Source organism: Maniola hyperantus, chromosome 4 (assembly GCF_902806685.2).
Source record: "Maniola hyperantus chromosome 4, iAphHyp1.2, whole genome shotgun sequence".
Taxonomy (NCBI): domain Eukaryota; kingdom Metazoa; phylum Arthropoda; class Insecta; order Lepidoptera; family Nymphalidae; genus Maniola; species Maniola hyperantus.
In genome coordinates this window covers 10,906,715-10,970,865 of record NC_048539.1, presented here as the reverse complement: position 1 = coordinate 10,970,865, position 64,151 = coordinate 10,906,715, and the positions used below count along the sequence as shown (strand labels likewise).

Sequence of the window (64,151 nt, the reverse complement as noted above, 5' to 3'; positions counted from 1 at the left end):
ACGGACATGGCGAAACTATAAGGGGTATTTACTACGGAACCCTAAAAGGGGGAAAATGTGGAAAAATAGTTGGGGCAACCCTGTAGTTAGGTCGATGCATTGATCACAATGATAATATACTTCAAAATGAAATGTAATGTAAAATCCGGAGTCACCTTCATATCATTATCAAAAAGATCGAAAATAATCGCCCGATAATTTTCATTTCATTTTCACAATGCATGTCATCTACGTGATCCTGTACCTACATCTATACGTTCATATAAATGGACTAGTTTATTCCCCAGACTTCGTCCGCGTGGACTACGCAAATTTCAAACCCCTATTTTACCCCCTATTAAACCACCTATCGGCACTCTGAGCACTATTAACATTACAGTGCGATAAGGCTTTCTTGGGCACTGCTTGTGGCACTTGAATGACATTGACATGGGGGCAACAGGGACAACCCTCCAGCTCCCATGGCCCCACCAACCTCTCGGTGATATGGGCCGAATCGCGGGAGGGCGCCCGTTCGGTACTTGCTCTTGACATGGGGGCGCTGTTGGAGAATAAAGGCTTAGACTATTCAAACAAGAACAAAGGGGACACTTCATGACAACATAAGTTCCAATTTTCGCCACGCGCCAAAAGAGCGAGCTTGAAGTTTTTAACCATCCCAAAAGTACCCAACGTGCCTAAAAAAGTTTCCAATAAGTAACAGGAGGATGGGCGGATGTATTTTAAGATACCCGACGTTCTGAGAAAGACATCGTTTCTGTAGGAGTTTTACCTACTAAAACCACCTCAGTGGCCATCCTCAGCGCATATTGGGAGGCTCCGAGATCTCTTACGCACACATAATACGAGAACAAGCTGGTTTTTCGATAGAGTAACTTTATTCCAACTCTCAACGCAAACAAAGCGTTTATAGTCTAAGGTCTAAACCACCCAGATTGCATATGACCCAGAAAATAGAAATACCACAAAAACAAAGTTTGCAACGTGACCATTTGCTCGAGCGATGTTCACGAGCCATTTATTTTCTTATTTACCCCGATATGTGCTAGTATGTATGATGAAATACGGTCGGTGATCGGTTGCGTGGGCGAGATAAGGCCTAACCAGTTCCATCTAGCCTCTAGAGTATGTTTCGTGCCCCCACTGGACTCTATATACAGATAACAAGTACGTAAACAACCGCTTATATAAAAATAGATCAAATTAAGTAAAACCAAACGACTCGTGTAATACAAAATTTAAAAAAAATATGGCAAATCAGTGGGGACTGCCGACAGAAGCGAAAACTTAAAACTACGAAATAAGTGTTCTTTTTTTTGGTTTCCAAATTAATACCTAATAATAAATTGCAGTAAGTTTTTTAATCAAAACCACTAACTATGGTTTTTACATCGCGATCGACAGCATGTCAGTGACGCGACCTTGCATTTTTTACCCATCCCAAAATCGCCCAGCGCACAAAAATATCCTGAATTTGTAATAAAAATCATTTTTCTCATTATTTCATAACAAATTATCATACTAAGTACATATTTGTTTACTTGGTATTCGGTTCTTCATAATGTTGTTTCATTGTCGTACCGGTGACACCGACCGTCTGCTGATAAGCGAACCGGCTGAAACCGCCGCACGCGCCGGCCGCAGGGGGCCGACCGGCCGACCACGCGCACGTACGAACATCGTGTGCTCTCACGACGCACACATCCATAACCGCTGATAACAAGCGTCGAAGTTTACCCGTTCAAACAAGTACCTAATCTAATGAGTGTCATATAGTGACGCACAATTTTGCACTGTTAGTGCATGCGGCACGCTACATTGTAATAAGGTCTCTGTGGTCTAACATCTATTTGTTAGGTAATATTTTATTTGTATTTAGAAATTGGATACCTAATTGTACTAATAATATAATAAATAATTTTCTAAAGGCAATATTTTCTAAATACCTCAAATATTGAATGTTCAAAAGTTGCCTAATCATATCCTTCCCCGGGATGCAAGCTATCTCTGTAGCAAAATCTATCAAAATCGGTGAAAAGCTAGCTAGCTCTTTCTTCTTCATGGGCTGGTTTACGCACTTAAACATTTCCGTCTTTTGTGCGTAAGCTAGCAGACATACAGATAGACAGACAGACACACTTTCGCATTTATAATATTAGTATGGATCTACATATAAAACTTTTGATTTTAATGCGGTTTTCATCAATAGACAAGAGTAACTCAAGACTCAAGAGGAAGGCTTATGCAGTAGGTATGTAGTTCTTTTTTGGGGTGATTTGTTGAAATATGACGACAATTGTTCAAGATGTCGGAATACTTAAATAAAGCCAACTGAGAGCTCTCGTTGAAAATGCTGTCTTATTTCTTTGCAATACAACACCACATTAGTTATTACTTATTAGTATCTACAATTGCACACGTACGAAGCCGAGGCGGGTCGCTGGTTTAAATTAAAATTAGAAATTTTAAATAGGCACGGAAAAGTTTTGCATATCGCTGGGATTTTGGCGTCATGTTGATTTGTTTACTATCTTATCACTGGATCTGAAAACTTGTGATTATATAACTCTTAGAAATGCTAGTCACGCACCTAAACTCCTTTATTAAGCTAGTATCATGCAGTGGGTAAGTGTATATACTTTATCGCTTTCCAGTCAGAATTGATTGTCTAGATAAGATTACAGATACCTATTCTAATATTATTCGACATTTCTGAAACATTTTTGTAATACATTTAGAAAAATCAACCGTTTCCCACTCTTTGTCCTGTTGCAAATTTTACGGTCTATGCAAAATCATATTAAATAACTCTTAATTTAAGTAAAGTAGATAGACAAAATATATCTTCGACAAAATCGCAACAAATAAATACTTGGTTATTATTTATAGAGTCGGTTTAATCATAGGTATGAACGAATCCAAGCAAATTTGGAGGAAACCGAATAAAAATAGATTAAATTTCCGGTTTCGGTAAATTGTCCGTTTTTATATTCAGATACAAGTTAGCCCTTGACTGCAATCTCACCTGGTGGTAAGTGATGATGCAGTCTGAGATGGAAGCGGGCTAACCTGGAAGGTGGAAGTTTTTATTAAACGCACACCCCTTTGGTTTCTACACGGCATCGTACCGGAACGCTAAATCGCTTGGCGGCACGACTTTGCCGTAACTTGCCACGGCCGAAGTCTCCATCAGACCAAACCAGACATTTAGAAATTATAAAATTCTAAACCCCTGCCGGTAATCGAATCCGGGACCTTATAATAAACTAATTTACTGAGTTGATATAAAAAAACAAACGAATGAGTACGAAGTTAATATTATTTTTTGTTTTTAATTGACTCTCGAATCAATAAAAATTCAGAAAACGAAAATCAAATCCAATATAACCGAAGTAGATAGTAAAAAACCGGTGCGAGTAGGACTCGCGCACGAAGGGTTCCGTACCATTATCTATAAAACGCCAAAAATAAATATTTAAGGAATATTTATTTTATTCTGTTTTTAGTACCTATTTGTTGTTATAGAGGCAACAGAAATATATAATCTGTGAAAATTTCAAGTGTATAACTATCACGGTTCATGAGATACAGCCTGGTGATAGACGGACGAACAGCGGTGTCTTAGTAATAGGGTCCAGTTTTACCCTTTGGGTACGGAATCCTAAAAAGTAAGTATAAATAAATAAAATTCCAACTGACATGAGTGGTGGTAAAGCATGGTAAACACGCATCTACTCGATGAGAGTCGATGAGATTATTGTACTTGAGACAGTCCATTTATAGACGAGACGTGATAAAGGACTTGATAAAAGATAAGTCAGAAAGAACCGATGCAGATTCTTTCTCTAATATCAAGAGATCGTGCATGACACGGCCAGTGGGCATGCATCTCCACCCAACTCATTTAAATGAAAAAATCCGTAGGCTGTTTGGCAGAGTTTATTTATAGACGAGACATGATAAAAAATAATTCAGAAAGAACCTATGAAGAGTCTTTCTCTAATGTTGAACCAAGAAAGCCAATGGACATGTGTATTGTGTAATGTGTATGTCACCCGTTTGAATAAAAAAATCCGCAGTCTGTGGGTGGCAGAGAATTTAGACAATATTTCATAGACGAGGACTTGATAAAAAGATAAGTCCCAGAGAGAACCTATGGAGGAGATTCTTTCTCTAATGCAAGATCAAGATCATCTAGACTCTAGAGATCATTACACGGCCTTTGGGTTCTTATTTTAATAAAAAAAAACCCGTAGTCTTTTTATGACAGAAAGTTTCGTTAGACAACAATATTTTTAGCGCATAACTGTGGTAGACATTTGTAGTCTCAAAGGTTCCTTCAAAATCTTCGAAAATTGCATACCGATCCGCAATAGTAGATTCGTACGTATCGATTACCTATACCTACAGAGACATTGATCATAATCACAACGTCATTATCATTTTCTGAAATTGTATTACCTAATCCAATTGGAAAAACCAAAATCGGAATTGTAGCTGATTATAATAATGTAAACAGTACGTAGACGAATATTTCAAACAGTTGCTAAAAAAATGCACTTACAGTACGCGGCAGAAAGTAATGTACATCGACATTTAGAAGGATTTGTAGAGACCTACAAAAGGTCATATATAGGTAAGAGTGACAGAGACAACGCTCTACAAAACCGAAATATCATTCTAAATGCACATTACTACATATATATACATTATACATTACATATACATTACTTTCTGCCGCGTACATCAGTACAATGGTATAAAATTTACCGCACTATTATATAGTGCGTTTTCTTGCTTTAGAGACATACCTACCTATTCGTTTGTGATCAGATATTAAATGCGCGGATAGTAGATAAAATCAATCATTCATGGATGAATGAATTTCACGAGCATTTTTATAAAAATAGATTTTTCGGCTTTCCCAGATTAGATTAGCAAGCGAGTCAAGAAAAAACTGGGTTTTTTTCAACAAATCCTTATTTATACCTACTTAGTTTATCATCCAAGATATAAAAATTAATATCTAATTATGTATACCGCGTAAAATTTAACTCCTCAAGCGCCATTTTAAATTTCATGTCAAAAGTACGATTTCGGTCCTTATTTTGAAGTTGACCCATAGAGTTAAAATAACGCGTGAGGAAACATTTTTTACGGACTATATACAACAGTTCAAAATCAAAATCGTTGAGTCTCGTTATACTCTCAATTTAGAAGCAGACCAATCGAATAAGATGAGGTCGTTTCACATAAACACGTCCATATCAGTTACCTATTGAACCGAGGCATATCAGACTGGTAAAAACTGGACTGTAGCCGCAGCAAGCAGCTTCTGATAACGCAACACGACCACACTACTTGGTCAAACGGCATAGTTCTATACAAAACCGTTTAAATATTGCTGGCAAGTTCACATAAAACGGCTGGAATCTTTAAATTCTTCCCACTAAAACACCAAAACAAGGACGAAAAGAAAGGCTGATTTCCGTGAAAAGTAGAGACAAATGGTTCGCAGGGGACTCGGCTTCTTATCAGTGCGGTGTCATTCCGAGACGTTTTATAAGTAGGCACGCGAGCGGCAGCCAACACTACACGCACAGATCGCGTAGTGGCCAGTTCTTTTGAGAATAATTCATATCGTTTATTAGCTTAAGACATAATGTTAGTGTTTCCGCAACTGAGGCCCGAGATAAGGGAAGGAGGATGCAGGGTACCGAGGTGGATGCCAGCGGAGCGGTTCGCTCCTTACTTTGCCAGGCCGAGTGTTTTTTCACACATCCAAAAGCAGGTGCGATTTTTTATAAGGATTAATTAATTATGAAAGTTTTTTTTTACATTTTAGGGACATCCCCTTTTATCTAATTTTATGTTATGAGCATTGACAAAAAATTAAATTCGCATTGTTTAAATTCCCGTTTTCCTTGAGACACATAACACATAACTGACACATAACTGACGTAATATACAACTGTTTTTACATTTTATGATTTTAAGAGATTAGCCCACAACAGAAATAAGTAACATCTAATCATAAACAATCTGAACTTTCTGTTTATTTATTTTTTGTTTTTTTATTTCTATAGGATGAGGATGAAGATTCTAGAGGTGGGTCATCCCCGGAACATTCCAATGATTCTGGAGGAGAGATCGGGGAAGGAGTTTGTGGGTGGAGGGGGTGCGGTGCGAGGTTCCCCAATGTGGCGCGTCTGTCCGCCCATGTAGCGCGGCTGCACGCGCACGCGCAGAGAGACGGCCTCTTCTACTGCTCTTGGAAAGACTGCTCCCGACCTCAAAGAGGATTCAATGCACGGTAGGTTTGCCTTTTTCCTTTGCTTTTAATGAAAACTTTTAGAACTTGTAAAATACACCTGCTGAGTAATTATAAATTCGAAAGTGTGTCTGTCTGTCAGTCTGCCGGCTAGCTTTTCACAGCCCATCTATGCAACCTATACCTTGGTACAAAGGTGGCTTGCATCTCGAAAATGAACTTCACAGCAACACAACAGTTCACAACCACTTTTTGTCCCGCAAAGTTTTCACGGGATTTTTAAATTTCCATCCGTTTAGCCGTTTTTGACAGGTATAGAGATAGGTTGCATCCTGGGGACAGACATGGACTATTTTTTATCCCGGAAAATGAATTAATACGGAAAATGAAAAAATAGATCCCACTGGATTTTCCAAACACCTAAATACACGCGGGCAATATATAATATAAATCCAATGTACCTAATACCTTACCTATAAAAATTATATATAAACTTACGAAATCATTACCTATTTTAATCTCATGTATTTTTATCAACAGATACAAAATGTTAGTCCACGTGCGAACTCATACAAACGAACGCCCACACACGTGCAACCAATGCCAGAAAAGTTTCTCCAGGGCAGAAAACCTGAAAATTCACCTTCGGTCTCACTCTGGGGAAAAGCCTTATGTTTGTCCATACGAGGTAAATATTGTTTCCCACATAATATTTGTAGCATATGTAACGTAGTTAAAGAGCTTGTAAGATTAAAAACATTTCATTCAAAAATCTCTTAAAGTGTGAAATGTCCTTCCGAAACATCCGTGTTTCCTGGTAGATTATAACCTTAATACCTTCAAGGAAACAGGGTATAGGCAACTTCTAGGTAAGCGCGCTCCAACTTAGACCTCATCATTGCTTTTTATTAGGCATGATCGTCGTCTAGCGTAAGCCTATCTCACAACAAAAAAACGTGTTCTTGAGTTACTTAAGGCCAAAAATCGTTAATGGTTATGTCAGACCGTGTCCGGACGTTAAACACTTGACAAAATATCTTATCACCTAGTCTCGTGGCGTTTATTGAAGCATACATTGTAATGAATGAGAGGGTAAAGCTAATCGCTCAAGTATTCAGTACATACAAATATCTTCACTCATAATATCAGAAAAAGATGGCGCATTATTTAGAAATTTTTGATACTTTACATTCAATATTTGATCCCAAAATTTCGTTGTCCACAGGGTTGCGGAAAGGCATATTCAAACTCCAGCGACCGTTTCAAACACACGCGTACCCATACAGTGGACAAACCCTACTGCTGCAAAGTGCCAGGGTGCAACAAACGGTACACCGACCCATCGAGTCTAAGAAAACACGTCAAGACATACAAACACTTTGCCAACGATAAGGAAAGTCCGAGACGGGAATCGTCCGACGAACGCCTCAGCTCCGATAACTTATCGCCAATGAGGGAAAACAGTTCCTATGTCTTCCAACCTCCATCACCACACCGCCTATCGTACAGTCCAACATGCATAACATCACCTAAATTGTCATACAACTCGATGATTCCGTCCGATGCAGCGTTAGGCGCACCTTTGACCTACGCACCTGTGATGGATCAAGTCAGCCATCCATATTCCAGAACTCCTATGAGAGTTCCCAGTAACGAAATATCCTATTTGGAGTATTCACAGATGTATGACCATGCATACAGGAACTACTATTCGTGCAGCTTCAATTACTCTGTATTGAGACCAAATGTCAATGAGAAAGTATTCGCCTATGATGAACAGGAGAGGTTTCAAGATATAACATTAAATGATACACCGGAAACAAATGATACAGAAGAAGCTCCTCTAAATTTAATTTGTGCCAAACGGATGGACTGCCCGCCTATTACTGAACTAGTCAGGCACACAGACTTGCCTTTAGATTTAAGTACTAAGAGTTGATTGTTAAATAAAAAGAAATATTTATTCGGAAATGTGGTTTATTTAAATGTATAATTTAACCTGTATAAAAACTAATGATTTTTACAAACTTTTGAAAATCAATAGTTGCTCAGCAACTAAAACTTTGATGGTATACTTTTCAGTTACAATAACATTAATCTATGTTCAATAGATTTATACTGTAAAAAAGCTTTACACAAGACTTACATTTTTTGCACAAAAAAGTTAGATATTATGTATAGTCCGCGACAGGTTGAGATGACAATCGGTGTATGACCGCACACCTGCGCTCGCCAGCACCTTGGTAGCGCGGGGGCTGTGCGGGTGTGTGGGGCGTTCCCTCCCCGATTGCTATCTCAACCTGTCATGTACTATATATAGTTTATGATTATGACAATGTACAACCGCCAAACTATCTTCAATAAAAGTCCGTTTTTAAATTAGCTTTGTATTTGATAGATAACTATCTAGGCGTTAATTTTACGAGTACTGAGGAATGTTTATGTCACTCACATAAATGTCACTGCACGAGTTACTCGAGCCAGCCCACGAAGCGCGTGGAATAGTCCACGGCGGCGGAGAGGCTGTGCTAAGCCCGGACCAGCCGTGCCATGCCCTCCGCGATGGTGTTGAGAGCTGCGAGGTCGTTACGGGCGGTGTCCAACAAGTGCGCCATCCCGCGCTGTTGCAGCGATAGGAATTGCTTCATGTCTTCTTGCGCGCCTGCAGGAGAAGTTTTAATAATATAAATAAAAACTAGCTTATAAGTACCGCAAATTGCTAATGTGGGTGGCCGCCATTTAGTGACGTCAGCACTAGACTGAAGTTTCGAGCTTATGGTATATTGTTACTTAAATATATAGTCAAATGACTTCAAATATGACGTCATTACGATTCTAATGAGACATGGTTTCAGCGCAATAGCAATTTGCGGGATGCCTACGTCATAATAGCTATCTGCATGCCAAATTTCAGCCCAATCCGTTCAGTAGTTTGAGTTGTGCGTTGATAGATCAGTCAGTCAGTCACCTTTTCCTTTTATGTATTTAGATCTAGTGATTTATCTATACTATCATTAATATTATAAATGCGAAAATGTGTCTGTATATCAGTCTGTTTGCCATATTTTCACGGCCCATCTGTTTTACTGATTTTGACGAAATTTGGTATAAAGACAGTTTGCATCCCGGGAAAGAACTTAGGCTAATTTTGGTCTGCGAAAATCAAAGATTTGGAAATTCCCAAGAGATTAAAACAAAATCCACGCTGACCAAGTAACAGACATCAATTAATCAGCACAGAGATAGCTTGCATCCCGGAAACGAATGTAGGCTCTTTTATCCCGGAAAATCGAAGTTCCCAGAGATTTTTTAAAAACCTCAATCCACGCCGACTACGTCGCATGCATCATCTAGTACCTAGTGTATAAATAAAGAGTAGCTAACCCGCCCGGTTTCGCTCGGGTGGAATTTAGAAAATCGGCGTGGGGGTAGAATTTGCTAAAATCCTGAAATAGGTATCTATGTATTTTTTATTTTGTATCAATTTTCATGGAAATAACTTGAAAAATGACGGACTTTCATAGAATCTTTCATCCCCTATTTAACCCCCTTGGCAGTAGAATTTTCAAAAATCGTGAAATATGTATTTTTATTCTTCACTGAAAGCTGAATATCAATTTACATCGATGTAACTTTAAAAATACTTGACTTTCATACAAACATCCATACCCAATTTACCCCCCTTTGGGGTAGAATTTTGAAAAATCCTTTCTTAGTGGATATATACTTTTTACAAAGAATACACCCTCCAAATTTGATGTCTCTAGGACCAGCGGTTTAGGCTGTGCGTTGATATATATGTCAGTCAGTCAGGACTTTGAATTTTTTATATATAGATATACTAGCTTATGCTCGCGACTTCGTCCGCGTGGACTACACAAATTTCAAACCCCTATTTCACCCCCTTAGGGGTTGAATTTTCTAAAATCCTTTCTTAGCGGATGTCTACGTCATAATAGCTAACTGCATGCCAAATTTCAGCCCGATCCGTCCAGTAGTTTGAGCTGTGCGTTGATAGATCAGTCAGTCAGTCAGTCAGTCAGTCAGTCACCTTTTCCTTTTATATATTTAGATATAGATTAATGAAGTTTCTTACCTGCATCCAAATGGTATCTTTCGTGAGACGCACCCGAGCTTGCGCTGCGTTGTAGTCGCATGGCGCACAGCAGCTCATTCAGGCGACCCTACGAAATAAACATAACAGTAAATAAAAGAGGAGACAGTACATGCCTATATTGATTGATTTTTATTAGTGTAGTAAATGTCAAATGTACCTAAATGAAAACATCGAATCCTCTTACCCCAATAATTTTAAGGATCTCTTTCTGAAATAGGATGACAGTGGGGCCGATTCTCTTGTACACAACCTCTACAACAAGTACGCGGCCGAAAGTAATGAACATCGACCTTTAGAAGGAGATAGCAGATTTTGTAGAGCGTTGTCCCTGTCATTGAGACCGACAAAACGTCATATAGGTATGAGTGACAGAGACAACGCTCTACAAAGCCGAAATGCCATTCTAAAGGCCGCTGTACATTACTTTCTGCCGCGTACTGTACAACAATGTCATCAAATCCAGCACAACGTGACATGTGCAATAAACTTTTGTACATCAATCAAGGAATTACTTTGTCATGACGTTTACCCAGCAATCCGGTAACAACCGGTTCAATAGATAAGTGACTTGGTGATTGTTACACGGTGCCTCGACACTAAAACTGATTATTATTATTATTTATTTGATAACACAGGTATGCACCTTACTTATGCTCGTAATGACAATTTAATGCGCACAAGTTGTATTTATGTACTTACAACATATTACACTTAGAGCCAGACCTTCGTTATTTTATAAAAGCTGAAGGTTTCTTTATCTGCGCATTGTGCACAGGTTTTAGGCAAGCAGGACAAGTAGGCATTTAGGTATAGATACATAATGAAAAATAAACACACGACGAAATTGTTACGACTAGGGTAACCAGTACTTTTATGCCTCTATTACTTGCACGCCACTGCCTATAGATGGGCTATTTAAAAGAAAAATCGCGTTCAATAAAGCTGCCAAAATTAGTATGCCTTTTGGTGTGGAGACCTTGGAGCCGTGGGGCCCGGGGGCTCGAGCTCTTTTTGAGGAAATTTCGAAAAGGGTTATCGAGTCAACCGGGGACCCGAGAGCTGGCAGCTACCTTGGTCAAATAATTAGTTTGGCCATCCAAAGGGGTAATGCTGTCAGCATCTTGGGTACAATGCCTCGCTGCGGTGGTCTCGATGAGGTTTTAGATTTAATTTCATTTATTTTAGTTTTAATATAATGTTTTTTTTTAGATTTAAGTTTATTTAATAGAATAATTGTCTGTTTTATTAATATTTTCCTACACATAATATATTTAAAGTATGACATTGGACATCAACTTGTAAGCAAATATTGGATTGCAACACGCATGTTTTTTGTTCCCTGATCCGTCTAGTAACTAGACGGAACAAAAAATATGCGGATTAGCAATTTAGTGCCTTGCACGACTTATATATCTACTACACACTGTAGAACTGTACTGCCTGCACATAGTAAGAACTTATTTCCTGGCATGTCGTAATGAAATATAAGCAAAGTTTTTACCACTAGGGTAAGCAGTGTTTTTTTTTGTTCCTGTTACTGTTACTTTGTTCGTGTGGATTTAGGTTTTTGAAAAACTCTGTTTTTCCGGGATCAAAAGTAGTTTATGTCCTTCCCCGGTATGCAAGCTATCTCTCTACCTTTCATAAAATCGGTTAAACTGTTGGGCCCTGAAAAGCTTGCAGAAAGACAGACACACTTCCACATATTAGTATGGACACCAACTTACAGTATAGCTGATTTGTAGAGCGTTGTCCCTGTCATTAAGACCGACAAAACGTCATGTAGGTATGAGTGACAGAGACAACGCTCCACAAAGCCGAAATGTCATTCTAAAGACCGATGTACTTTCTGCTGCGTACTGTAATAAATGTGGCGCGGGCAGGTGAGCCACTCTTTTTTTAGAAGAATAGAATAGGATAGATTTTTATTCAAGTAAACTTTTACAAGTGCTTTTGAATCGTCTTTCTTTCTTTTCTTTTCTTTCTTTAATTTACCACTGGTTCGGAATGCCGTTCCTACCGAGAAGAACCAGCAAGAAACTCGGCGGTTGCTCTTTTCAAGAGATCGATTTACAATATTATTATACCATACTGTACAAGCAATTGCAGCCCCGTGCATTGCTGGAGCGAGTCAAATTCAAGCTTTATTATCGCAACTCGTTTAATGAAGCTTAATATGTAGTTATCGCTACTATGGGAAAGGTTTTCAATCATGGAGCAACAGTTGACTAAATATTCTTGAAATAAAATATTTCAACTAGTTAAAAATAGAACAGGTGTATCATTATCAACTATACATACATTGTATTACATCCGCAACATACTTACAAATTCGTCCGTCTGGAGATAAGGGCCGATAAAATCATGATAAAAGTCACCACGCAATCAACGAGTGGCTGAGCACCAAATATTTTGTCTCAAGGCCACCCTGTACGCAGATTTATTGACGGGCATAATAATCGTTGATTTTGTATTGAAGATTATCAATATTTCAAATCCATCACGTACGAATGCTGTCCAGATAATGATATTTCTGTACCTATTGTAACACCACTTCTATTCTGGTAAATTAAACTAGTTGACAATTCAAAAGCACTCGTAAAAGTTTACTTGAATAAAAATCTATTCTATTCTATTCTTATTTTTCTACTAGCTTATGCTCGCGACTTCGTCCGCGTGGACTACAAACCGCTATTGCACCCCTTTAGAGGTTGAATTTTCAAAAATCCTTTCTTAGCGGATGCCTACGTCATATAATAGCTATCTGCATGCAAAATTTCAGCCCGATCCGTCCAGTAGTTTTAGCTGTGCGTTGATAGATCGGTCAGTCAGTCACCTTTTCCTTTTATATATATTTTTCTATAATATTATCAGTCAAGAAACACTCTAACATGCGATGAGGGAACAATTGCGTTTCTTTCATAAGCTGTTAGTTCTAAGTTCTTACGCACGACTTATCTGTCTAAATTTGTAGCCACCTATAATTTGAATTATATAATAACTTAGCACCTAGGATTTGAATAATGTAATTTTCAGGGTTCCGAACCTCAAAAGGAAACACGGAACCCTTATGGGATCACTTTGTTGTCTGTCTGTCTGTCTGTCTGTCTGTCCGTCTGTCTGTCAAGAAACCTACAGGGTTCTTCCCGTTGACCTAGAATCATGAAATTTGGCAGGAAGGTGGGTCTTATAGCTGGCATTAGAGAAAAATGAAAACTGAAAACCGTGAATTTGTAATTACATCACACAAAAAATAATAATTTGTGGTCATAAACTAATAATTAGTATTTTCAATTTTCGAAGTAAGATAACTATATCAAGTGGGGTGTCATATGAAAGGTCTGTGTGTGTGCCTGTGCATTCTAAAACTGATTTTTATTTATTTTTATGCATCGTAGTTATCATGCAAAATGTCAAAAAAATACGACTGAATTACGGAACCCTCGTTGCGCGAGCCTGACTCGCACTTGGCCGGGTTTTTTTGTATGATTCTGTTGGTGGTATAATAAATAAAAATAAACAAATCGCTTGCAAAACAGTGACAAAATAGTAATTCGTCGTTATGACGAAACACATAGAGAATGATATTATATTTCGATTATGATAGAGGCCAAAGTTTTATTGAAAGAAGATCGATTCTAATCTAAAGGGTTCAAACTTCAACACATCAATAACTTGAGTTGAAAGTTTGTACTTGTGGGAAGGTTTCTGACATAGTAGGTACCATCAACATACAAGTCGCAAAGTTGTTGCCGGGAGGCTGCGGATTCATTAAAATGGCAGATTCGCAAGTTTGCCATAGATGAGACGATAATTTTCAACTCACATTATAAAGGGGTGGTGCGGCCAGCTGCGACGCCAGCTCCTGCAATCTAGCGCGAGCCGCTTCCTCCTCAGGACTCAGTGCTACGCCCACCAAACCAACCACTTCTTGACGGGCTATTACCTGAGAAACGATACCTATAGTGTTATGTTATGTAGAACAGAACAATAGTCACTTTAAGAGTAAATGTAAATAACTATCCAATGTAATCCTAATCTATACTAATATTATAAAGAGGTAATGTTTGTAGGGGTAATCTCTAATTGTAGGGGTAAGGGGATTTTGAAAATTCTTTCACCAGTAGAAAGCTACATTATTTCTAAGTGACATAGGCTATATTTTATTTTCAAAAAAATTAGAGATCTCTACGAAAATTGTAGTAATGTGAAAAAAATCGTCTCGCCTGTGAGCTTCCGTGACGTGCGCTGCGTAAATAGTTAAAGTTACACGAAAATAATGTTCGGTGGAATTGTTCCTCTTAAACATCTCTAAAAAAAGTCCGCGATAGCATATATCTATCATTTACGGTAGGCTCACAATAACCATTTTTTGATTTTGAAATGTGGTCTAAAACAAAGCTTTACTTTCGAAGGTGTTTTTACTATTATAGTATTAATTCTTATCAAAATAAAATTGTCCGTCATCTCAAGTGTTTAATTTAGACTTAAATTTCCCTTTGTATCATTTCATTTAGAATAATATTTTAGGAGATATCACGAGATTAAAATAATGGCGACGGCCGCGGTAGTCCGGCAGACACAGGAGTGTAGAAGGCGGGTAGAGACTAAAGAGGCGCGAGGGGCGTAACCACGGATCGACGTAATTTTTTGCGTGGATATAGAGTGACTCTGACTTAGGCTACTTTACTTATGAGTGCACAAACGCCCTTAGTCCATGTCAACTCTCAGTCCAAAAGGAGGATTTAGTCCAACTTTGGGATGTAGCTGATGCTAAAGTGAACGTATCATACCCGCAGCAGCGTGTGTTTGAGCGCGTGCAGCGAGGCGGAGAGGCGCGCCAGCGTGGAGGCGGCGGCGGCGCGGCGCGTGCGCAGCTCGGCGAGCGTGTCGGCGGCACGCTTCAGCCAGCTCGCCTGCAACGCTGCCTCCTCGCTCTGACAGCGCGCTCGGAACTTTATCTACAACCATTTAACCGCATTATGGCTTGTCGCCCATTTATCGCTTGAGCACTGTAAGAAAATCGTTTTCATAGTTATCGTAATCGACAGCAAATTCTGCCCTTTCATTGGTTGATTACCTCTAGGTTGGTCCCCCACTAGGTGGACGGACGACATCAGACGAGTCGCAGGGAGCCGCTGGATTCAGGCGGCGCAAGACCGTGGCGTGTGGAAGTCCCTACAAGAGACCTATGTCCAGCAGTGGACGTCTATTGGTTGATGATGATGATGATGATTGGTTGATTCACTGTTTACATTTTTTCACAACCAATCAAGGGGCCGAATTTGCTCCCGATTACGATAACGCCAAGAGTTTACATAGAAAACAAAAACGCGTGCGGCGACCCGCGCAAGTGGGTTATGGCACTAAAACTAAACTTGAGAAGAGTTAATACATCTTTTTGAAATGTTAAAATCGGATTAGATATAATCGATAAACATACCTCTGTGAATCCTATGATAGGGACTGGAATATAGTTCTCGGGATCGGGATTATCGGCCTGAGCCTGTTTCCAGAGACGCATATCCATACCTATAACAAAACATTTACAAGCAATATAGGTCCGTTTTTTATTTCTGTATTTCTGATGCTAACAACTGCTGCTGTTATTTAATACTAGTTTATGCCAGCGACATCGTCCGCGTGGGCTACACAAATTTCAAACTCCTACTTCACCCCTTTAGTGGTTGAATTTTCAAAAATCATTTCTTAGCGATGTCCAAGTCGTTATAACTATCTGCATGCTAAACTTCAGCCAGATCAGTTCAGTAGTTCGAGCTGTACGTTGATAGATCAGTGAGTCATTCATTCAGTCAGCCAGTCAGTCAGTCAGTCAATGAGTCAGTCAGCTTTTCTTTACTTTTAGATTACTAGATGATGCCTACATGTCACACCATGATGCCAAGTTATTTAACACGATACCAGCCGCATTTTTAATTGCTCACCTGGAGGTGGACTCTGTAGGTACTGCTCTAGCATCTGTGGCGCGGGACGGGTGACCGGGGTGACACTAGAACAACCTGCGTTGTTTAACGCGGTACGAGCCGCTCCTGCGTTCAAAAACGCACCAAGCTCCGATGCACTGATGTGGACGTTGTTGGCTGCTTTGTCAGTTACGTATATCATAATCTGAAATTATTTACAACCCTTTACTCTTGGAAGCGGTGATAGCCTAGTGGGTAAGATTTTAAGATGGTAAGGCATTCATTTTATAATTATTCTAGTACCGTAAGACCTATTCCACTTTTTAATACGCTTTACTCACAACCTTGAATGGGAAGCTGGAAGAAATCTCTGTTCAGAGATAAGCATTTCAATTGTAACTTAATTTACTACTATTATGTAACTATAATTGATACATGGTACATGAAAAATAAAAATAAGACGTCAGCCTCCTAATCTCGGGGTCACATGTAAGTTTTAAGCAATTAAATATCACTTGCTTTACCGGTGAAGGAAAATATCGTGAGGAAACCTACATGCCTGATTGCCTGAGACCGCGTTTATTTGATACGAATTCGTTCGCGCCGAGACAATGCGCTTTTGCAAAGTGGCCGCGCGGACTGCGCGCGGCGGCCGCCTATAATCGTCTGGAGAACGCGCTGCTATAGCGAAATACGCTTTATTTATTCAGCAACTACGTTTTGAATTCAATGAGCAAAGTAACAACCACTTTTTATATCGCCATTGCTAGCCGACTTTGATTCATTTCAGTTACTCTAATTTCATCTTTATTTTCACGTGTCCATTATGCGGAATTTGACTAAAAGAAAAAAGTTTTGATTCCATAGTTGTACAAAACTTAGGTGTAAGCAACTTTGTACTGATTGGAAAGGTGGAGGGCAACCGGACTATCGGACACGTAAACGCGCCACGCCAACGTGCATTTAAGTAATTCTTGGCCATTTACATGCTGTTGTGTAAACAATAGAATTCCCATTTGCCAATAAACAGCTGCTTGGCCGCCGCGTTCACGTATACGACGTGAACGCGGCGGCCAAGCAGCTGTCGCCGCAAGAAAATATCGTCTAACTGCAGCCTGAGAGTTCTTCAGAATTTTTCAAAAGGTTTTTTATTGTGAGATAGGCTTGCAGGATAAAAAGTAGCCCATGTCCGTACGGCTCAGGGATGCAAGTTACCTCTAAACCAAATAGATGATGATAAAGATCGATAGAGTGAATGAAAATAATATTTACCAAGCTTTTAGTTTCAGATATAGCCTTTATGGATTCAATATTGACAGCCAAGTTTGGTTTGTTCCCCAGAAGGCTGGACAGTGAAACTATAAGAGACTGTTGATTGTTCCTGTCAAAAAAAACATCATAAATTCCAATGTTACAGTAGAACCATTTTTATAAGCTGCTTTTATAGAACTACTATTTCCACCGATATGTAATAATTAGATACCGATTTATGTCTCCATTATAACAATAAAACAATAGTAAAAAATATGACCCCCCATTTACCCTTCCCTTTCCCAGGAACCCTAAAAATATCAGTATGGCAGCCCCAAAGATCAGGAATAACTTAATTTGATACTTTAGAATTACTTATTTTTATTTCTGTTATATCAAATTAGGTTATTCCAGGTCTGTCATATTAATTTCAGAGCTGCCATACTGATATTTTTTTTAAATTTGCCACGTTTTTCCAGTCTCATAATCAGATTATTGCAAATTGACGTGACACAGTAATCTGATTGGTGGAACCTAAACGGTGCGTTTGAGCGAACTGTGAGACCTCATAATAACGACGGTTACGCACTCATCCGATCCGTGTCCGAGAAAAAAAGTTTCTTTTTGTTTTGTATGAGAGCTTATGACATATGTCGTAGATATATTTTTTAATATCTGTATTTTCACGGATTTGGTGAGTGCGTGATCGCTGTAATGTTAAACTTTTGAAGTGGTAATTTTACTTACTTAATTTCTTGTTCTGTTTTATTGAACTGCAAGGCAACATGTCCATCTTTGTCCTCTTTGCCACCTAACCTCGAGTATCCCACGGCTTTGAAGCGACAGAGCGGGTTCTGCTCGTTGAGCTCTAGCGCTGGTGCATTACGACTATAGTATGCTTGGCCTGAAATCATTTTTCACTCAGAACAAAACTCATCATCAACATCACAAGGGTTAAGGCTTATATTATTACTAGCTTAACAAAAACACAAGTTTGCTCGTTTTCCGCGAAGAAGTCCCCGTTTACCAGTGGCGTGCACAGGAGTTTAAGCCAGGGTATGCATTTAGGTATGAACTTATTTTACGGCAGGTTATACTTAAAATTAAGCATTGATTTATTATAATGAGGGTAAGCAGTGCGTTTATGCTTCTATGAGCTGCACGCCACTGCCGTTTACATTACCTCTTCTCTTTCAGAGCACTCCCCTCACACCTTACAACAGCATTGGGATCCTTGGAGTCCACATTTCGAGCGAGGTTCAATTCCGCGATCATTTGGTAAGCAAGGCCAAATTAGCCTCCAAAAAGCTTGGGGTGCTCAAAGCGGTACTTCGCGCCCGAGCACAGGCTCCTACTCTATAAAGCGCAAGTCCGCCCACACATGGAGTACTGCTCTCACCTTTGGGCTGGAGCACCCCAGTTCCAACTCCTTCCATTTGATCGGATCCAAAGGCGGGCTGTTCAACTTGTGGACGATCCCAAAGTAACCGGCTCGCTAGAAAGCCTGGAGCACAGACGTTACCTCTCTATGCGTGTTCTATCGCCTTTAAAATGGGGAGAAGAGCTTTTTGACCTCATTCCATTCCTCGTTGCTGTTGTTGCTATAATAAACAAAATAGAACCATATGTACCAGTCCCCCACTGCGCCTGCAGCAGGTTCCACTTGGCGAGCACCTGGTCTCTCTCGTCCCCAAACACGCAGCAGTTGAACACCGCCGCGATCAGCGCCTCGTGAGCGTTTGTTGGGCCTTGCGGTTGCTGTTGTTGCTATAATAAACAAAATAAACTTGAAAAGTTAAAATTCAATTGCTATGCAAAAATACCACCATAGCCAAAATAGTTCGTTTTGTCGTAATATTATAAGGGATGATTTATGCTAGACTGTGCCAGGCCTGAGGCGTGCGACGTCTGAAGAACGACCGACGCGCGGCAATCCACGGATTGCAATTTTGTATGAAGAAACGTAACACGGACGATGTTCGGATGACTCGGACACGGCACGGTCTGATGTGACCTCATACAAATTCCTAATCTGGCTCGGACGCGGCAAGGCTCGGGCCTGGCACGTTCTAGCATAAATCATCCTAAAATGAGTAGATGGCATCTGGCGAACAGATTTGGACTTCTTATAACTCATATATACAATTTTTTTTAAAGTTTATACTCAACTAGCTGGTGCCCGCGACTTCGTCCGCGTGGATTTAGGTTTTTTTAATCCCGTGGGAACTCTTTAGTTTTTCGGGATAAAAAGTGGCCTATGTCCTTCCCCGGGATATAAGCTAACGGTGTACCAAATTTCATCAAAATCGGTTAAACGGTTGGGCCGTGAAAAGCTAGCAGACAGACAGACAGACACACTTTCGCATTTATAATATTAGTATGGATTACTGTTTTCGTACATTGTTGTTCATGTTCCAAGTCTAACACACTCTTATTTCTAAAATCAATTTAAAAGTTATACAAAACCTATATAATATAATTATATTCAAATACAAACCTATTAATTCTACTAAAATTTTCAAAAAACTGATGTAATTGAAAGTTTTGTGATTTTGAAATTAAAATCAATTGCCCTTCGCAATTGATTTTTGCACTACTGGTTAGTATGTAAACAACGATAAATAAATGCAAGAAACGAGAACATAAATACTAACCTGTGGTTGTTGTTGGCCAAAGGTGCCAAGTCCAGTGCCAAACCCTCCAAAACTGGTTGTAGCTGGTTTTCCAAATGTGGAGCCAAAATTGGATCCAGTGCCAAAAGTATTCCCTCCTAATGTATTGGTGCCAAATGCTGGCACTGCACTGCCAAATGTTGAAGTACCAGCCCCGAAGCCTGTGCCTGGTCCAAAGGTATGAGTTCCAAAGGCACCAGTGCCGAATCCTGAAAGGATTATACCAGTGGCAGTGTTAGAAAAGACTGACAAATAAAAGAGGTTTAACCTATGTTATCATTGTTGTTTTTACTAAAGTATCTTATTTAAACTATCTAACTTATTTAAACTAACTATCACTAAAGTATTTTATTTAAAATTTAATTTTTAAACATCTTTGCCATTTGATATTCACACAAAGAATTAAAAAAAATACAGGATACAATTAAAAAACAAAGGGCGACTTTATCGCTAAAGTGATCTCTACCAGGCAACCCAATAGTAAAATGTATATTTCTTCTACAGCAAACCAAGATTTCATATTAATTGCATTAAAATGGTTACGAACAGGCTGAGATAATTTTTTCTAATATACTTAACTAGCTGATGCCCGCGACTTCGTCCGCGTGGACTTAGGTATTTAACAATCCTGTGGGAACTCTTTAGTTTCCTGGGAAAATTCTACTCACAAGGAGGTTAAAACAGGGGTTTAAAGTTTGTATGAAAGTCCATTGTTTTCCCAGGTTATTTCCATGAAAATTGGTATTTGCCTTGCCGGTTACAAATGAAGAAATACATGTTTTAGGATTTTTGGAAATTCCGCCCCCACGCTGATTTTCTAAATTCCACCTAAGCAAAGCCCGGACAGATCAGCTAGTATTTCACAAAAAATAATGTGTATTTTTATCAATACCTGTAGCAGGTTTAGCAACAGTTGCGCCAAATCCTGTTCCTCCAAAAATAGAAGGTGCAGTAGTTGTTGCAGTACCTAGACCACCAAATGGTGCTGGAACATACAAAGTTCATACCAGATTATTATCATTTAAAAAAATCTTCTATGGTTAAAACATGCCTTATTTGAGTGTTACATTAACTATCCGTACCCTTATATAAATGCGAAAGTGTGTTTGTTGGTTTGTCCTTCAATCACATCGCAACGGTGCAACGGATTGACGTGATTTTTTGCATGGGTATAGATAAAGACCTGGAGAGTGACATAGGCTACTTTTTATCCCAGAAAATCAAAGAGTTCCCACGGGATTTTTAAAAAATCTTATTCACGCGTACGAAGTTGCGGGCATCAGCTAGTAGATAATAATAGAACTGAATAATAGAAAACACGGTTCATCTCAATCACATATTTCGGGTGTCAGCAGGGTGCTAAAGGGTGGGTGGGGCAAACTTTGTATATTCTAATATTATACTAAATTGTCTTATCTATTTCTAAATAATAATAATAATAATAAATCATTTATTGTTCCAAAGCGTTGGTAGAAGTATAAGAATATTTTTCTGACATATTATCGCGACAAAAGACTTCCTTAAGTAATAAGTTTATAATATTTAAATTTTAAATATGTGTCTAGAACTTATTTCTTAGTAGGTCAGTAGGTAGGAGAATTTTTAACAGTTTGTACTAGGTATTTAAACTTTAAATAGTACAAAATCATTATCATAATAACCAACTAATTAATTACAACTTTACTACTAAAGGTGACTGGACAGATCCATCAACGCACAGCTCAAACTACTGGAGGGATTGGGCTGAAATTTGGCATTTAGATAGCTATTATGACATAGACATCCATTAAGAAAGGACTTTTGAAAATTCAACCCCTAACAGGATAAAATAGGGGTTTGTAATTTGTGTAGTCTACGTGGACGAAGTCACATATTTTGGGTATCAGCAGGACGCTAAAGGCAGGGGAGGGTGTGGCACACCCACCCATCTACAATCCACAACCTACATCCATGTTAGCTGCACAGACCCACTCTCACAGCTCATTTCTCTGCCACCAAAAAGATTGTATCTTAATAATAATTAAGGTATCAAAAGTATTGTATTGTAACTAGCTGATGCCCGCGACTTTGTCTGCGTGGAATTAGGTTTTAAAATAAACCTGTGGGAACTCTTTGATTTTCCGGGGTAAAAAGTAGCCTATGTCACTCTCCAGGTCTTTATCTGTACCCATGCAAAAAATCGTTGCACCGTTGTGACGTGATTGAAGGACAAACCAACAAATAGGCACACTTTCGCATTTATAATAAGGGTACTGTTTGTTTAAATTGTGGTTAGATAGTTTTTTCACCAGAATAAAACAATAAATTCTATGAAATAATATACCTGCACTAGACGCTGGTGCACCAAATGCTCCGAAGGCAGATGAGGATGTAGTGGTTCCAAAACCACCAAACCCTGCTGTACTAGTAGTAGCTGTATTAGTGCTTCCAAACGAAAATGTAGCTGAAAGTAAAGATAGCCAAACATTATTTTTACATGCGTTAATAAATGTGACGAGAAGACTAACAACCTAATGAATGTGATATAATTATAGGTAGCTCAATTTAGATATACATGCCCAAGATACCTATATACTTACATATTCAAAATTCAAAACAAAGTAAAATCTAAAATGTAAATAATACAATACTAACGTTTGGAAGCTGCTCCAAAACCGGTACTTTGAGAACCAAACGAAAACGCCATTGTAAAAACAATTTAATAATTGATGTATATAGCCAGTAGTAGTCTAGTAAAGTCAAAAAGGAAACTTATAGATATTACTATGTAAACTTTAGTAAAATAAAAAGAAAGAAAATTATTTTATAGATTTTTGGTTTTTCTCGCTATATGCAGTATCCTATACCCTGTATACATCCTACTCTATGGTATCCTATATGTTATTGGTCTGTGATGCAGACCACAGATGCAGACGCAGACAGGGGTGCCGGGTCACTCCATAGGTCACTCGGTGACCCGTGTCAGGTTCCATAGAGTAAATCACAGTCTTGGATGAATGTATACTATCTCTATGATCACAGTACAGAGTAGAATACAGGAGTAAATAGGGATTACTGGTCAGAAACGTAGTGATTATATATACTCTTTGCTGGTCAGTGGTCTGTGGTTCCCTGTATATTATTCATGGACATATTATTTTATTATACCGTAGATAGAGTAATAAAGGTAGATTGAAGTACTGTGTAACCGCATAGGAGATAGACTTGAAAACCAATGTTGGGTTTCACCTGTGGTTTCACGGTACTTGTTTGAATAGTCAAAGCATTTGACGTCGTCGGCCATGGTAGTACTTAGAAATTCTTTGGCCATGGTACAGTGCAACAAGGATCTTTAGGCGCGTGGCCAAAATTGGAATTAACGCCGCCATCTTCTGAAGTGTCACGCTTTCCCCTGGTTTGTGGTGTTTCTAGGTAAAAAAAAACTGAAATTCACTGTTTATTTTTAAATATTAGAGCTATTCTAGCCTTCTCCATAAACGTGACACTGGCGAAACACTCTGTGTCCAGCTGGCACACCTAAAAGCCAATAATTGGAAATTGAATTGAATTGAGAGCTATTCTATATACATTAACATCCCGATAAGTTTACTGTTTAGATATAGCATAAATGTATCTGCATCTTATGACTTTATTTAGCACTACGTAATTGAGCAGGTAAACATGATAGATTGCAAGCCCATGGTCTATCAATGGTTCTTATTATTCTTTCTCGCTGTGGGAACAGAGACAGCTTTCCCCATTTCTCATTCAGTTAAAATTAGACAAAACTTACTCGATTTTCAACACTGACTTTTTCACTATATTCCCTAAAATTGAGGAGATTTTATTTGCTGGCAGCCTTTGTTCAACAACTACGCCCTCCTGTCAATGTCAAAGTGCGCCTAAAGAGAGCCTGCCCTTGTCGACTGTCGTCTTTTATCTTTTATCTTTTGTGCTGTCGTCATACTGTCGTATTGTCTACAAATGTTATTTTTCTATTCTTGATGGTTCTAAAATCGTTCTAAGAAATTGTGAATGTGAACATGTTTTGAACATTTTAAGATAATTTTATTGATTTTGGAAAACGTTGTTTTGCAAATACATAAATGGGAAATTCCGGTCTAAAACAACATTATGAAACGGCCTCGAAAACGGGAGTGCTACAAATATCTAATCATAGATTGAAGGAAATTCCAGAAGATGTTTTTCATTTATCAGAACATCTCCGAAATTTGGACATATCCAAGAATAAAATAGCACATATACCAGAAGAAATTAGCAGGTTAAAGTTATTGAAACAATTAAATCTAAGTACAAATGCTCTTCAAGTTTTACCAGCTACATTAGCTAATTTGAAAAAGCTTGAAATGCTTAACATATCCTTCAATTCTATTTCTTGTTTACCTGATTCTTTTTCAAGTCTAAGTAATTTGAAGCAGATTTATTTAAACAATAACAAGTTTAAACAGTTTCCTAAACAGCTTTTTGGATTGAACAGTCTGGAAGTGATAGACCTTTCGAACAATAAGCTAACGGAAGTACCGAGTGGAATGTCAAATTTATTTGCAGCAGAGTTAAACTTGAGTCAAAATGAGATATCATCATTGAGTGAGGATTTGTACCAGACACCAAGATTAAAAATACTGAGATTAGATGAGAATTGTTTAAGTCTTGACTCAATTACACCAAGCTTACTTAGAGATTCCAAAATTCATACAATAAGTATAGATGGCAATCTATTCGAACCTAAGCAGTTAGCATCACTTGAGGGATACAATGAATATACAGAGAGATATACAGCAATGAAAAAGAAAATGTTTTGATCATTTTTCAACATCATTATCAACTCATTCACTGGCCGTTACTGAGAGGCCCTCTCAGAATGAGAAGGGATTTGGCTTTAGTAAACCATGCTGGCCAAGTGCGGATTGGTAGACTTCACACATATTGAGAACATTATGGAAAACTCTCAGGCATGCAGGTTTCTTCACGATGTTTTCCTGCAACATTAAAGCTAGTGATATTTTAATTGCTTAAAGCGCACATAACTTAGAAAAAGTTAGAGTAGCATTTTTGGGAGCAGACACCTGACCTCTCTGTATTAGAGGCAGACTTCTTAACCACTAAGCTGTCACCGCTTTGATTTTATGCTTAAAGTGTGACAAGGTTCTCTTGGCACTTGAATGATATTGACAGAGGGGTACTGTTGGGCTTAAAATATTCAAACAAGAACAAAGGGGACACTCGACGGCAACGTTAGTTCCGATTTTCGCCACGCGCCAAGATAGCCTTGTCGCACTGTAGCTTTAATTTGTAATTAATAATTACACTATCATAAGTTATGAGGTTTTTTATGTATTATATGGATACTAGATTAATCTAAAGTTTTGAAATTTTTACAATTTTAATAAAGTTAAACACATTCATAAATAATAACCAACCTGTACAATTTGTTAACTTTTTTGTCTATCTTGTCAAGAAATAAAATTCTATTAATTTAGGTGTGCTCTGCATACATTATTTATAAATTATAATAGCATTAATTGAAATCATACTAGGTACTTGAAATTAGCTTAACATACTACATTATTTATATTATTACCTTCACTACACATTATATTATAATTTAAATAATATATTATTGTAATTTGTAATTAATCTGAAGAAGCTATTTAGTAAAATTTGTACATTACTAATGATGTTTATTAATTTTAACCTTGTTTTATAGCACTGTTTTGTTTTTGCCTGCTACTTACTGGAGGGATTTAGATTTTTTATATAAATTCCGGTAAGTATTATAATTGAACCAAATGTCGTAAAAAAACCGACTGTAGTACGGAACCCTCGGTGCGCGAGTCTGACTCGCACTTGGCCGGTTTTTTAATTAAAAAAAAAACAGTTTTTAACTACTTTGAAACAATTTCTTTTTAACTTCCAACCCTGGTAACAGCTACCCAAATGAGCAGGTAACTACTATCATGTAGGTAGGTTACATAATAAACAGAAATGCATGCTGCTTATCTTTTGTTAACCATAAAAATATAGACCTTGACCTAACATAATATTTATATTATTTTGATAAGCTTGATGTAATTTTAACTATTCACACAATACCTACCAAACATAAATATTCATTATTTTTATCTGACTACGCGGCAGCTAAGACAGGGTTTAGAAATAAGAACCGGCCAAGTGCGAATCAGACTCGCGCACTGAGGGTTCCGTAGTACAATCGTATTTTATCGACAGATTGCACGATGAATGAAAATGAATAGGTAAATAAATTAAATTAAAAAAAATTAAAAAAATTAAATTAAAATTAAATAAATCAAAGACTACTTACCTACTAGATCCTGTTCAAACCAATTTTCGGTGGAAGTTTGCATGGTTTGTACATCATATTTTTTTCTTAGTTTTTTATCATTCTCTTATTTTAGAAGTTACAGGGGGGCGCACTTTTTACCACTTGGAAGTGTCTCTCGCGCAAACTATTGAGTTTAGAAAAAAATTATATTAGAAACCTCAATATCATTTTTAAAGACCTATCCATAGATAGCCCACACGTATGGGTTTGATGAAAAAAAATTGAGTTTCAGTTCTAAGTATGGGGAACCCTAAAATTTATTGTTTTTTTTTTTCAATTTTTGTGTAAAAATCTTAATGCGGCTTACAGAATACATCTACTTACTAAGTTTCAACAGTATAGCTCTTATAGTTTCGGAAAAAAGTGGCTGTGACATACGGACGGACAAACAGACAGACATGACGAATCTATAAGGGTTCCGTTTTTGCCATACGGCCACGGAACCCTAAAAATAGGTAGGTATAGTTACCTAATACCTGTCTGTATCTACAGTTTTCAAATAAAGAAACTGAAGGTAAGGAAAATACTCAAATATTAAGTAGGTATCTACATACCATAATTATCATTATCATCAACCAATCGCTGGCACAACCCACGCGGGCTGACATGCTTCATACATCTTTGAGTACATAATATATGCATGCCCAGAGAAATTGGAAAGTGTTGGCCTAAGGATCAGCCGAACTAAGACAGAACATATGTTCTGTGACTTCGGTGGCCCATCCAGTTTCTCAGAAATTGCTCTAGGTGGCATAACCTTACCTGTTTGTTCCAATTTCCGGTACCTCGGTTCGCTCTTCCAAAACGACGGTAATATTGACCGAGACGTGAACAATAGAATGAATGCGGGATGGATGAAATGGCGACAGGTCTCAGGTGTTACATGCGACCCGCAAATGCCCCTTAAACTTAAGGGGAAAATCTATAAAACAGTCGTTAGACCTGTCACATTGTATGGTTCAGAATGTTGGGCGGTAAAAGGGACGGATGAAAGGAGAGTACATGCGACTGAAATGCGAATGTTGAGATGGATGTGTGGTGTGACAAGGATGGATAAGATAAGGAATGAATATATAAGGGGTAGTTTGAAAGTAGCGCCAGTGGTAGAAAAGATGAGGGGTAATAGGCTGGCATGGTATGGGCATATAATGCGGAGGGAAGAAAGCCATGTCACTAGAAGAATGTTAAGTATGCATGTGGAAGGAAAAAAGAGGAGAGGACGACCAAAGAAAAGGTGGATGGATTGCGTGAAAGAGGATATGCGTGAAAAAGAGGTGGATAATACGTTGACGAATGACAGGAATGAGTGGAAGAAGAAGACATGTTGTGCCGACCCCACGTAGCGTGGGATAAGGTAAGGAAGAAGAAGAAGACCTATTATGACTTATAGCCATACACCGCGCGCCGTTTCAAGTCCGCTGCAAGTTGACCGGTAAACTTGATTGTGTATTACGGTGGATGGCTTGGTTGTTTCAGATCCGAATTCCGAAGACGGAATGTTCATGTTTTCCTTGTCCGCTGTACCTAGCAATAAATACTTACGAGTACATTTTTAAAAGGCAAAGGCCCGTTGTCTCATGTCAATGTCAGTTTATGCTAATATTTTACCAATCTTGACATTGAAGCTCTGAAAGTAGCAATGCACGAAACTAGAAAATACTTATATGGAATATTGTGTAGGCCTACGATTACGTAGTATAGTATAGTACGAATACGATTCGATAACAAACGATAAGTCTTGTCATGTACCTATGTACATGACAAGACTTATCGTTTGTTATCGAATCGTACGCTGACGCGGCTGCTCAACAATCATACATAGAGCGATGTCTGTAGTCCGCAGTCCGTAGTTCGGTACTGTACTGAGTAGGTAGGTAGTAGGTACCTACCTACTGACTGTAGCTAGTTGTCACACTGCAGTGTGCGTTGGATCATGGATGTCATTCTAAACAGAGAATGAATAGTGCTGTTTAGAAACGCCCGAGGTGCGCGCTTTTGTGATCTGCCCTAAAAAGTTTTTTTTTTTGAATTTTCAACTTTCTGTGAGAGTGAAAGTGATTTAGGTATATTTTTTTCCACGTGAGTTTTACCCACTAATATTTATTTTGTAATGTAAGTAATTATATTGTAAGTACTAAGTAGTTATCTACCTACCTCCTATTAAATTTCTTTAGGCTTGTTTAATTAATCCCAATTATTATCTATTCGTAGACTAATCAGATTTTTTGTTTCGATGTATAGGTATACCCGCTTACTGTATTTTTTCATTATGTCTACACTCTACAGAAACCGTTACAAGTTTGAAATTGACTATTTGGTTTATTTTAGTACCTACCTACATATCGCAACCTTAATAATAAACCGAAATAATTCAAAAATCACAATGAACGTACTTAGAAGGTATCTTAGAAAATTTTATTTCCAACAATAATTCATCATCATCATCATCATCATCATCAACCGATAGACGTCCACTGCTGGACATAGGTCTCTTGTAGGGACTTCCACACGCCACGGTTCCCCCTTTATACACTGTAGTCTGTGGCCACGGTCTTGCGCCGCCTGAATCCAGCGGCTCCCTGCGACTCATCTGATGTCGTCCGTCCACCTAGTGGGGGGTCTTCCAACGCTGCGTCTTCCGGTGCTAGGTCGCCATTCTAGCACAACTTCCAACAATAATTGTGACTTGAATTATCGCGGTTTATTTAAAATTGCGATATTTTAAAAATTCCTACATCCAAAACGAACGGCTGATAAGTTACTGATTAGACTTCGGCTTCCTATTCGGGGGACCTCGGGGTTCGATCTTGGGTAGGTACGTACTACGTACTTATTTGCGTAATTTGTCAGTGTTAGATACCTACAACCCGTTTACTAAGAGATTGGACCTGGCGTCGATTAAAAATTAAAAAAAAATTAAAAACTTATCAAGTGGCAGACAAAAATTCGTATTAGGTACGTGTATGTTCGCATCCTTGTCACTGATACACGAACTACGAATTTTGTCTGCCACTTGTTAAGTTTTTTTTTTTTTAATTTTTAATCGACGCCAGGTCCAATCTTTTATTAAACGGGTTATACTAGAACTAGATGTGCGTTTTAAGCATTTAAATGTCACAATATCGTGGGGAAACCAGCAGCGTGCCTGATTATTCTCCATATTATGTTATCAAAGGCGTGTTAAGTCTGCCAATACGCAATGTGGTGGACTACGGTCTGCTTAGTACTTACAACCTTCTCATTCTGGGAAGACCCGAGCTCCATAAGCCGCGCGCAGTGATGGGATGGGACGAGTTTAGGATGATGAATTGATGATGATGATTAGGCATTTTACTTATAATAGGTAAGTACCTATATACTGCTACTACCTAGACCTACCTACCTATTAAAAGGTGACGTAAGTAAATATTATGCACTTATATATCCGTGTTTTAAGTTTGCTTGTCGTTCGCTTAATCTAGATTACCGTTCAAAAGGTTATCAAGTTATTATCGTTATCTCCTTGGTGCACAATTCGCAAATAACAAGTAAGTACCTACCTACAACCTACTCCTATAATAATCAAAATAATTGAGTGCGTAGATACTTTTAATCCAAGTTATACCTACTTATAAATATATAATAGTATTTCTATACTATTATATAAAGAGGTAATGTATTGGGTAATGTCGTTAAGTTTGTTTGTACGGGGTAATCTTTGGTAAGACCTGATGGATTGACGCTGGTTCCCTGGGAACGGGGACGGGCGCTAATGTGGGACGCAACTTGCGTTGACACATTGGCCCCGTGTCATATCAGGAAGACAGCATCAAGACCGGGAGCCGCAGCAGAAACAGCTGAGAACGGCAAACGGCGCAAGTATGCCTCTCTTATAGAGAGTTACATTTTTGTGCCGTTTGCCGTGGAGACCCTGGGGCCATGGAGTCTTAGTGCTAAAAAAAATTTACGAGACATTTCACCGCGATTAATAGCCTCATCTGGTGACAGAAGGGCTGGCTCATTTTTTGCGCAACGGATCAGCCTGGCTGTCCAGCGCGGAAATGCAGCCAGTATTCTTGGCACCATTCCACGCGGTCATGATTTATATAGTAATTAGATAAGGCTAGCTTTAAGTTTTATTGTAATCTTTGGAACTACTGAACCGATTTTAAAAATTCTTTCACCAGTAGAAAGCTACATTATTCCTGAGTGACATAGGCTATACGGGATCTTTAAAAACCTAAATCTACGCAGGCGAAGCCGCGGGGATCAGCTAGTAATAAATAATTTGCATAGGTAATTCTAAAATCATCTGCTAGGCAATGGCCGGGCATTTCTAAGTAGGGTAGTACTTACCTATACTTATTAATTAACAAGATGATGCCCGCGACTTCGTCCGGTGGATTTAGGTTTTTAAAAATCCCGCGGGAACTCTTTGATTTTCCGGGATAATAAGTAGCCTTTGTCCTTCCCCGGGATGCAAGCTAACGCTGTAGGTACCAAATTTCGTCAAAATCGGTTGAATACGGATAGGCCGTGAAAGGCTAGCAGACAGACACAGACAGACACACTTTCGCATTTATAATATTAGTATGGATTTGAAGCAGGTACTGAGACAACTATATAGTAGGGGGAGTCCGGGAGAGTTTAGCAGGTAGGAGACATTAGCCACTGCTCATAGAATCTTTGTGGAACTAGATATTGCGACTTTGCCACACTTCTTAGCCTCCATAGACGCCTCCCACCTCGCTCACGAGATACCGTTTCGATCGGCAGTTTGGTTTAGTAGTGAGAAGTAACTAAAAAATTTCGTGCCGGTAAGTAAATTTTTTAAATTTTCGATATTTGATTTCTGTTTCTTACTGTGAATAGATTCCAGTATATCATTTATATACATCGTAACTGTAATTATCCTAGTAACATTTACGGCAGACAGCTTTTATTTAAGTGTCATAGTTTTTTATAAAAATGTAATAACTGACAGATTTGTGTGGGGTGGGAGACATTACCCTGGAGTCGGGAGGAGACTTTACCCCGGGTAAACTCGCCCGTTGTTTCTCCGGCAATAATATTTTTGTATTACCTCCAGATGTAACCACGATCGTCCTGCCTTCCTTCATTACCTTCATCATCTACTGTACAACGTCAGTCAGAGCCTTCAACATCAGCATTAGTATTCATGAATCTATCTGCGGCGGCTAGAGCCAATTCACCATCAATTTTGACTGAGGAAAAAATCTGAGCAACCAATTGCAATATTAAGACAATCAGAAGAGGTAGCTTCTACATCTCAAAATCTGGATGTGACAACGGTAGATTCTGATTTACGACATAGACCGAAAATAGTTGTACCACAAATGATTCGTTCAATTCCAAAGGCTGCTCCTTCGTCGTGGTAGACAGCCCAGAAAAACTAAAATTTTTAAAAAAAACGCCAGAAAAACTAGACCTAGATGATGATATAGATGATTATGCACCAAAAAATAAGAAAATTAAAATAACTTAAAAAACAAAAAGGTAAAGCGAAGAGAAAGAGACAGTAAAAAGACCATTGAAAAGACAAGTTTTACAGTCAAGTGACGGTTAGACAGACCCTGACGAAGAACCCAAGCATGATAATAGCTCTGATAGTCCATGGGATGAAGTAGGAGATGAAATTGATAATTGGTTTTGTTTCAGATGTGCAGAAGAGAAAGTTATAAACATGAGACTTATGACCATGAAATCCGTTGGACTGTCCAAATATGATAAAGACATGATGAGGAGCAGTTTATTTGTATTAATTGCTCCAATCAAAAAAGGAATTCTCATTTACTACAAAATACTATGTGTCATATTTGTATGATAAATTTTTTTTATAGAATTATAATTTGTAATGATTATTTTGCTTATTTTTGTACCCGGGTAAAGGCTCCCCACTTGGGGGGTCAAGTCTCCCACCCAGGTGGGAGATATTAGCCGAATGTCACTTTGGTAGAAATCGTTAATTACTCATAAACTATTACTTATGTATCAAACTTTATTAAGAGAAAATATACCTAAATAGTGCAGCTTAAGATACAATTTATAGAAAATAGCGATTTTTTAGTATATAAAGATTTATGAGCATTTTAGTGGAAGGCGGGTATACTCTCCCGGACTCCCCCTACATATTATTTTGTATTACTTATATGAAGGGTAGGTAGATTCTGACGACCTCCCTGGCGCAGTGGTACCAAAGCGCTGTGGTCTTATTAGTGGGAGGTCTCGGGTTCGATTCCCGGCAGGGTTTTGGAATTTTATAATTTCAAAATCTCTGGTCTGGTGACAGGTTTCGGCCGGAGCTAGTTACCACCCTAGTCCCTACCGGCCACCAAGCGATTTAGCGAACCGGGACGATGCCGGCCGTGTAGAAACCAAAAACTGCCATATCCCTTCCATCTTAGACTGCACCATGAATCATTTACCACCAGGTGTGATTGCAGTCAAGGGCTAACTTGTAAATCTAAAATGTAATCTTAATAAAAATAAAAAAGATACCAGGCATTCAATTATAATGTACTAAATTTTTTTTTTTTTTTTTTTTTTTTTTTTAATACAATAAAACTTAAAGCTAGCCTTATCTAATTACTATATAAATCATGACCGCGTGGAATGGTGCCAAGAATACTGGCTGCATTTCCGCGCTGGACAGCCAGGCTGATCCGCTGCGCAAAAAATGAGCCAGCCTAAATAATGTATGTAAGATGTAATGTACTAAATGATTCCAGGTAGGTACTTACCCACCTACATCGTAAACTTTAAACTTTTAGCATTAACTATTGCAACAATTTATTTAACTTGGTTAGTAGAATTTTGCCGTTTGCGGTTATTTAACTAGTTAAGTAGGCACTTAATCGATCTCTAATCTAAAATTTAATTAAACTTTATAGCCAATGCTGACAGTAGTATTACTTACCTACTTACGTATTTTACCTATCTGTGTCAATAGTCAATACCCTATTGTTGTTTCAGGTTAAAGTTCACGAAATTGCTGAAATACAGTATTTACCTACCTATAGAGAAAACATGCATTAATAATAATTGTATTAGCATCATTTATATTGGTGAATATCTATAGAAAGAGGTAGGTAGCCCCTTTGATATTATAAAAAACTGCGCTCATAAAATCATCCACACAAGTCGACAAGGCTAGGGTGTTATGTTAAAAAGCGTCAAGAATCCAGTTAGTAGGTATATAAGTACCTATACCTATCTACTTCCCAATTTTTTTTTAAACGAAGCAGTGAAAGTACGCTCGTCTACTTTCTTTGCCTCTAGCTAGAGCAATGACCTTATTGATCTCATCTCTAGAACCATAAGGTTCGTTCTATAAAATGACAGTTGACATATTATGTTCTGAATCCAGCATTTGTTATATAGGTACCTACTTCCCCTTGCTCTCTAAAGTCTCTACTTAGTAGGTAGGACCTAGTCCGAGAACTAAAGAGAACTTGAAAATATTTTAAGACCGGTTAGGTAAGATATTAACTAATACTTAGTTAAAGTAGGAAAACCTAGAAATGTTTGATAAAATTAACTCTCGGATATGTGTCTATTTCCGCCCTTAGTAAATAACGCAAAACGTAAGGTACCTACGACTCTTTGTTAAATATTTGCTAGGCACGACATAGGTAACATAGAAGATAGGTACTTAACAAATGTTTACGTTTTGTGCGACTTCGTACTGTAGATTTACTTTACTTGTTTTAATCCAATAGGAATTCTTTGATTTTCCGGGGGTACAAAACTTTGCCTATGTACCTATGTCTGTCTCTGGGCAACAAACTATGCATCTATACCTATATTCTGTACCGATTCGATTATATGATGCCCGTGATTTCACCCACATAGAATTATATTATTTGTTTTAATTCCTTGGGAACTCCTTTATTTTCCGGAGAAAAAGTAACCAATGCAATTCCGTTCCCGGGTTGCAAGTTATCTCTGTCCCAAATGTCTTCAAAATCAGTTAAGCGTATAAAATAAGCGGTCATTAAAAAATAACAGAGACGGACAGACAGGCGCCCTTTCATATTTAAAACATCTGTATGGATAATGTTTACATATAATATGTAAACCATTTTTTTTTCAGGTTTTATAAATGTGACTAAAAATGGCCGCTTTCAACGTTGTATTCGGGTGTGTGATGGCACTTCTTATTATCCTATTCACAATCAGCTCAATCGCGAGATATTATATAAAGGTAAAATGTAATGATTTATACCACTTAGGTACTTAATTAAAGTCTGGGTTAGGTAGGTATACCTACCTACATACGAGTACATAGGTATATGTTTTGTCAAAATCGGTTAGATTTGGCTTAGATAGGATATTTCGGTAGATTGAAAGTAACCTTGGCTAGTTCAGAGTTCTGATACGACACTACAACAGATTAGAGTTCTAAGTCAATTTAGAAAACATACATTCTCAAATCCACCATAAAAAGCGGGTAACTGTCTAGTGTGTGGAGATAACCGTATCAGATTTGGCTAATGTACTTATGTTAGTTTGATAACGCAATGTATGTCAGTTGATGCAATTAAGTACTTATTGCATCAACTGACAGAATAATATATTGTATTGTATAGGTAGATATATGTTTCTAGTACACGCTAACATTATCTGATTCTTAAATTTTTCATCAGGGTTGAAAGTTCCGCCTTTTAACTCTTCAAACCCGACTATAAGTATAGTTTTATTAATACCTTACCTATTACCTTTGCAAAAACTGAGCTTTTACTTCAAGCACGATGATTGCAGAAGAAGTAAGTCAATCTGAAGTTTCAACATAGCTATTTGCGCCGGTCATAACACAACAAAAGCCCCCCGGCTAAGATTATTTTTATACAATGCGCAGTCAATGTTCAAATTGGATTGCCTACTTCTACTTGTTTTGCGTGTACTATCTTACAGGATCTTAAAGTGCTTAATTTCTATCCGTTTGTAATGATAGTGACTCTACTTGACCGTCAGTGGTGATTCTGCTAAGACTAAGCCAGCAAGAAACTCAGGAGCTACCTATTGTTCAATATGAAATACCTGGCTATTCATTTTAAAATAGCCATGTCAAAGTTTCAGCTACATTTGCACACCATTTGACTGGTACAACATGCACGCGATCCGCTCGCGAACACGTCCATAATCCACATTATGTTTTTATGATGTGCGTTGTGTTTACACTTCGTGCGTGTGCGCAGATGTGGATCAGCCTTTAGTTTAGCGTTATCTGAAATATTCTAACCACTGCCACAAAAACTAGTAAGTATCAACCTACTACAATTATTTTAATGACGACCGTTAATGTTTTGCAGTTCACACTCTTCGTGGTGCTATCGTTGATATTTGCTACAGCACCTCTACCGTTGATGTTTCTAAAGCCTTTCGATCCTAAGAATGCTTTGTAAGTAATTATTTCTATTTGTTTACTTAGGTACTGTTTTTTTAACTCCATGATTTACCTACTTAATATTTTTATCTAAACTAATAAAGCATTACGCACGGGCGACTAGTCGCCCGGCAACTCAGTCGACGGTGATCGTAAGAATCTGTTATTTATATGGAGGTTGCCGTACGGTCTATGCTCACGGAGTCGCCGTAACTCCGTACGCACAGGTACGGCAACTTCCATATAAATTACAGATTTTGTCAACTGGGTTGCCTACCACACCGCGCTGTGTAGCCGATCGACCGTGATCACACGCGGGCTCGATCGCACTGCAGCGCCTCACCGGATTTGACACCATCCTGACCAGTGGTCACACCCCGCGACTCGCCTGTAGTTGCAGGCGGCGTTGCATCCACTGAAGGGGCTAACGCCCCGAACAGTTACCCCGGGACCCGCAGGGGTCCGCGTGGACGACCTGATGGCTGCGTAGTATAAGCATTGGCGGTTGCCATCGACGCGCTGGCGACAGCCACCGACACGCGACGATGGCAGCAGTTACCTTTGTCGTCAAAAAAGTGCTGCTCGTCTGTGAACACTTACCTACGTGTACCTACCTAACGATTTGTTTTGTAGAATCCCAGCGGCATTCCTCCGGCTGACAGCTCGATTGCTCGGCATCCGCTGGACGGTGCGTGGTCTCGAAAATGTCGACGACTCCCGTGGGGCCGTTGTTTTGCTGAACCACCAGAGCTGTCTTGATTTATATGGTAATTCGGTAATATAAGATTTATAAGGTTGAAGGCCAGAAAAAGGACGTGAAGTTGTGGAGCGTCGAGCAAGTGTATTCCTGATCTGACCCATTTTTGGCACTCGTTCATGAATAGACGTACGTGTAGGACTGGAGTAGTACGTAGGGCACGTGTTCTTTGTATTGTATGTTGCATTTTACCCACCGCCGCCGGCAGGGTTGAAAAAAAATAGTTTAAAAACAGATTATTTTTTGTTTAAAGCAATTGCCAACCCTGCAATGCGCCGGTAACCTTCTCCACGCTGTTCTTCACAGCACTAGGTACTATAAGAGGTACTTACCAAGGAAAAAAAATATTATTATACTCAGGCCCTACGGACATCAGGTTCCGGTTATCGAGCTTGTGTAGATAGTAGATATCTATATGAAATGAATTTAAGTTCGGACTGTTCTCCATTTTCGAAATACCTAGCTTTGCCATCAAGAGAAAAATTCAAGTCAAGTTTTTAGACCAAACTTCTGGTTTTTCCTATCTAGAAAAGTTGTGAAAAATATGACTTACCTATTAATTACAAATTTCTCGATCCACGCATTAAAAACTCATATCGATTTAAGTATTGACGAAAATGGAGAACGGCCCGTTATTGAAATTTTAGATACATAAGTACCTAAAGTAGCTATTAATCTTTTTCTTTAATGGCGAAATTTAACAGGCAAATAGGCAATTTAATTAAATAGTAGGTAGGTACATATACTATTTCGTATAGGAGTTACAAAGTGCAAGGATGCATAATTTATTTGATGAAGTGGGCGTAGTGAAGTTGCGACTTCAGCACACTAACTTCTTAGGTAATTATGACGTTATTTTTATTGTGTCCTTTCAATAATAAACTATACGTATCTACCTAATCTACCTACCTATAAAAACTGCCTATATTTTGTAGAATAAGCGATTACCTACTTATTTCTATCTCTATGAATTGCATTCATTGGAAGACAATAAAATTACTGATATTATTTGCACGATAATACCTATCTACTGATCATTCTTTAGAGCTAGTTAGCTCTGGTTACGACACAAATCACAATGGGTAGGTATATTTTTTGCGTAATTCAGAGATGCATATTACCTACCTACTAGGCCAGGTGTCTTTATAAGTATGGGGGAAAAATATTTAAGTATAGCGTCATAACTACCATAAATAATGTGTAATTAAAAAACCGGCCAAATGAGAATCAGGCTCGCGCAACGAGGGTTTCAGTCGTATTTTTTCTACATTTTGCACGATAATTCAAAAACTATGATGCATAAAAATAAATAAAAATCTGTTTTAGAATGTACAGGTGAAGACCTTTCATATGATACCCGACTTGATATAGTTATCTTACTTAGAAAATTGAAAATACTAATAATTATTCGTTCATGACCACAATTTAATTTTTTTTATGTGATGTAACCACAAATTCACGGTGTTCAGATTTTTCCCCGAATGTATGCTATAAGAGCTACCTATCTGCGAATTTCATGATTCTAGGTCAACGGGAAGTACCTACCCTGTAGATTTCTTGTCAGACCGACAGACAGACAGACAGACAACAAAGTGATCCTATAAGGGTTCCGTTTTTCCTTTTGAGGTACGAAATCCTAAAAATGAAGTAGATATACCTACAACAGATTATGAGCTGACAATGAAAACAGAAATGATACAGTCGTGACTACCTAATTTAGCACATGGGTACTTTTAAACGCACTCATATCTGTTGGTTAGAAGCAAACGTTACCTATTTGCTTTGATGGTGTGTAATGTGTATTGCTTGCTTCTTGAGCAGTAGGTGGTTGGGCTGCGCATGCTGCACTATTCTAGTTCAGTATAATACAGAAATAAGTTCTATTATATGATTAAGTAGATCTTGCATGGTAGGCTAATTTTATGAATACCATGGTTCAGTTTTACGATTGGTATAATTTGTGTAAAATGAATTATGACAATTTGATTTAAGTACCTACTTAAATATAGTTAAGTATGCTAGTATTTTACCTACGTATAATCTTCCTACTCAGTCAATGAATTTTCATAATTCCATGTTGTCTTTTATTAAATTTTAGATCTAGGAATTTTACTTAGGCCCTTATGCATTTTTGTTTCTATTCAGTCAATGAATTTTTTATGATTCCATGTACGGTGTACCTATTGTTAACATGCCTGACTTTATAATTGTACATAGGTAGGCTACCTACCTACTCTTTTGTTATTTTATATTCTTTGTGGTAGGTAACTAGCTACTTATAGATACTACATAATTATTATCTCTAGATATAAAAATGAATCGCTAAATGTGTTGCTGGTCGCAAATCTCGAGAACAGCTGAACCGATTTTGCTAATTCTTTTTTTATAATATTCCTTGAAGTACGAGGATGGTTCTTACGGGGAGAAAAATTTAAAAAATTTGAATCGACTGTTAGGCGGAACGAAGTTCGCCGGGTTCAAATTCGGATTCAATGGCATGTTTTTTCTTACAAATAATAATCCTCTCAAACATCAAAGATACTAGGTAGGTACCTACTTAATCAATACTTAAAGATGTGTGATGATTGTATTGCGTACCTACATACCTATATTTCTTGCATTAAGTATTTTAATAAAATAATTAGGTAGGTACCTACATATAATAATATTTTAGTGTTTTCCGCACAGATTTCCTCAACAGGTAGGATACTAAATTGCACTCCATATCTACCTAATTTAAATATATTTTTATCATACCTAGTAAATTTTACTAGCTAAGTTTAATCAACTAAAAATAATAATTAAGCAGGTATGAAATGAAAAAGATATCCGAGTGCCTGCAAAAATTTAACTTTTTTTTCAGTTTTAGCAGTTCTCTGGCCGTTAATGGCAAGGTGCACCGTGGTGTCGAAACGGTCACTGCAGTATCTGGTGCCGTTCGGCACCGCCACCTGGATGTGGGGGACAGTCTTCATCGACCGGGGCGCGAGTTCTGCCCGCTCCGTCCTCAACAAGCAATCCGAGGCCGTCAAGAATCACAAGGTACCTATACTTATAAGCTAGTTAAGTATAAACTTAACAAGCTTATCCTCGCGACTTCGTCCGCGTGGAATACACTTTCAATTGAATTTTCAAAAATCCTTTCTTAGCGGAATTGTCATAATAGATATCTGCATGCCAAATTTCAGCCCGATCCGTCCAGTGGTTTGAGCTGTGCGTTGATAGATCAGTCAGTCAGTTTTTCCTTTTATATACCTACCTACATAGATTTTAAAGCTATGTATTTCTAAACATATATAGCCACATGAGTAGAATAGAAGCTGTCAAAGTCAAAGTCAAGTCAAATGATTTATTCAAAATAGGTAATAAATTACTCTTATTGATTGTCTGGTATAGTGTTAGATTTGTAAGATAATATAGTGGTGATAATTATAACGCAAACTTAAAACTAAAGCTACGAGGGTTCCAAACGCGCCCAGGTCTGAGAAGAGCCCACAACAAACTCAGCCGGGTATTCTTTTTATTATCACCACTTTACAAATTTATTGAAACTTATTAGAACTATCACAAAGTCGTTAAGCAACTCATTCCCAAGCTTGCTTATCATTTAAATAATCCTTTACATTGTAATAGGATTTTTCAATTAGTTTACGTTTTATGAAAACTTTGAACTTGTTGAGAGACATCTCCAATATGTCTTCTGGAAGCTTATTATAGAAACGTATGGAATTACGAGCAAATGAATTGCTAACTTTACTGAGCCTAGAGGCGGGAATTACAAGTTTATTTTTATTTCTAGTATTTATATTATGACAGTCACTTTTTTTTTTAAATTTATTTATGTTTTTATGTACGTACAAACGTGTACGTGATAGCCTAGTGGTTAGGACGTCCGCCTTCTAATCGGAGGTCGGGGGTTCGATCCCGGGCACGCACCTCTAACTTTTAAGAGTTATGTGCGTTTTAATTAATTAAATATCACTTGCTTTAACGGTGAAGGAAAACATCGTGAGGAAACCTGCATGCCTGAGAGTTCTCCATAATGTTCTCAAAGGTGTGTGAAGTCTACCAATCCGCACATGGCCAGCGTGGTAGACTATGGCCAAAACCCTTCTCACTCTGAGAGGAGACCCGCGCTCTGTAGTGAGCCGGTGATGGGTTGATCATGATGATGATGAGTAGAATATATTCCTTACTCTGTGCTATAGCGGCCATAACGTAGCCTCCTATACGGCGGGTCCGGGGTTCGATTGAAGACCTCTTACTTTTCGGAGTTATTTCGTTTTAAACTAAGTATTAAATATCTGCACTTGCTTTAACGGTGAAGAAAAACATCGTAAGGAAAGAGTTTTTCATAATGTTCTCAAATGTGTGTGAAGTCTGCCAATCCGCGCTCGCCCGCACCGAGTTTACGCGGGGCTGTGCGGGTTTGCGGGGCGTTTCCTCCCCGACTACCATTTCAACCTGTCGTGTACCTAATATAGGTACAATGACATTGGCCGTGTTCCGTAGACCGTAGTCCTCTGTAATGTGTGTCAAAGACGTTTTTAATGTGCAGTGCATGTGTTATCTACTATTTTCCTGTGTGTTGACTGTTAGCTAATAATAATAATTATTGTCCTGTAACCTCGAAATGATATAATAGTTACGTATTATGAGCTGATAGCATAGTTGTTAAGACGTCGGCCTTCCACTCGGAGGGTCGGGGTTCGATCCCGGGCACGCATATCTAACTTTTCGGGTTATGTGTGTTTTAAGCAATTATTAGGTAGGTAGGTTCTCCATAATCTTTTCAAAGGTGTGTTAAGTCTGCCAATTCGCACTTGGCCAGTGTGGTAGGCTATGACCAAACCCTTCTTATTCTGAGAGGAGACCCGTGGTCAGTACCTATAGTATTCGGGAAGTCGGGAATTAACTATTAAGACAAGAAAGTTAGACTAACATATTTTTTAAGGCGACGCAATCTCGAACGTCACTATATTCTTCAGAAGGGCGGCATGAGTCGATTATAAGTATATTCTGCATATTCAGATAACTACTGAATAATATCGAGAGCCAATCGAGCTTGATTTCTTATACCTAAGATTTGTAAAACAAATATCTTCAAAATATTAACTTTGCACGTGGAATAGGTACCTAACTAATAAGCGCGATCGAAGCGAGCGTAAAAATTTTCTTTAACTGTACAAACTAGGCTACTAAAGGCCAGGGCGGCGGATTATAGCACTAATAAAAACTATATTTTTTATGTTTGTGTATAGGTATTTGCTATGTTGAAGGCTGAAGGCGCGCGTCGCCTGCACTTGCCTGTTATTCTGGCGGTTATCACGCCTTTCTAGTATTCCGAAAATTTACCATAATGCCGCCCCCTACACTCGAGCGTCTTAAGCGATCACTTAGTCCGCCTTCATGGACAATCCGGCCCCTGACTGTTTGCATTGCACAACAGATAAGCTAACACTTAAATCCACTTTAAACTTGCTAAACGGACGTCAAAGTAGGTAAACACAAAAAACATAATTACTTAGCATAATAACTACTATACTTGTAAACACCTATCCATCCAAGGTGCTGGAATGGCGACCTCGCACCGGAAGACGCGGCGTTGGAAGACCCCCCACTAGGTGGACGGACGACATCAGACGAGTCGCAGGGAGCCGCTGGATCCAAGCGACGCAAGAACGTGGCGTGTGGAAGTGCCTACAAGAGACCTATGTCCAGCAGTGAACGTCTATTGGTTGATGATGATGATGATGAAACACCTATAGATTTGTTTATTGCACTTTTGATGCATGATGTGTCACCACAGACGCGTTGTTGGTCGACATAGCGAACAAATCGGTGCGGGTTCAAATCAAAATTCTCTCTTTTCTTTAATACGGATGTTTAGACCACAGAATAGAAATCTGAACTCATTTCCAAGAAAACTAGGTCAAGTGCGAGTCGGACTCGTACACGAAGGGTTCCGTTAGTTTCTTGTATGATGGTAGGTACGGTTTCCGTACCGTCGTACAAGAAATAATACTTTTTCAAAAGCCCTTTCATATGATATTCCATCTTAGTACCTATAGTATAGGTATAATGTATATATGTATATAGTTATCTTACTTTGAAAATACTAATTAACTATTTGTTCATGAACACATTTTTTTTGTGATGTAACCACAAACACGGTTTTCGGATTTATTCCTTTACTAATTGTGCTATAAGACCTACCTACCTACCTGCCAAATTTCATGATTCGAGGTCAACGGGAAGTACCCTTTAGGTTTTCTTGACAGACGACGTACAGACAGCCAGACAACGAAGTGATCCTAAAAGGGTTTTTTTTCTTTTGAGGTACGGAACCTTAAAAATAGTTTGAAACTTAATGTTTAGTAATTTAAGCAATAAGAATCTAAACATAAAAAATATACCTATTTAAAGTAATCAGTACGTAGATTTTCATCATTATGTTTGGGTTTCACATAAACATTAATGAGGCGAAGCACGCGTTTCTACATTGTAATATCGGTGCCGGCAGATAACGAAGTTAGTCATTAATTTACGGTTCAGTAGAGCAATGAATAGGTACTGTAAACAAAGGCTCACCTTCATGTTACCTTGATGCAAATTAAATTACCTATGCTACCTGCAATTCATAGCTTTAGGTATAGGGAAGTAAAAACTAAAAAATTCTAGCTACTTATCTGTAATGTACCAGTAACCTAGAAACTACCGTATATCTACCTACCTACCTACCTATTTTATTTTTCCTATACTATTTTACATCATCATCATCAACCGATAGACATCCACTGCTGGACATAGGTCTCTTGTAGTGCCTTTCACACCCACGGTCTTGCGCCACCTGAATCCAGCGGCTCCCTGCGACTCGTCTCATATCGTCCGTCCACCTAGTAGGGGGTCTTCCAACACTGCGTCTTCCGGTGCGAGGTCTCCATTCCAGCACCTTGGGATCCCAAGGTCTATCGGTTTTACGAACTATGTGCCCTGCCCATTGCCACTTCAGCTTCGCAACCCGTTGAGCTATGTCGGTTACCCCAATTCTCTTACGGATCACCTCATTTCTAATTTGATCACGTAGAGAAACTCCAAGCATAGCTACGAGAAAGGGACTTCGACACTACAATTTAGAAATTATAAAATCCCAAACGCCTCTGCCGGGAATCAAACCCGAAACCTCACGCTTATAAGACCACTGCGCCAGGGAGGTTGGCAAATAATTATTCAACGAATTCATATTATTATATTTACTTAATACTTAGGTAGTTGAAATAATAAGGCAAATAAGATTAATTAATGAATCAAAAAGCTGCGATAGCCTAGGACCTAGGTGGTTAAGACGTCCGCCTCCTAATCGGAGGTCGGGGGTTCGGTCCTGACGCACCTCTAACTTTTCGGTGTTATGTGCGTTTTAAATACTTAATTGAATACCTATCACTTGCCGTAACGGTGATCGCAAGAAAACCTGCGTACCTGAGAGTTCTCTATAATGTTCTCAAAGGTGTGTGAAGTCTTGCTCTGGCAATGCGCACTTGGCTAGCGTGGTAGACTATGGCCAAACCCCTCCTCACTCTGAGAGGAGACCCTTGCTCTGTGGTGAGAGGGTTAAGCTTCATTTTGTTCCATAGAACTTGACGTCATCGGACACAATGAGACAAAAAAGTTCCATAGAACTGCATACCTACGAACTTGCTTTTCTTTGACGTCATAAAATACTTTTCTTTTTCGTGGCGGAATGTCATCAAGATTATTTGTGGGGCCCCGTTGGCACCCTTCGGGTACGGAACCCTAAAGATGATCCTGACGACAGTTCCGCCAAAAAAATATTGTTTACTTTCGTTCTATAGAACAATTATTAAAGAAAGAAAAACCTTAATTGTTCTGTAGAACAAATTAGGATAAAATTGTCTCATTTTGTCCGATGACGCCAAGTTCTATAGAACAAATGGGACTTACCCGTAGTGAGCCGGCGATGGGATAATCATGATGATGATGATGATGATGATAATTCTCTTTTCAGCGTAAGCTGCTTTTATTCCCCGAGGGTACGCGGCACTCGGGCGACAAATTGCTGCCGTTCAGGAAAGGTGCTTTCCATGTGGCATTGGACGCGGGAGCACCCATCCAGCCGATCGTGGTCTCTAAATACCACTTTTTGGACTCCGAATCCCATAGATTTGGTTCAGGTGTGTACCTACCTGCGTCTTGAACTTTTTCTTCATATTCTTTCTACTATGTATAAATCTAAATATAAAAGGAAAAGCTGACTGACTGACTGACTGATCTATCAACGCACAGCTCAAACAACTGGACGGATCAGGCTGAAATTTGGCTTGCAGATAGCTATTATGCCGTAGACATCCGCTAACAAAGGATTTTTTGAAAATTAAAGCCCTAAGGGCGTAAAATAGGGGTTTAAAATTTGTGTAGTATGCTTATGCTCGCGACTTCGTCCACGTGGGACGAAGTCGCGAGCATAAGGCATACCGAATAAAGTTTCAGTTGGTTAATTCTATAACCCTAACATTATTTTTCAAAGAACCTTTTCTGTAGAATAAGATTCTTTGAAATACCCGGAAAAAATGACCCTTGCCCGCCCTGATATCACCTAACAACGATTAGGCACCTAATTATTTATCACAGTTAGTGTGGTATAGGAAAGTAGTCTAATCTACTTATTTGTATTGATTTTTAGGGTTCCGTACCTCAAAAGAAAAAGGAACCGTTATAGGATCACTTTGTTGTCTGTCTGTCTGCCCGTCGTGTCTGTCAAGAAAACCTATAGGGTACTTCCCGTTGACTTAGAATTGTGAATTTTTGGTAGGTAGGTAGGTCTTATAGCACAAGTAAAGGAATAAATCCTAAAACGGTGAATTTGTGGTTAAACATCACAAAAAATATTTAAATGTGTTCATGAACAAATAATTAGGATTTTCAATTTTCAAAATAAGATAAACACCAAGTGAGGTATCATAAGAAAGGGCTTTACTTTGTTAGATTTTTATTTATTTTGATTTATCATGCAAAATGTCGAAAAAATACGAATGTAGTACGGAACCCTCGAGCCAAGTGCGAGCCTGACTCGCACTTGGCCGGTTTTTAGGGTTTCGCACCTCAAAAGGAAAAACGGAACCCTTATAGGATCACTTTGTTGTCTGTCTGTCAAGAAACCTACAGGGTACTTCCCGTAGACCTAGAGAGTTTTCAGGGTTATGTCTGTCTGTCAGCGGGCTTTATCTATATTCGCGACAGGTCGAGATAGCAATCGGAGTATGAGGCGCTGGATACCTTGCACACCCGCGCTTGCCCGCACCGGATTAGCGCGGGAGCTGTGCGGGTGTTCCCTCCCCGATTGCCATCTCGACCTGTCGCGGACTATACCTATCCTGTGAACCGTAATAGGCAGAGAGTCCAAATTTTCACAGAATGTATACCTATTTCTATTGACACTATTACAACAAAATTTGTTAAAAAATAATTGGTACGGAACCCCTCGTGTAATATGTCACTATAGGTACTTAGTTGAAACTTAAAATAATATCTTAAGCATAAGGCAAATAAGAATAATTAATCAAAAATAGAGTATTTATGAGCTCGGGGGTTCGAAGTTAGGTATAGTATGCGTAGAAAACCGGCCAAGTGCGAGTCTGGCTCGCGCAATGAGGGTTCCGTACTACAGTCGTATTTTTTCGACATTTTGCACGATAATTCAAAAACTATGATGCATAAAAATAAATAAAAATCTGTTTTAGAATGTACAGGTGAAGACTTTTCATATGATACCCCACTTGAGATAGTCACTCACTTCGAAAGTTGAAAATACTAATTATTAGTTCATGACCACAATATAATTTTTTTTGTGTGATCTAACCCTTAATTCACGGTTTTCAGATTTTTCCCCAAATGTGAGCTATAAGATCTACCTACCTGCCAAATTTTATGATTCTAGGTCAACGGGAAGTACCCTGTAGGTTTCTTGACAGACAACAAAGTGATCCTATAAGGGTTCCGTTTTTCCTTTTGAGGTACGGAACCCTAAAAATTAACTAGCCATGCGCATATGCGCCAATCCGCCTGCCCAACTGGCGATAAGAGTAAAAAAACACATTTATGATTTTGGAAGAGCCTATTTATTCAATGATTATTTTCGTGTTTTTCTTACAGGCGAAATAATTATCACGATACTGCCTTTAATCGAAACGGAGGGTACGACAAAAGAAGACATTTCAAAACTGGTGGAGACTTCACAAAATAATATGCAAGAAGTGTTTAGCAGGACCTCTGCGGAGACATTCCCGAGGCTCTCCATGCATTAGAGTAATTACAAGGTACGATACAATGCAGATTTTTTATATAAGTAGGTATTGGCCCCAATTCTGAGCACAACCTAATTTTAGAGTATTCGCATGCTCTTCTTGCTAATGTAATATGAATAGGACAGACACAGTTTGACAGTTTTAAATTTAATTTTTAGATGGTAAAACCCGTGATTTTAGCGCGCAGTCGTATTTGGAGTATAATTAGAGTATTAAATAACTGAACAGTCAAGGTAAAAAATTGTTGGCGATTCTAAACAATTCAATTCATTTGTTTATTTAATCGGACAACAATGGTTCCATTCAGTGTTAGTGACTTTAAATACTTAATAAGTATGTTAGTACTCAAATTATTTATCATTAAGTAGTACTAATGCTCATTTTTTCAAGATAATTGCCTTACTTCTATTGCGCAATTTATCACACTTATCTAGGCATCCTAGATGAATAGACCTACGATCCATGATCACGGCATAGTACCGGTACGCTAAATCGATTGGCGGCACGGCTTTGCCGGTAGGGTGGTAACTAGCCACGGCTAAAGCCAGACCAGACCAGAGGAATTTATTTTTAGGCATAATAGTTTTTGATTTATCGTGCAAAATGTCGATAAAATATGACTGTAGTACGGAACCCTCATTGCGCCTCTGACTCGCACTTGGCCGTTTTTTAAAATATTAGTATAATTGTTAAATTAAATAACTTTGTTTCAGGTATAGTAGCTTAAATATAATAAACGTAAAACGGGGCTGTGATAATTTCAAATGTTCGTGGTAGCAACATATGACAAACAAAATATTAATACATACATAACTATACTATAATATGTTGAAACATTGTGTATAATCTACCTACATTTTATAGACAAAATAAATTTTATTAATAAAATTCTATACTTTTTTTTTTAATTGCATGCATTGCAGCCAATCGCGATCGCAATCACCTCTGATGGGCCGACGCTCGCTATTGGTTGTAATGCATTGTTGCATCCAAAATAAACATTACCATCCTTTTAATGCAGTCGGGTAGCTTTTTATTTATTAAATAATAATTAATGTTTATAATTATAAATAAACTAGCTGATGCCCGCGACTTCGTCCGCGTGGATTTACGTTTTTCAAAATCCCGCGGGAACTCTTTGATTTTCCGGGATAAAAAGTAGCCTATGTGTTAATCCAGCTTATAATCTATCTCCATTCCAAATTTCAGCCAAATCCGTCCAGTAGTTTTTGCGTGATTGAGTAACAAGCATCCACACTTTCACATTTATAATATTATTAGGATAAGTAAATAATAACTTTTGAATTTTTATATATAAACATTTACTAAGAACTCACATACTATTACAGATATAGGTAATATGAAAAATATTTGTCACTTTGTCTTTACATGGAATAAAAGTACATAATTATACAAGTGTAGATTACATTTTTAAAAAACATCACATAATTTAAGTAGGTAAGCATTTGGAGAATACAATCGAATTATCCTAATGGTTACACATATTATATAAATCTTATACAACAAGAAGGGGCGGATTCGCTGCGATTCGTTTCCGCGTATGGTGCGTCCAGAAACAGTCGCTCGCATGTCGCTCCATTTCCCTTGATATAATACGCGACAGGTCAAGATGGCAATCGGGGAGGGAATGCCCCGCACACCCACACAGCCCTCGTGCTAACCCGGTGCGGGCGAGCGTGAGTGACGTGCGGGTGTACGGGGCGTCCCCCCGCCTCGTAAGTCATACCCCGATTGCCACCTCGACCTGTAGCGGACTATACCTATTTACGTGAAATCGCTCTGAAGTTCCCGCGTGAACTACAGGAGGAGTCTCTAGTCTAGTATCTCAACTCACGCGGACCGCCGTGCGCGTGCGTTATACGCGCGAGTCGTACGTGCGTATTTTAAATTAGCGCTGTATTGGCGCCCAGTACCTACCTCGCCAACGCAAAAAACAATTCGCGGCGAACTCGGCCCTTCTGGACAAGGTCTTATTATTTTAAAACAAAGGGACATTTGCTTAACGTCGATTGTCGGTGTCACGAAAAAACACGAATCTATTAGATTCGTGCGAAAAAGAGCTCTGACATTGCGCAGTGGGTGATTTTTTGATATATTTGATAGTAGGTACGCAGTGAGGAGCGATGGCGGAGGTATCTAATCTGCCGCGCGTTTGGTTCGCCAGTAAACCTCTCATCAACCGCGCGGTTTGACTTCTCTACTTAGGTTTAGAGCTCTTTTTATGTAAAACCAACTGTAGATATTGTTTTTAATTAAAAATAACTAAAATATGGCTTAAAGCTTGTTTTCTTGGATAGCGGCCGTTATTTAGCGTCAATGACGTCATTTAAATGTTGTCTATTGAAACTGCCTTCACATAGCAGCTCTTATATTAGAAAACTATTTTAGAGCTTTAGCTCCACAACCTATGATAACCTATTTTATATTATAAGCAAATAATATTCTATCGTAATTTTACATTTTACAGTTATTGTTTAGTGTTATTTCTTGTACGATGGTACGGAACTCTTCGTGTGCAAGTCTGACTCGAACTTGACCGATTTTAAAAGTAGCTTACGAGCACACAAAAAAATTTGCAGCTGCTGAACATTACATATTAGGATGTGTAAGACTTCATATGTATAATAATGTTTTGAAATAGCTATAAGTAGGTACAGTACGCGACCGAAAGTAATGTACATCGACCTTTAGAAGGAGATAGCAGATTTGTAGAGCATTGTCTCTGTCGTTGAGACCGATAACACGACATATAGGTATGAGTGACAGAGACAACGCTCTACAAAACCGAAATGTCATTCTAAAGGCCGATGTACATTACTTTCGGCCGCGTACTGTATCATACCGTTAATTTATACTTACAACTTAAACTGATTTCATATTTCAGTATCGTGATTTTATTAAAATAATACTTATAATTGAATTACCATAAAGTCAAGTTGCAAACAAGCGCAAGGAAAAAATAAACCTACTATTTATTGTACCAATTAAAATAGTTAGACAGGCAATGTAATGGAATAGAAATACATGTTATTTTTTGGAATTCTTTGGCATAGCTATGGTACAATATATTTTAAGTATTATAATGGGGCCGATTCTCTAGTACACAATCTCTAAACTAAACTAAATTAACAGGTCTAAATCTAGTGCTTTCCTTTTCCGCAAGCAACATTATGAAAGGGATAGCAATAGATTTAGACGTGATATTTTAGTTCTGGTCGGCAAGACTCAAGAGATACATGGGGTACAATTTGACATTTTAAAATTTTAGGGTCCCTAAAATTTACTTATTAAGTATATTATTAGTTAATTTGGGGAATTGTGCAAAAAACTTATTGTTTATCGTACACATATTCTGATTACAAATATTGTGGCTAATTTCTTTGTACACAATTTCTAAACTAAACTAAAATATCACGTCTAAATCTATTGCTATCCCTTTCATAATGATGCTTGCGGAAAAGGAAAGCACTAGATTTAGACCTGTTAATTTAGTTTAGTTTAGAGATTGTGTACTAGAGAATCGGCCCCATTGATACTGATTCTGAGCACAACTGAATTTTAGAGTATTCGCATCCTCTTCTTTATTAATGTAATATGAAAAGGACAGATACAGACTACAGTTAGACAGTTTTAAATTTAAGTTAGAGCTGTCAAGCGCGAGCCTGTTGTTTAAATTCGTAGCATGCACTAAAATTTAGTCGTTAAATGTAATTCATATTCCGTCCCTTTTTAGCAATATTAAAAAGAAAAAGATGCAGATACTCTAAATTTAGTTTAGAGAAAGACAATAGAATCGGCGCCAAGTGATAATACACATGGACAAAATGGCACCCACCATAGAAGTGAATGTGGGATCAAATTTTAAAGTCTAAACGTACCTATACTTAAAAAGCAAAAATCTTAATTTTTAAGATGCTTTTAATTATTCGGTGGTAAATCTAACAATTTTTTTTTATATTGATTAAATAAACAGATACATAATTACTTAAAGTATAAATATACACTGGAGTGCAATACTTTAACACCTAATTAAAGAAAATCACAATTTAATATACTGGAATATCGCAATCGGCCTATTTGGACGACTACTTAATAATTAATTCCACAGCCTAATTTACTTTCTAAATACTTACTGGGTTAAAATAAATTCACCGATGACCTAACAATGATTCAAATTCAGCCCTCAATTATTCTGAATTCGAGTCGTGACTGGAGACGTTATGTACGTTGCATAATAATTATTTATTTGTTCACAACTTTCTAGATTCGGGTTTCAACAATTCTTGCTTGTTACGGTAAAGAGTCGGTAAAACATTTTAAAAGTAAAATTAGTCTCTCTCTCTGAAGTAATTCTGGTCATTAATACGTATATATTTTAGAGTTTGCAATAAAGATTTCTAAAAAAAATTACATTTTCATGTCAGTAATTTACTAAAATTAACTAAGTTATAATGTTATTGATGAATTACAATTTAGCAACGATTTCGCATTTCTAAATCGACCCGTTGTGATTTTGAGCGTCACTTTCAGTAAAATTAGCATATCTCACTGCCGATTTATTAATGTAATAAAAATTTCTATTATTTATTGTGCCTAATTTTGTAATAAACAACCTCCAAACTAAACTAAAACAACAGGTCTAAATGCTTTACTATCCCTTTCATAAAGCTCTCTGCACGAAAGGATAGCACTAGATTTAAACCTGACCATTTGGTTTACTTTAGAGTTGGTGTACACCAGAATTAGACTTAATTAGAGATATTTGTAAAAAATCTAGTCCTACTCAAACTTTTAACCTCCCTACCATGATAGAATCTTGGACTGTAGTAATAAAATGTGATTTTTTGTATAGCGGTAGTTTATGGGGCTAGAATTTATTATGGCATAAATTAAAAAAATATGATTTTTATTTATTTTTAACATAATTAATCAGTAACGTCGTCACAATGCGTAACGACAAATATTTTTCAATTTTTTAACATAAAAATAGTTTCTGCGGGAAAACATTTTTGTGTTAAAAATTGAAAAATATTTGTCGTTTACGCCTTGTGACGTCATTATTTGCTTTTAGCGTGATACGTTAATAAAATTAATGAAGTTAAAAATAAATAAAAATCCAGATTTTTTAATTTATTGTCTTTAATAATGAATTCTAGCCCCATAAACTAGCACTATACAAAAAATTACATCATTTTATTACTCCAAGACCCAATTGTTTAAAAAATTGTGTAGGTATATCAAACATTAAAAGATCTAAAATGTTAGTGTTGTCAGGTCATCAATCCAATTAATTACTTGGGTTAGTTTTTTTGGTATATTTTACTTATTGCACCAACAATACTCGAACAGCCATTGTGTATATAATTATTAGTAAAATAATTACATAAATCATTACAGCTTTTATTGAAACCTGTAGTCAAAAACCAAAAGGACTGTTCATTGAGTAACGGCCTCAATAAGTTAGGTGTTACTGAAATATTATGTACAGATTATAGTTTCCCTAGCGATCTTTAAAGCGTTCTCGATACAAACATAGTTTAATACTCATTTGAATATTTCAATATAACCAATCAAACTTAATGAAATTTTGTAGACACATTCTAGAAACTAATGTCAGCCCGTTTAACTTTGCAACTATTTTAACGAAAATCTGGCAAACATACAGATTATAGATATTAGAGCCCGCGCAGACGAAATAACGTTGAGCTTTCAACTCGCGTTCGTTCGGTCAGACTTCTAGGAGTTCTTAACGCACACAGCCTTAAAGATGTCAAAAAATGTGCGTTCCATTTTCGCTACAGAAGTTGTATGTGAAACATGTCTCGAAAGTTCATCTACCGAAGACGAGACTTTGATTTTGTGGAGTCTAGAAGAGTCCAATAAAAAAAGAAAATACTGGGTGCATCCAATTAATACTGAGCGAGAACAAAAGGAGAGTTCAGTTTCTTTCCCCTGAATTGCTTGAAGATGAAGAACGTTTTATTATCTACTTTCGAATATCAATCAAGCTTCAATGAATTACATAATTATATAAAAGTGAAATAGAAAACAAGATACCAACTGGAAAAACGCAATTCGAAACGCGTTCTTTGTGTTTTTGGGAATAGAACGCAAGAACGCAAGCTTTTACTCTGATCGGCGCGGTCTGTCTGCCCTGTCTGCGCGGCGCTATAACGTTACTAAAAACGCGGAACGCAGAACTCAGAACGGCTGAACTCCTACTGTCTTCGCGGGATCTTAGCTCCTGGACATATTGATTGATATTAAAATGAGAGCCAAACCCATCTGATTGATCTCTTAAATATTAGTTTTAAAAATGTCCCTTTTTACATTACGTAATCTCATAAAATTAAAGTATACAAACACGTTATAGTATGATTTTATCGTACAGTTCTTGCAATTCACGAAGGCTAGTGAACTTTACTTGTGGTAACGTCGTTAACATGGTCATTGCGTAAGTGTGCGTGCATGTCGGACCAATCAGTCGCGAGCAAGCGCTTTCAAACGCACACATTTAGTGTACCTTACGTATACCGATACGACTTAAACACAAGCATGAGTCAGTGGCCTTTGTTAAATGCAAGAAGTACTATAGAATATTTGGTATTATTTACAAGATTTTTGTACACTCAGCTTTTCCAAGCTAACATCCAAAAAATACGTTGTAAAATAGGACCTATAATAAAAATGGCGTCCGAAAGAATTCTAAGTTTTTTTTCACGTATAAGTGTACAAAGATTGTTAAGAAACTACACGACGAATATTCACGTTTCTAAATAAACACAGTGGAAAAGGGTTGATATATATATTTTTACCAAGTTCAGTCCTGTTTGGCAAGTGGGTAATCCTGGGGTAAAGCATTCAATACTTCTTTGGACAGTTCCTTGTAAGCAAGCTCCATTATGCTTTGGACTTTGTCCTTGAGTGCCGGAACGTCGTCCATTGTCAGGCCGGTGGTGGGAATAGGCTCCAGACACTGTATTATCGCATGCCCTGAAGTTTTGAAACAAAAACGTTATTCCTGTGTGTTTTAGATTTTTATTCCTATACAAGTAAGCCCGTGACTTAGTGATAAGTGAAGATGCAGAGATGGTAGCGGGCTAACCTGAAAGGGGTATGGCAGTTTCATTTAAGCCCATACAGTCGGTTTGTAAGCGATATCGCACTGGAACGCAAAATCGCTTGGCGGCACGGGTTTGCCGGTTGGGTGGTTACTAGCCACAGCCGTAGCCTCCCACCAGGTGACCAGACCAAAAATGTTACACCATACTTACTAAGAAATTCTCAATGAACATTGCAGGATGGAGATGGACAGATTAAGGCTAACTTATTTTGAATTTAAATTTATTCATTTCGTAAGTGTTTCACTGGGACAATAGATTGTTCAAACTATTCGATTTGTAATCCATACTTAATATTATAAATGCGAAAGTGTGTCTATCTGTCTGCTAGCCTTTCACGGCCTACCTGTTCAACCGATTCCGGCGAATTTTGGTACAGAGATAGCTTACATCCCGGGGAAGGATATATAGGTTACTTCTTATTCCGGAAAATCAAAGAGTTCCCACGGGATTTTTAAAACTTAAAATCACACGGACGAAGTCGCGGGCATTATCTAGTTGTATATATTTACCAAAGGTGAAAGCTACATTACATTACATTATTTAAACAAGGACTGGAGAGTTAAAGACGGAAACATTTGTTAAAAAGTGTCTATTCAGACCACTGATATCTACTTATACAAGTACGTTGGACCTGAGATTGCCGACCTGTTTTTGAAGCAACTTGATTTTTGTCATTTTGTTGCTGATAGCTGATTGAGAGCTAGCTACTGTCCCGCGACTTCTTCGATATTGCCGGATGTGATAACGATATTGTGTTATTCAAATCTATTTTATTTATCATACCTACCCATAACTTCCTTGTTTTGATACCACGGATTAATTGATACTCATACTAGGAAGTATCCATAAATCAGAATATAAAATATATAAAAGGAAAAAGTGACTGACTAACTGATCTATCAACGCACAGCTCAAACTACTGGACGGATCGGGCTGAAATTTGGCATGCAGATAGCTATTATGACGTAGGCATCCGCTAAGAAACGATTTTTGAAAATTCAAGTCCTATGGGGGTGAAATTGGGGTTTAAAATTTGTGTAGTCGACGCGGACGTAGTCGCGAGCATAAGCTAGTATAAAATAATTCCAAAGAAGCTGTGATAGCCTAGTGGTTAGGACTTCCGCCTTCTAATCAGAGGTCGGGGGTTCGATCCCGGGCACGCACCTATAACTTTTCGGAGTTATGTGCGTTTTAATTAATTAAATATCACTTGCTTTAACGGTGAAGGAAAACTTCGTGAGGAAACCTGAATGCCTGAGAGTTCTCCATAATGTTCCCAAAGGTGTGTGAAGTCTACCAATCCGCACATGGCCAGCGTGGTAGAATATGGCCAAAAAACCCTTCTCACTCTGAGAGGAGACCCGTGCTCTGTAGTGAGCCGGCGATGGGTTGATCATGATGATGATGATAAAATCTATTTACTTTTCTACGACGTAGTGTCAACGTCTAAGATTAGACACTGGTTATTATCCGATAATAATATAAGTTGTTTGTTTGTTAGACGGAAACGTTTAAGTGCGGAAACCACCCTAGAATGAAGAAGAAGAAGAAGTGTTTGTTGTTTATCAATAGTGAAAAAGATTAATAATCCACTTATGTTATAATTCTATCACTTTGCATAATTCCGTAAATATAACGAAATTGCTGCAAGTAATTAAAATCATCTACAAATGCAAACAAAAACAAAATTAATTTACAAAGATTAGTTACCCATCCATCATGCATAAAAGTATTACCTACTCAGATTAGTCTACCTATTATTTTATTGTTTAAGATCTAAAACTAAGCCAGATATCGATTTATCTTTTCATTATCTTGCCTAAGGTCAACATAGGGTCAACATAATAATAATAAAATTATTTGTTTTTAATGTTATGGATTCCAAAATTTCCAAAAAAAAAAAAATACAAAATTGCAAAACTAATAAACTCACTTTACTTATCACTTCAATAAGTTTTGTTTGTTTGTTAACAAAAAAGAAACAATATCTATCCATTACTATCACACATTTACTATCACAGCTTTGTTAAAACATCGTGCATGTCGCTCTTGATTGTTTCCTCTCATTAATTAATGTTTTTTCTCATTATACAAAATTTTGACGACCTCCCTGGCGCAGTGGTAAACACTGCAGTTTTATTAGTGGAAGCTCCCGGGTTCGATTCCTGGCAGGGGTTTGGAATTTTATAATTTCTAAATTTCTGGTCTGGTCTGGTGGGAGGCTTCGGCTGTGGCTAGTCACCAGTCACCACCCTACCGGCAAAACCGTGCCGTGGAGAGTGACACAGGCTACTTTTTATCTTGGAAAATTAAAGAGTTCCCACGGGATTTTTAAGTCTTAAATCCACGCGGACGAAGTCGCGGGCATCACCTAGTAAATTATAATTATGTCAAACAATATAAAGCTGCAGGTCAATTCCAAAAAGCTGCATCAATCATTATTACAATTTCATTTGATGTGATTGGCAGATTTTTTGGTATTTTAGCAAATAGCGACAGTGTTAGCCAATCAGAGATGATTGCCATCGTCACGGTATGTAGATGTCAAACTACCGCGGAAGGTTTTTAGTTAACAACTTAAACTCAGGGAAGTTAAGTTATATATATATTAACAAAGGATGCACCCTACTCTGCAGTGTCCATAGAAATAATATACCAACCTTTGTTAAAGATGTATTTCTTCCTATTAATGAAGTAGTAGGGCGATATGACAACTGGTAAGATCGGCACTTGAGCAGCAACTGCGATATTGAATGCTCCTTTTCGGAAAGGCAGCAATTTTGTGAAATCTCTATTTCTCGTCCCTTCAGGAAACAACCATAGTTTTGTCTGAAAGATGAAGCATTTATATAAACTGGCAATGGGCTACTTGACTCATATCTAATTTCGTCCAATAAATCATTATTTATTATAGTATTTTGCTTAAGACAACGAAATATATCAATAACAATTATTAAAAACGCAGGATGGATATATAAATCCAATTTTAAAAAATACAGTTTTTATTTTTATTTGAAACGCAGAAAACGCTGTCAGCCATGATGTGAAGTCATTAAATATGTAAACAAAGAAATGTCATCCCTATGTCACGCAGGGACTAACGTAGTATCCATATATATAAAATTTAGAGTCCTGACTAACTTATATATCAACGCACAGCCTAAACATCTAAACAGCTGGTCCTAGATACATGAAATTTGGTGGGTGTGTTCTTTGTAGGTAAAGAGAAGGTATCCACTAGGAAAGGATTTTTTGAAATTCCACCCCTGAGTGGGTTAAATGGAGGTTTGAAATTTATGAAGTCCACGCGGGCGAAGTCACGAGCATAAGCTAGTTTTTATATATTTCTAAAAACTCATAGTAAACGTAAAAAAATATCGTTTTCTCTTTATAAATTGAATAAGTTATTACAACAAAGTGATCTTTGCAAAAATAAATTTGGGTTGAAGTCGTTAGTCATATAGGATCCCTTTAAGCAAGTCTTCGCGTGTTACGTATATTTATTTCACTGGGCACTCTAATCCACAACTTTCCTGTGGTCTTTATCGATGCGTTTTTTACATTCTCGGATGATACAATAACGAAAATTACTATATTTTTCATGTACACTAGTATAGAAGTCATGTTTATTAAACTTTGGGAGGTTATGCTGTTGTTTACAAATGCATGACGTCAGAGCACGGATAATCTATCGGCCAAACATGGCCGACAGTGTTTTCACCTGTCTAAGAAAAATATATTTTTAAATGAAAGTTTTACGGTTTTTAGGGCGCAAAAAAATATAGTGTTAATTTTTTTGATATAATAGCACAAATATTAACCATTTAAGACCAACTTTAAAAAAGTGTCAAGTAGCCTAATTCTAAACACATAAAAGATATGAGAGTTGAAATATAATATATTCTATTGCTTTTCTATTTCATAACCCCTGAGTTCATAACTATATCGCAGTCAAGGACTAAGGTAATGGAATTAAAAAAAAAACTAGTGGAGAGAGAGAGAGCTCTCACCGACAGTGTGCATTTATCTCTTTCATTATACATCATTAAATTGGGTGTTTGCCTACATCAAAAATAAATTATTTTTCAGTAGTTATTAAATAGAGGGCCTTTCAAAATACGTAAAATTCGTTGCTTTATTAGTTTTAAGTGTAATAACCATTTTAAATTATCGATTAAACTAGAAAAAGCACTTCAAATGATTGTGACATCACAAGCCGGTATTTCATAGAATCTCGCATACGAAGCGCGCGTTTTGACGTTAAAAAGTTACTGATTTGACTAGTTGTCAAATACCAGACTATATATTATTGTTTGTACGTTTGTTGGGCGGATAAATAGTCTGTAGCTAGTCGCTTCCTCGTCGGCGGTGGGACAAGTGCCTTAAGTAATACTGAACATACCAATACCTACTACCTACCTACCTACTATCTAATAATAAACAGTAGTACAATTTTATTGCTTTCAAGGTTACACACGGTGGGAATGATTTGATTTATATACTCTGAGATAAGATTAAAAAGATTAAAATAAAAAGATGATTGTAAAAACATACCTAGGTGTAAACATAAAATAATAATAACATAAACAGATTAAATTCTAATCACCTTGTTTTTGATCATGACCTCGGATGTGGCCTCAAGGGTTTTATACTCATCTTTGGAATTATTTCTATCAATGAATACAACGCCGGCTAGATACGCGGATACGACGAACGGCCACACATAAAACAGTTCCTTCCTCGCCACAGCTGCTACTTTGACAGCAACATGCCATATGTTGAATAACAGGTTTAGTTGTCAAATACCAGACTATATTATTGTTTGTACGTTTGTTGGGCGGGAAAATAGTCTGTAGCTAGTCGCTTCCTCGTCGGCGGTGGGACAAGTGCCTAAAGTAATACTGAACATACTAATACCTACTACCTACTATCTAATAATAAACAGTAGTACAATTTTATTGCTTTCAAGGTTACACACGGTGGGAATGATTTGATTTATATACTCTGAGATAAGATTAAAAAGATTAAAATAAAAAGATGATTGTAAAAACATACCTAGGTGTAAACATAAAATAATAATAACATAAACAGATTAAATTCTAATCACCTTGTTTTTGATCATGACCTCGGATGTGGCCTCAAGGGTTTTATACTCATCTTTGGAATTATTTCTATCAATGAATACAACGCCGGCTAGATACGCGGATACGACGAACGGCCACACATAAAACAGTTCCTTCCTCGCCACAGCTGCTACTTTGACAGCAACATGCCATATGTTGAATAACAGGTTTAGTTGTCAAATACCAGACTATATTATTGTTTGTACGTTTGTTGGGCGGGAAAATAGTCTGTAGCTAGTCGCTTCCTCGTCGGCGGTGGGACAAGTGCCTAAAGTAATACTGAACATACTAATACCTACTACCTACTATCTAATAATAAACAGTAGTACAATTTTATTGCTTTCAAGGTTACACACGGTGGGAATGATTTGATTTATATACTCTGAGATAAGATTAAAAAGATTAAAATAAAAAGATGATTGTAAAAACATACCTAGGTGTAAACATAAAATAATAATAACATAAACAGATTAAATTCTAATCACCTTGTTTTTGATCATGACCTCGGATGTGGCCTCAAGGGTTTTATACTCATCTTTGGAATTATTTCTATCAATGAATACAACGCCGGCTAGATACGCGGATACGACGAACGGCCACACATAAAACAGTTCCTTCCTCGCCACAGCTGCTACTTTGACAGCAACATGCCATATGTTGAATAACAGGTTTAGTTGTCAAATACCAGACTATATTATTGTTTGTACGTTTGTTGGGCGGGAAAATAGTCTGTAGCTAGTCGCTTCCTCGTCGGCGGTGGGACAAGTGCCTAAAGTAATACTGAACATACTAATACCTACTACCTACTATCTAATAATAAACAGTAGTACAATTTTATTGCTTTCAAGGTTACACACGGTGGGAATGATTTGATTTATATACTCTGAGATAAGATTAAAAAGATTAAAATAAAAAGATGATTGTAAAAACATACCTAGGTGTAAACATAAAATAATAATAACATAAACAGATTAAATTCTAATCACCTTGTTTTTGATCATGACCTCGGATGTAGCCTCCAAGGTTTTATACGCATCTTTGGAATTATTTCTATCAATGAATACAACGCCGGCTAGATACGCGGATACGCCGAACGGCCACACATAAAACAGTTCCTTCCTCGCCACAGCTGCTACTTTGACAGCAACATGCCATATGTTGAATAAACCTGAAATAGAGGAATTAATAGCTTTGTATTTGACGTTAGAATAATATTAGCGTACTTTTTTTTAGGGTTAGGGAACCTTATAGGATCACTTTGTTGTCTGTCTGTCTGTCGGTCTGTCAAGAAACCTACAGGGTACTTCCCGTTGACCTAGAATCATGAAATTTGGCAGGTAGGTAGGTCTTATAGCTGACATTAGGGGAAAAATCTGAAAACCGTGAATTTGTGGTTACATCACACAAAAAAAATTAAATTGTGGTCATGAACTAAAAATTAGTATTTTCAATTATCAAAGTAAGATAACTATATTAAGTGGGTTATCATATGAAAGGGCTTCATATGTGAATTCTAAAACAGATTTTTATTTATTTTTAAGAATCACAGTTTTTGATTTATCGTGCAAAATGTTGAAAAAATACAACTGTACTACGGAACCCTTGGTGCTTGGCGCAAGCCTGACTCGCACTTAGCCGGTTTATTTAAAATTTATAGACTAGCCCTTGTCTGCAATCACCCGTTAGCAAGTGATGATGGCTAAGATAGAACCTAGGACGGATAGGATGGATGGATGGTACCTAATCCTTTTTTTTAGGGTTAGCTTTAACTTTTCTTAAAAATATAGTATAATTAATAATAATACATAATAATAATTAACAACCCACTTAATGCTATCAGATTCATCAAATAACAAATTTATTAAAATCAAAGTGCTTCATTCTACAAAAGACTATAGATGTTCGTTTTTAATAAGTATAATGTTATCTTTTGGTTAAATAAATAATAATAAATGATTTTACCTAATATATCAATTGTAGATTGATGGTTTGATACAATAACAGCTCCCCTGTCTTCGGCAAGGACTTGCCCATTTCTTAAATGCCACTTTATCTCTATTAATTTTGTTATATGTTTGATTATTTGGGATCCAAATCTGTAAACAAGTTAACAATATTTTATAAGCGTTAGAGAAAAATATACAACAGTGTCAAAGAAAGAAAATAATTCTCATTATGTATGTTCAGTGTTCAGTAGTAAATGCTCGATAAAGTACTTATTAAATAATCGTGCGATACGTAACACTTACAAGGAGTTCTTCACATTTTTTTGATTGAAAACGAAGAATGGTAACATCACTAGTGCAACAATTGATGTCCAAATATAAAAGACTAGAAATTTTGACTGGAATTTCACATAGTTAGGCGTTTCTGAAAACAGTTGTTTTAAAATATACGTTGCGATTGTTATCACACAAACGTAAATAATTACGTCCCACATGATGCTTGCAAGCCGACTGCTCCGGCTCCTTTCTTCAAACAATGATGATCTAAATTAAATCCAATGCTGCATGACTCAACCGCCTCCGTTTATGGTCTAATCAGTTCAATTAATTCACTTCGCCATATATATTATATTGATCCAAAAGGAGATAGTTAAGTATAATTAATTTTTTTTTCTTTTGTCAAGCTATTTAGAAATCAATATAAATAGTTTCTTTCTTAAATTTCATCGATTTAATACAGCTTCACGATTCTTTTTACACATGTTTGATTCAAATATTAAATAATAATTAAATTTATTTCTTCAAAAACAAATTGCAATTTTTAAGCACTCAAACAACCGCATATAAATAAGCCGCGTCCCGCTGCCCGCACTCGCACTTCGACACTGACATTGACAGTTCCTTTTCACCATAGACAAGTGATAATGGCATCTTGCATGGTCTTTCTTATCTGCTTTGTCTTATCGATGGATGTGGGTAACAATGCCCCAATGAAAGGATAACGGTGACGATGGACGTGATAAGTGATAAGATAACTAGGTATAAGTCCTGCAAATTGCTTATGCGCGTGGCTGCAATTTTAGTTACGTCAGCACTACACTGAAGTTTCGAGCTGATGGTATGGTACATTTTTATTTCGGCTGACGTCAAAATGACGTCATTTCGATGTTAATGAGACATGGTTCCAGCGCAATAGCAACATATGGGAGACGAACGACGGACCAAGACCTTTTCTGAGGAGAGTCAACTGAGGAACTAGTTAAGTAAATAATTTAATGCCGTTGCACTTAGCACTAAATACTAATGCAGAGTGCAGACCAATAGCACTTGAGCCGTTAAGTTCGGCTAGTACCTAGTAGCCAGTAAGAAGACAGTCGGCTTGTATACGAACGAATAAAATAATTTAGGCCGGCGCGCGCCGCCGCTGCCTTGACCGGTTCAGAGTGAATCAACCTCCTAATGTCTGAACAGTTCAGACATTAGGAGGTTGATATAGTTACTTTAGGTTAGGTTGCGAGTGACGAGTCCTTTGCAGATATGTTCGGCGGGAAGAGCAGCGCTTGGGCCGGTGTACCCCGCTAACATGGTGTGTTCTTCCGCTCCACGTGTCCCTCTGAGCTGAGCCCACGCAGAGGGCGCAGGTGGACGCACCCATTGAGGAGGGGAAGCGTGGAGAGGGAATCGCCCTCCTTGTGAGTCCCGGCCTCTAACAGAAGTGAGAATCTGTGGACGGCGCGTCGCTCACAGTACCTAAACTATTGTTCCTCGAGTTGGTTGGCGTGTTGTGGTTCCAGCATGCCTCTATCGATGTCGGGGGCACGTGGTGTCTCGGTGGTGGGTCTGCTTCGGCGAACATCCGCTTGCGGAAAAACCTTTACTCTATGGAGTAACGAGGTGTGGTCGAGGTGTGTGTAAAGGTTAACCGTAAGTATAGTAATGTTAAATTATCATAATTAAAAGCATTTCTAGGTAGGTAAGTATTATCGAATTATTTATCTATCGGAAGCTATTAACACAGCAAGGTTTGTGATATAGGTGGGTAGAGACTAGAGTACTATTATGGCTACAATCGAGATCTTGGTCCACTTAAGGCTAATTAATATGATAAGTAGGTAGTATCTGTCCCGGCTGTACTCACGTCTTTAGTCGAACGGACTCCCTTGAAAAAGGACCCCGGATGGGTTCGAAACTAGTCGGGCTAACGTCGACTAAACACGTGAGTACAGCCGGGACAGATATTATTTAGAATGGAAATCACTCACGGTAGTTTAAACGCTAAAATAAGTAGGTAGGTTTAGTACCTATACGACAGATCTAGAACTAGATGGCAATCGGGGTGGGGACGTGGGGAAAAATAAACTGGAACTGTAAAGTGGTTATAGAAACCTACACATACAATATACATACCGACTCAGATCCGAATACCGATCAAAATTTAAAAAAAAAACAAATTAGGGTGGATAGGTTATGAAAAGTGAGAGCCGAAAAAAATTATTCAATTCTATTAAAACTACCTATGTAATTAGGTATCTGGGAATAAAGATATAATCATATCATAGTTTGCACGTGTAATACGATATTATGATTATTATAATATTATACCTACCTAGGTACACGTCTTCACAACAACGATAATAATAACACGATAATGTTAATATTACTGATGGGCTCGTCTCACCTTCCCATTATGTCTATACTTATTAGGTCATTTTGTAAAAATATACTACTTACCTAGGTACCTAATATAAAAAACCGGTATTGAGAACAGGGTTTTTGAATTCGTGTTTTTCTTGTGTTTGATGAAGTAAGTAAGTATAAGTAAGTAATTTGATAAGAAACGTGCTAGGTGTGCCGAATATTTATTCTGCCAAATTGTAATGAAATAAAACCGACCAT

General features: G+C 37.7%; 5 protein-coding genes across 8 annotated transcripts; 3 read left to right on the top strand and 2 right to left on the bottom strand.

Annotated features, from left to right (window-relative positions):
- The first annotated feature begins 5,482 nt into the window (after positions 1-5,482).
- On the top strand, positions 5,483-8,242 carry LOC117981930 (zinc finger protein GLIS3-like). Its single transcript, XM_034968195.2, has 4 exons — positions 5,483-5,791; positions 6,087-6,313; positions 6,812-6,959; positions 7,497-8,242. Exons 1-4 carry the CDS (start codon positions 5,663-5,665, stop codon positions 8,208-8,210), a joined length of 1,218 nt encoding a protein of 405 aa, XP_034824086.1. The 5' UTR covers positions 5,483-5,662; the 3' UTR covers positions 8,211-8,242.
- On the bottom strand, positions 8,237-23,087 carry LOC117981929 (probable nucleoporin Nup54). The gene is made up of 13 exons (XM_034968193.2): positions 22,870-23,087; positions 22,559-22,678; positions 21,128-21,220; positions 20,218-20,444; positions 19,195-19,330; positions 18,311-18,467; positions 17,585-17,693; positions 16,334-16,517; positions 15,832-15,920; positions 15,182-15,349; positions 14,215-14,334; positions 10,368-10,455; positions 8,237-8,933 (listed from the first exon to the last, which is right to left on the bottom strand). The coding sequence occupies exons 1-13, from the start codon at positions 22,919-22,921 to the stop codon at positions 8,800-8,802; spliced, it is 1,677 nt and encodes a 558-aa protein (XP_034824084.1). The 5' UTR covers positions 22,922-23,087; the 3' UTR covers positions 8,237-8,799.
- Positions 23,088-24,138: 1,051 nt separating this feature from the next.
- Positions 24,139-25,922, top strand: LOC117981935 (leucine-rich repeat-containing protein 57-like). Its single transcript, XM_034968203.2, has one exon. The coding sequence runs from the start codon at positions 24,321-24,323 to the stop codon at positions 25,035-25,037; it is 717 nt and encodes a 238-aa protein (XP_034824094.1). The 5' UTR covers positions 24,139-24,320; the 3' UTR covers positions 25,038-25,922.
- A 2,509-nt stretch (positions 25,923-28,431) lies between these two features.
- LOC117981934 (1-acyl-sn-glycerol-3-phosphate acyltransferase alpha-like) lies at positions 28,432-47,931 on the top strand. 4 transcript variants are annotated; one of them, XM_069498057.1, is made up of 9 exons: positions 28,432-28,657; positions 33,551-33,662; positions 34,671-34,781; positions 35,890-35,978; positions 36,597-36,730; positions 39,584-39,762; positions 44,747-44,912; positions 46,891-47,054; positions 47,756-47,931. In XM_069498057.1, the coding sequence occupies exons 3-8, from the start codon at positions 34,692-34,694 to the stop codon at positions 47,040-47,042; spliced, it is 810 nt and encodes a 269-aa protein (XP_069354158.1). In that variant the 5' UTR covers positions 28,432-28,657; positions 33,551-33,662; positions 34,671-34,691; the 3' UTR covers positions 47,043-47,054; positions 47,756-47,931. The 4 variants fall into 4 exon arrangements, with proteins under 4 accessions (XP_069354158.1, XP_069354159.1, XP_069354161.1 ...); XM_069498058.1 differs by having other exon boundaries at positions 28,432-28,690; XM_069498059.1 differs by lacking the exon at positions 28,432-28,657 and adding an exon at positions 29,706-29,921.
- Positions 47,932-48,340: 409 nt separating this feature from the next.
- On the bottom strand, positions 48,341-62,159 carry LOC117981932 (1-acyl-sn-glycerol-3-phosphate acyltransferase alpha-like). Its single transcript, XM_034968196.2, has 5 exons — positions 61,560-62,159; positions 61,273-61,406; positions 60,297-60,478; positions 56,848-57,016; positions 48,341-54,056 (listed from the first exon to the last, which is right to left on the bottom strand). The coding sequence occupies exons 1-5, from the start codon at positions 61,748-61,750 to the stop codon at positions 53,884-53,886; spliced, it is 849 nt and encodes a 282-aa protein (XP_034824087.1). The 5' UTR covers positions 61,751-62,159; the 3' UTR covers positions 48,341-53,883.
- Between the last annotated feature and the right edge of the window lie 1,992 nt (positions 62,160-64,151).

Bases quoted from the DNA above. Each gene is read 5' to 3' on its own strand.
- LOC117981930 (XM_034968195.2), top strand. From the start codon at position 5,663: ATGTTAGTGTTTCCGCAACTGAGGCCCGAGATAAGGGAAGGAGGATGC. The intron at 5,792-6,086 runs GTGCGATTTTTT...TTATTTCTATAG, and splicing joins TTTCACACATCCAAAAGCAG to GATGAGGATGAAGATTCTAG. The intron at 6,960-7,496 runs GTAAATATTGTT...CGTTGTCCACAG, and splicing joins CTTATGTTTGTCCATACGAG to GGTTGCGGAAAGGCATATTC.
- LOC117981929 (XM_034968193.2), bottom strand. From the start codon at position 22,921: ATGGCGTTTTCGTTTGGTTCTCAAAGTACCGGTTTTGGAGCAGCTTCC. The intron at 22,679-22,869 runs GTTAGTATTGTA...CTTTACTTTCAG, and splicing joins TTTTGGAGCAGCTTCCAAAC to CTACATTTTCGTTTGGAAGC. The intron at 14,335-15,181 runs GTATGATACGTT...ATCGTTTCTCAG, and splicing joins TCAAACACACGCTGCTGCGG to GTAATAGCCCGTCAAGAAGT.
- LOC117981935 (XM_034968203.2), top strand. From the start codon at position 24,321: ATGGGAAATTCCGGTCTAAAACAACATTATGAAACGGCCTCGAAAACG.
- LOC117981934 (XM_069498060.1), top strand. From the start codon at position 34,692: ATGGCCGCTTTCAACGTTGTATTCGGGTGTGTGATGGCACTTCTTATT. The intron at 35,979-36,596 runs GTAAGTAATTAT...TTTGTTTTGTAG, and splicing joins TTCGATCCTAAGAATGCTTT to AATCCCAGCGGCATTCCTCC. The intron at 36,731-39,583 runs GTAATTCGGTAA...CTTTTTTTTCAG, and splicing joins GAGCTGTCTTGATTTATATG to TTTTAGCAGTTCTCTGGCCG.
- LOC117981932 (XM_034968196.2), bottom strand. From the start codon at position 61,750: ATGTGGGACGTAATTATTTACGTTTGTGTGATAACAATCGCAACGTAT. The intron at 61,407-61,559 runs GTAAGTGTTACG...ACTTGTTTACAG, and splicing joins AAAAATGTGAAGAACTCCTT to ATTTGGATCCCAAATAATCA. The intron at 54,057-56,847 runs GTTGGTATATTA...TCAAAACTTCAG, and splicing joins GAAATACATCTTTAACAAAG to GGCATGCGATAATACAGTGT.